This window comes from Stegastes partitus, unplaced genomic scaffold, assembly GCF_000690725.1.
Source record: "Stegastes partitus isolate 25-593 unplaced genomic scaffold, Stegastes_partitus-1.0.2 Scaffold950, whole genome shotgun sequence".
Lineage (NCBI taxonomy): Eukaryota > Metazoa > Chordata > Actinopteri > Pomacentridae > Stegastes > Stegastes partitus.
The window spans coordinates 886-72,076 of NW_007578681.1; the positions used below are offsets into that span (position 1 = coordinate 886).

Below are 71,191 nucleotides of genomic sequence, written 5' to 3' on the forward strand. Positions count from 1 at the left end.
TGACGAGTGAAGAAAGAAAACCAAAAAAAAATAAACATCAACATCGCTGCTTCGGTGATTAAATAAACCGACAGCAGTAGCGTCTCCATTAGGATTTTTAAAAGATGAGGCGGCCCTCGACGGGGTAAATGTGCTGAAGGATGGAGCGGTGTTGAGGCTCTTTGTTCGACGTTGTTTCACATGTTGAAGTGAACTCATCTGCTCGAGACAAACGCCACGCCGAACGACCCCCGCCACATTACCACCCATGATGCCTCGCTCCCCGGGGAGACGGCCAAAGATTCATTACAGCAGACAAATGGTCCGTCCACACAGAGATCTTTGTTGGATGTAACAGCTGAGCAGCAGCACGACCCTCGACTTCAGATCATTTACACCATAAATCAGGCCTTGGAACAAAACTAGCTGAACACGCCGCTGAAGGGCACAGACACACACTGAGATTTCTTTTCTCAATATCTTCGTCAAACATCACTCAAAAAACCCACTGAAGTTACTGCAGACAGTGAACGTTTTCAGCAGTGGTCAGATATGGGAGGCGTTTTGAACTGCAAAAAATAAAAGAAATCTGTAAAAAGAAAAGCAAAAAAAAAAAAAAAGAGAAAATCGGACAGCAAGGGGGCCAGAAAAAATATCTAAAAACTTTTTAAAAAAAACTTTTAAAACAATGAAAATTTAAAACAGGAAATTCTGTAAAATAAAGATATTTTCATCTGATTTAAATACAGTAAAATAGTGTCATTTTATGGTCACACATTTTAAAAGTATGCAGTTGTTTTGTGGTTTTTGACAGTTTTGTTTAGAGTCAACTTGTACATTTTTTTCTGTGATTTTACCAGATATTATTTGTACTTTAACAAAACTATGGAAATCTGCACAATAACAGTAAATAAATAACAATTCTAATATAGTAAAATATTTTTCCTCAATATACATATATTTTTTGAAAATAAAGACAGATATATTAATTAATATTTATGCAGATTTATACACAGTAAACATAGTCTAATTCTACAGTCAAATATTGTAAAAGAACATATTACCATTTATAAAAACTGATTTTTGATATGAATGTTGTTTACAGTTTTGGCCTATTTGTTATGGGGTTTTTTTTTTTGTTTTTTTTATTGTCAACGTGTAAATTACAATTTTTTGGGCAACATCACTTGATAATATTTGTAATTTAACAAAGCTGTAAAAAAAATTGCAAAACAACCAATTAATCATTTTTCAGCCCTTAATATATTGTTTGTTTGTTTTTTTATTTTAAATAACAGCAAATATCTGTAAAAAAAATAAATAAATAAAAAAGTGTAAATAATATGTATTGCTGTTTTAAAGACAGTAGCAAAATATGTATTTCACATTTTTAAAAAGCAATTTTTTTTGTTTTTTTTTAATAGAAATAATTAATGTGGACAATATTACAGCTTAGGCCTGTTTCTGTTTTTTTTTATGTCAACATGTAAATTAGTCATTTTCTTCTGTGATTTTATTTGGTATTACTTGTGGTTTAAGAAAACGATTGAAACCTGTGATATAATGGTTTAGCGTTTTCCAATCCCTAATGTAGTTAATTGTACTTTCAAATAAAGACAAATATCGGCGAAATTAAAAACAAAAAATTAAAAAAAAATCTGATTTAAATACAGAAATTAATATTAACAGTCATTTTATAGTCAAGCGTAAAAGAAGAAGAAAAAAAAAACTGTTTGTGAAAATACAGATTTCTGATGTGGACATTATTAACATTTTTGTAGTAATGTGCAATTTACTACTTTAGTTTACTTTTGTTATTATCTGTAATTTACCAAAATAGGCCAAATCTGTGACAGTAAATTGTTTAAAAAAAAAAAAAAAAAAAGCCCAGTTAATAGATGTTCACTTTTTACAGCGTGGAGAGAATTATGAGCTGTATAATCAGAGACAGATGCAGATGCGTCTTGTGGGTACGAGCAGCGATCATGTTCTGTATTTCTGTTGTGTGCACAAGCTGAATGAAACCCGACCCCGTTTGAATGCCTTTAAAACTATCGTGTATTTTGATTTTCTTGGCCTCGTAAAACTCCACGTTAAACCGGGAGCGGAGTGCATTCGCTGCCGGCTGCCTCCGTCTGGTTGAGTTTCCCAGTTAGAATGGAGTGATTTATATTACAGTTAGAGTCTGGGGGCGGAGTGGTGGACTGGTGGAAGGGCGAGAGATGGACGGTAGCTCTGGGAGAAAAGGTCGAAGGTGAAGCAACAGCTGAAATGTTGAGAATAATAATTATGCTCCCGGCAACACCACAGACTTTCAGCAGCTGGAATGGGTGGCTGCAGAGGAGCTGAACAGACTTTATCTGGTGTAGCGTTGACAACAAAAACTCAATAACTGAATGCAAAAGAAGTAGTACTTTTTTGCAGTCCTGGTGCTGTGGCTTCCCGTCGCTCTTTGTTCCTGGTTTCTTGCAGATGGAGGGCAGAGTCAGATTACAGGGGCTGTCATCCCAGCGGCCGTCCTGCACACGAAGGCAACGCACAAACAGAAAGACGGAGCACAGCTGGTAAATATATACAAGGACCTGCTGACGGTGGAGTCATGTGAGGGTGAATGAAGGTCACTCACGGCTCCCCAGATGGAGACACAGTCCTCCTGGGTGTTGCGGAAGTTGTTGGGTTCAAAGGGGTGCCAGTAGGTGAAGATGACGGGCGTGTGGTCGGTCCACTGGAAGTCCATCTGCATGTCGGTGTCGTGGAGGCCGATCCAGACCTGGTCGATGTCTGGAAGAAGAAGCAGACTTCAGGGTCACTAGGTGTCATTTTAGGTGGGGGTGTTGATGCAATGTGTTAGATTTTGTTCAGAGTTTACCTACAAGATGTGTCAGAAAAGTTCAGGGACTGGTGTCACAAAAGATGTATTTCAAACCCAAACTACAAACCACCAGTTTTCCCCTTCAGACGATCAACCAGCATGTCTACAAAGAGATCCTGTGGCGTTTGCTTCGTTCAGTGTGCGAGAAGAGGCGAGAGTTGTGGCAGGACAAGTCGTGGCTGCTTCACCATGACAACCCCACCTGGCTCTGTGGGATTTTGTCCTCTTCCCCAAGCTCAAGGGGTTCATCAAGGGGACCCGTTTTGAAGATGTGGATGACATCAAGATGGCTGTGACGACGGAACTGCATGGCGGCGTGGCAGAGAAGGCTGGAAAAATGTGTTAGACTCCAGGGGGATTACTTCAAAGGGGAAAACTTGTAGTTTGTAGTTTGGATTTGAAATATATCTTATGTAACACCAGTCCTGAAACTTTTCTGACACACCTTGTATCATGTGGGACCAAAAATGAAGAATTTGGGGATTTTGAATACATGAGAGCAACTTGTAACTTTGCACAACAGCCGTTGTCGTTCTGTGAATGAAATTCACGTCACCATTTTGTCAAAACAGCAACAAACTGAAACCTTGTCTCGCCAAATTTACCACACATTAAATTCTACTGATGTCAGAGGCCTCAAAAGTTGAGAGAGAGAATTTTTTATTACTTTCATCAAAGTCAGAAGTTTACAGAGCATTTAGCAAATATAAATGATTCTGGCAATTGTAATTGACCTAAAACAGGAAAAGTTTAGCCTGATTTAATGTCAGACAGTGAGGAAAAAAGGTTATGTGTCTTTTTATACACTGTATGTAAACTTGTGGTTTCAGCTGTATATACACTTGCAGAAACCTATTGTAGTCCACCCTTGTTTAAAAACATTGCATTTTTTTCCCCTTTTCAAGGCCCAGTAATTACACATGTGACCTCTGCTGGAGCTGTTCAATCATTGTGATCTGCTGGAAGCTATTCTGTCTGTGTCCTCACCACATGTCATGGCCGTGGGAGTTACATTTCTGGAGTTATTGAACCTTCAATATGGCTTCCCTGGTTAAGCCACTTTTTTAAGGGTTACAATAAAAAAATTTACAAAATCCCCAGATATGAAACCATACAAACCTCTCAAAATTCAGCCAAAATATTTTTAGAGAACTTAGTTTTTGGGTCCCAAATACCAAATAAGCAAACTGATTTTATTTTTTTTATTTATCTTTTTGTCTGAGAAAATGATTTATTGTTGCTCCTTATAAAATACTTCACTACAAGTAAAGGTCTAGTATTTATAACCTTACTTAAGTAAAAGTCGCCACTATCAGTACCATGTTCCCTATCCGTGTTTTACTACCACATATGATGTGTTTAGATTAATACTTGAGCTGGATTTGTTCCATTTGACTTCTGCAGATTCAATTCAAAATAAATTCAAGATACATTAAAATAACTGGCCAGAGAATGTATGGGGAACAAAATCTGGTAGAAAGTACAATATTTGTCTCTGCTATGTAGTGCGGCAGACGTATAAAGTTGCACGACATCCAAAACCTCAAGTAAAGCACACATTTCTGTAGCACTGTACTTGGGTTACATTACAGCACTGGAAACGAGGTAAAAAGGAAAAGAAAGAACCAGGATCTAAAGCCCCTGAAGTCCAGTAATGAAGTTAGAGTGTTTCCATGACTAAAACCTAAAACTGTGATTCCTGACTTCATATGCTGTAACCAGCTACTGCCTGGTTACAATATGTTTGAGCTGGATGTGAAGATTGGGAGCATCTCTAAATACATCCATCCATCCATTATCTATACACCGCTTAATCCTCACTAGGGTCAAGACACCCTGGACAGGTCACCAGTCTATCACAGACAATTTAGAACCCGAAGAGAACCCACGCTGCACAGGGAGAACATGCAAACTCCACACAGAAAGATCCCGGGTGTCCTCACCGACACGCGAACTGGCGACCTTCTAGCTGCGAGGCAATGACACAAACCACAGCTCCACCTTGCAGCTCTTCTCTAAACACAGTTCCTGTTTATTTTCTGTTCATTTTTTCTTTCTTTAAACCAGGAAATATATCAAATCAATTTTCTTTCAGGATGCAGACTGTGTTTGTTCCTCTGTATTTAAAACAGAATCAGAATAACTGATTTAGAAGAGTGCTCTAATAGATTTCAGTAAACTCTTTTTGAACCGGCAAGGCTTCAACATTAGTTACACGCAGCCCTCATCTCTCTGTTTGTCCTTGGTGGAGTGTGATGTTGTTTTCTTTTTACATTCACACAGCAAATGTCAAAATCCCTGACTTCCCCCGACTAGAATAAATCTGTCAAAATGTCCGCTCTGTTCCTTCAGTGCAGCTAGCAGTAGGAAGCCTGCAGCACAGGCACGCAGTCACATTACAGACAGTTCAAGGCTGAAACACAAGTTGCACATTTTAGAGACAGCGAACGAAGATGAGCTTCAATTCATCTGCACTGCTATATTAAATGTTTGTTTTTGGAAAAAGTCACCTTTCTTCACGTTGCGTATGATGAACTCCAGCTCAGGTAGCGTGTGGATGCTGACCAGGTTGGCCTCCATCTTCTGGCAGGTTTTCTGAGCCGAATCCCAGTCGGTTTTCTCTGAAGTGAGCTTGTAGCATCCAGCCTGGAACGCCTGCCAGCCCACGTCGCACTCGTATTTCTCATCATCTGCCCAAGAATCTGTGGAAGCAAAAAGATCATTAAAAAAAAAAAAAAAAAACTCAAAAAAAAAAAAAAAAAACTCATCAAATTCTGGATTTTCGGTGCGAATACATTTCGCTGCTGACCAGTGGTGAAGGGATCCAGGGTGGCGTTGGGCCTCTTCTTGCAGACGTACGGCAAAGCGACGGAACAATCCCGGTTCTGCCAGCGACCCGATGACTCAGTTCTAATTACTGCACAGTTCACCTCGTCGGCGTGACTCGGCTGGTCTGGAGTTGAGTAAGAGGGAGAAGGAGAGAGAGAGAGAAGAAAAAACCTCTTCAGAAAATTACTGCCAATCCTCAAATACTCAGAGGGGTCAACAGTAAAACACTGCGGCTGCGCTGGACGGCTGCCAAGCGGGTGTAAGAAGCGCTAAAAATGAATATGCATGCTCACTCAGCCTTCTGAGGGGAATAAACATTTAAAGTTAAAAAAAAAAAAGATCACAGATACTTGAGGCTTTAAAAAGACAGACGGAGGAACTTGGATTGTTTTTACAGGCTAACCTGACTCCCAGTTGAGATATTTGAGTGGCGAGGAGTCGGCCCACTGCCAGCCTCCGCTGATGTCCAGGTCATTGAGGCCGATCCACAAAGCAGCACTGTAGCCAGTCAGCAAACCTAAAACAGCAGGACAACACCTCCCGTAAATTATACGGACGGATAGATGGAGGAAGCTCGTTCTGTAAATCACATAAAATAGGACGAGAGGAACAACTTGCAAAAGAAGACAAAACACTCACTTAGTTAGAAGCACACTTAGCAGGACGGATTACCGAATAGTTACGCAACAACAGCCGAAACGTGGCCCAGTATTGGCAACGGGGTCGCAACCCCTTCACAAAAATCAATCAGTGATGCTGGGAGAGTAAATGTGAAAACCAAATACTCCGTGTTTGCAAAGATTCTGCTGCACTGCAAATTCAACAGTTATTGAATTTTGAGATTTTTTTTCCTTTTTTTTTGCTTCTCACAGAAGAAGCAGAGGCTCGATGGAAGTACGTGAAATGAAATAAAAACATTTTGTTAAGTTTTATTCTGAGAGGAGTGCAAAGGTTGAAACCGCACTTACTACGAGTGAGAGAGGAACCAAAATACCCCAGAATCTGAATTATGAGATTTTTGTTGTCCTTTTTGTGCGCTAGGTTGCAAATCAGAAGACATTTTTTTATTACCTGTTCACTCAGTGTAGATTAATTTGTGTTTGTTGCAAATTTCTGAGGTTTATTTGCTGCTAATTTCAACATAGAAACAAAGCGTCTATCCACAATAATGATTTATTACATCATGTACGAGCTAATAAACAATAACAGCTGCTGTAAATAATTCACTGATATAGTTTCAGGCTGCATCACTTCTGTGTCTCAAACGTCAGCGAAACTATTTATTCATTAATGCATCTTTCAAAGAAATAGCTTCAGGAATTAGCATGCATTATGTAACAGAAATGAGAAAACCTCGGTGCAATATCTCTTAAATGTCAAATGATTCAACACTGCATCACCTCTTAATAAATGCGTTATTTCTAAGTTTAACAGTCGATTATTTCCTCTCATATATCATCAAAAACGGATTCTTTGTAAAGACTATACTGAGAATACAGGCTCCAGAGAAGAAACTCAAAACAACAAAAGTGAATACACCTGTAAAAAAACTGAAACTAAACTGAGTATAACTGATTTCTGATAAGCCAAACTACAAGAACATTGTTCTAAAATTGTCCAGAACTTTCACGGTTTTCTATCTATGGGCTCTGCAGGAGGAGCTGAAAAATCTGATTGTGAAACTTCACAGTGATGGAAAAGGATCCTGGAAGATCAGCAACCCACGAAAATGAGTGGAAGTAAAGCAGCAGCAGTAATCAGAAGGTATAGAAGGAGCCATAGTGCCACTAATCAGAGCTGCAGTGGTCGTCCTCCTTAAATGATGCCACAGACAGAATAATATAGCTCTGAAAAATAGAGAGCAGCTGCTTTAGACTTGGCACAGGGTTTATCAGTGGAGTGTCTGTGAAAGCTCAGACAGTGTGAAGGACAGGGCAAAACAACTACCTCTAACAAACAAAAAAGTTCTTGCTTGCCCTTAAGCACTAAACTACAAGGTGACACTTCGCTGAATGACATGAAAAGAGGCCTGATGAATATTGGGAGTACCCAATGTCATTCTATGCTCAAATGAAAGTGGGCCAAATTAGTTGGGCTCAGATGGAGTCCAACATGTTCGATGTGAACCTGATCAGGACTACCACAGTGAATGCATAGTCCTGACAGTGAAGCACAGAGGTGGGAGTGTGATGATATGAAGCTGCGTGAGTGCAAAAGTTGTTGTGGAGATGACATTTCTAGATGAGTGTCTGTGGATAAACCAAAATACTGTCTGACAAGATGACTCCCAGCCTGGAGAAACTTGAAGAAGAGGAATATTCCAGCATGGGAACCGTCCAAATGAGACTGCCAAAATCAGATAAGAGTTTCTAAACAACTCAAAGGGAAAACTACAACCTGATGACACCTGACTTGAATCCAATAGAAAACCTTTGGGGCATTTTAAAGACAACACAACCTCTCAAGCACAAAACAGCTGAAAAAAAAACTGCACGGATGACAGAACTCTGCAGAAATTTGTTATCCTCCACGCTGAAGAGGATTGCATCTGTAATCAGAAATAAAGGTGGACATATGACGTTTTAAAAAAAATAGAAGATTAAATCCCCAGTGTACTGACTTCTGTTGCCTTCAGTTTCTATTGCGGGGCCTGTATTTTTAATATAATAAAACTAAACTGTTATTTTTGGCACAAGAGCTTACAAGTAATGCTGTTACTGTAAGTGACACCATTTAGAATCATTTGACACATACAACTGATACTACACAGGGGTGTGCGCACATCTCTGCTCGACTGTAAATGTGTATACGTTGACTTTACCATTGATGTAGGTCTGCTCGTGCAGCTTGGTGATGCTTAGCAGGTCTGCCCCCTGCTGCTGACAACTGATCCGAGCCTCGCTCCACGACAGCGTAGCATGGAAGTTAAACTGGTAACAGCTGTCTGTCAGCGAGTCGGTATCCCAGAATGTCTCACAGCCGCTGCCTGACGGCGGGGAAAAGGATAAGAAGTCAGTTAGACCAGGGGAGAAAGCAGGAGGAATTAATAACAGAGCGAGAGGAAATTGCGGTAAAGCCCAATGAGTTTCTGGTAACATTTCAGATCCGCAAATGTGAAAATAGACTCCTGTGTTAGGTGATATCTTACTCTTGACAGGACAGAAACCCCAACGCTCGTCCTTTCCATAGTCGTAGGTGGTGGCGCACCAGAGGTGACCGTCCTCACGTCCGATGCTGGTGCAGTTGTGGAACCACTGGCCGTCGTAGAGGAAGGGCAGGTAGCAGGGCCGGCCGTGAGAGTTTCCCTGGATGGTGTAGATCTCTGCAGAGCAAACAGAACACAGACTCGAAATCAGAGCTACGAATGATTATTCGCATCGTCGATTAATCTGCAGATCACTTTTGCGATTATTTCGTTAGTCGTTTGATCTATTACATGTCAGAAAATGGTGCAAAATGACGATCAAGACCAAGATGATGTCCTCATATGCCTTCAACTGTACCTTATCCATGAAGTTGAGTAACTAAGTTGGAGTGTTTCCACGACTCAAACTGTGATTCCTGACTCTTCTAGATGACTTTCTTGATTAACTGATAATTTATTTGGTCTATTAAATATCAGGAAATGGTGCAAAATGACCAAAAAGAACAAGATAATGTCCTCAAATGTCTAGTTTTGTGCACAGCCCAAATATATTTAATTCACTGTCATAGAGAAGGAAAGAAACCAGAATATCTATACTTCAATATAAGAGAGCTGACAGCTGATGGATTAATCAACTAGTTGCTGCAGCTCTACTCCAAATGCGTACATGAAGCAGCTTTGCTTGTGTTGTCCAAAGTTCTGGTTGTGAACTGTGCTGAACTGAAATACTTTATATGTTTTCTCAGCGGCTTGTATAATCAAACAGACGGTGAAAACAGAGGATGATGTTACAGTCAAAACAGTGAAGTCAAATAGTGGTCAGCAGAAGGAAGAGCAAACAAATTATAAAAAGGCAGGTTTTTAAGAAGATCTTTTATCATCAGCTTCATGTGAAAACAATCAGCAGCTATGAATTTGGAAAAGAGATTAGATCCAAATAAATATACTCCAAAGTATCCTAACGCATGCAGTTTTTTTTTTAACTGTAGTTTAACTAAGGCGCTATATCTGATGTCTACAGTTTAACAAAATACCCAAAGGCTGCCGTTCTGCCCTCTACATTCCACAAGTATAGTATGGTGTGAAGAGAAAAAAAAGGGGCAGCAGAGAGGGAGAGGCTGGATCTGTAGTGTTACCACAACACGTTAGGCCAATGGAAAGTAGGGCAGACATGTTAAACGAAGGGAGGAAAGATTTCTGAAGCTCCCTCCCTGACTTCGCTCTCTGGCTGCAGTGGAGCTGCTCCTCGGCTGACTAATGTCGGAGGCATTCCTCACAAGCAGCGAGTCGACTTCACCGACAAACTTGTGAAGATTGGCGCTTGAAAGTCAAAAATGTCACTGCATCCAGTTCCTTTTGCCACATTAAAGTCGAAGAGACTAAGGAGAGGAAAGATTCTTTTCTAAAAAAGGAGGAGGGGATTTTGCGGTTTAAGGCAGATCTGGTTTTAATTGCAGCCGAGCAGAGCTTGTTAACTACAGACTTACACAGCTGACTGAGTCCTGCAGTGCAGTTTGTCAATGAGCAACCGTGACATTTGATATCGGTTCGAACGGCACTGACAGCGGAAATGAGGCTTAGCTGTGAACCATGATGGTTAATCTGGACGGCAAACTATAAATTAAATACAAATATACTTGAGGGCAGGGACAACATTGAGTGTTTACTGCAGTTTACAAACACCGGCAGTGTTTTCCTTGGCTTTCAGACTGGCAGCCAGCCACTTGTCCTCAAACATTTCCTAAAAGCAACATTTCTCTATATCCGTTTGATCAGATACAGCTGTGACATCCACAACAGTAAGTCTATCTGCCACACAGAGACAGAAAACATGCAGCGAAGGAAGCACTATACGACTACATGTGTGCTTGTACAGCTTCGTAAAGGCTCCAGCATCTTGTAGTTGTTACTTGATTTTGATATATTGTTCTTACGGATCCACAATGATATCAGCATAATCCTTAGTTCTGGCTGAAAACAAACAGTGAAGGAAGTATTGAATGACTACATGCGTACTTCTACAGACTTCTCAAATGGCAGAACATTTGGGATCTGGTAGTTTTTACATAATATTGTTATATTGTTCTTACAGATCCACAATGATATCAGCATAATCATCAAAGCTTTATGCAGATGATATACTCTTATACATTTTCTTTTCACCAGATGAAACTCGCCCAGCTGACAAACTGGCATGTTGCTTTAATAAAACATAATGTGGATTTCACAAAACTTTCTGCAGCTTAACAACAACAGAACTGAGGTGTGCATCATTGGTCCCAACAAAAAGCAAACTAGTTGAGATATGGGCATAAAGCACAAAGCAGAGAACCCTGGGTTCTTCTTCCATTGGGACCTTTCCTTTCGGTCTCAGGTGAGAAACATCACTAGAAATGCATTTTACCATCAGACTAAGAAACACACCTCAAGACTTATTTATGGTTTTATGTCTACCAGACCAGACTAATGTTCTGTTTTCAGGCCTTCCCAATAAATCTTTAAGTAGGTAAGTTTTAAAGCATCTACTTTCACCTCCTGTTGAGAATTCCTGTTTAGAATTCCTTTTAAGATTTTGCTTTTAGTTTTTAAATCTCTTAATACAGCAGTTCCTGACTATATACAGTTGAAACTAGAAGTTTACATACACTCTATAAGAAGACATAAAGTCTTTCTTTTTTCTCACTGTCTGACTTTAAATGAGACCAAACTTTTCCTGTTTTAGGTCAGTTAGGATTACAAAAATAATTTCTATTTACTGAACGCCAGAATAATCAGAGAGAAAAAAATGTATTACTTTCTTTAAAGTCAGAAGTTTACATACATTTCCTTAGCAGTTAGTAGCATTGCCTTTAAACTTTATGACTTTGGTGAAATGCTTTGGGTTTCCTTCCACAAGCTTCTCACAATAGTTTGCTGGAATTTTAGCCCATTCCTCCCGACAGAACTGGTGTAACTGAGTCAGGTTTGTTGGCCACCTTGCTCCACATGCCTTTTCAGCTCTGCCCACTAGTTTTCTAAGGGATTGAGTTCAGGGCTTCTGGTTTCAACTGTATGTAGGTTAGGTATGACCTTTCAGTGTTTCCTCTAGGGTTTTTTTTTTTCAGCAGTGGGGGCAAGCTCTCCGGGGAGCCGTGGTGGCATGCTATTAACGCTGTATTAACCCCCAAAGAGTAGAGACTGAGCAAGATAGTTATCTGTAGTTTACCTTAGTACTCGCGAGTACCCGACTTGTTGCAGGACTCTGCTGTGAAGGTGGAGACATGCAGCAGTGGTGCATTTGCGACAATAAAAAAAAAATGTAAAAAATTGAAGGAGCGGCGGCAAGGATTTAGGAACGGCGGCCCACCACTCCTAAATGAATGCAGAGGAAACACTGGCCTTTCTTGATCCTCAAGATCCTCTAATGTGTACATTTGAAAAGCTACACTACAGGGGAGATCTAATGTTCTCTCTAACTATGTGTATAAAATATGCGCGTATATATTGACATGAGTAAAAATGAGTGGGAAAATAGCGGCATATCAGAATACATCCAAACACAGAAGCAAGAAAACACAGATGAAATATATAGAATTATGCTCACATAAGAATAGATTTGTTTTAAACATCTAGAACGCTACATTTTTGAACTAGAATGATCTATTTTGATGAATATCTCACGAATCAGTGTTACTGTGCCACTGAATAAATCAAACCTCAACAATGTAGGCTGAAGAAATGCTTCGAACCACAAAATGAATGACATAAAAAAAAATAGCTAAATGGAGTCAGGAGATAACAAAACTTCCAGTCCAGTCAGTGAAACAAGAATTAAAAGTGTGGATTAGAGGTACTCTGATGAATACAAAAAACTCCCAAATGTTTGTAATTTGCTATTTGCAAGCAAACTCTTGGAAGGAAAACAAAGCCAGGACAGAAGAACTAAAAACTGCAGCTCCTCAAATGTCCACTTGAGGCTGTCTCCAAAATTGGGTCAATCCTCATAGACTTCCATTTAAAAAAAAGCACAACTTTACAGCAGGAAAAAATATGTTAACAGCCTGGTACAAAAGTCATTGTTGGTATTCGGAGATAAATTCCGCATCCATGACAACTGTACAGGATGCGAATTTCTGTATAACTCACCTGTTCAAACTGTATTAAGGCTAAAATCTCAGACAACTTGGAATTTGTGATTTTTATTTCAATGGGTAAAATGAATTCTTCTGAAGTTTATGCATAAGTCCAATAAGGAACATCTGTTTACACACATTCTGTTTCTATTCCTGTTGCTCTCATCATCACTTCTGTTTTGTCTCCACCAAAATTAATCACTTTCACTACTCTTTTCTTTTCACCACTATGGCATCGTTTCGTGAGAAAATATGCTCCTAGACCCTGTTCTGTAAATTCATTGCAATTTGTCACTTTTATTCTGTCAGTCGTGGCAGTGATCTTGGTTTTAGTCAAGCATCTGCTGACTTTATTCCAACACCACCACCAGCAGCGTCTAGGCTCCAGGAGGTCCAGTCTTTATCTTCATCTGGGACTCTGTTCTACGCTTGTAAAAATTCCCTTTAATGAACCATTGCAGAGAAGCAGAGATCACAGAACATAAAAGACCCCCGACAATCCATCTGTGACCGAAGGCCTGCACATTATCCACCATCTGATAACAGGAGAGCTCCACCAGTCCCTCCAGAACCAGCTGCGCACCAGCAGAACCACATGAGACATTTAGTTTGTATGCACAGGTTTCTTTTTGCATAGTTTTTGAGAGAAAATATTGTGCAAAAAGACCCTGAAACCATCTTTTTATAACGTCAAAGAGGGCTGACAGCTGAGGACAGCGAACAAATCGATGATGTGGGGTCTCAAACTAAGAACAAAACAAACGCTCCTCCCTCAGGTTTGCATCTAGCATCTAATAGCTCTGTTGGTAGCTATTACTTCATGTTTAATTCTTCACTGGAGGTCTCTAATCTGCTTTTCCATGGAAAGCTTGTACTGAGACTGCCAGCTGACTTTCAGGGAAAAACATCTGGACCTAAAAACTCGATTCCTTCATTCCTGCCAGAAAACGCAGGTTCAAAACCTTCAAATTTAATAGACTGCTTTTTTCCCCTACTGTCTAAACACTTGTATTCAGCATGCTTGTGTTTCTGAAATGAATTTTGTTCTTTATCTCTCCTTAATGAACCGGTATCTGCACTATCTTACAAAGAAATGTCAGGGTGGCGGCAGCAGCTGAAGCTCAGTAGGTGATGCAACAAAAACATCACTCCGCCACAGAATGACTCAAAGAAACAAAGACGATTTTGGAGCAGCACAGTCAGAACCCAGATGTTAACCCAAACGAAACACAGTGGAATAACCCTAAGAGGGCAATTTGCACAAGACAACTAAAAATACGAACGAGATCAAGCAGTTTTGTACAGATTAACGGTAAAGAAATCGTCCTGATCTACAGCTACTTTTTTAGGTTACTTCTGCCAGAGGACACTCCAATTTCATCCCCTATTGTGTTGCATCTTTTTTTGTCATGCTTCACTGTCTTATGACTTGCTTGTAATTGTATGGCACTTTAGTTCAGCTCCATTTAAATAAATGTGTTTTTACTTGACTTTCAAGGAGGCTCAGTTACTTTTTCCACCAGCATTGTGAAGGTTTATTGTAGATATGTTCAATAAAGACATAGAATTTAACAGCTATATGAGTGTTTGTGTGACTTAGATGAAGATCAGATCCCATTTTATGACCAACTCATGTAGAAAACCAGGTTTGTGTGTTAGTTTAGACATATTTTTCAGCGATTATTCATTGCATTGTTTCATTTCCATGTTGCTCAGAATGAGCGGTTTTAACCTCTTCAAGTGAAAATTAACTGTCATTTTAACTTGTGAACAAGTCTGTACAGGGTTTTTAAATGCAAGAACACATGCTATGAGGGAAATCAACAGTCAACACTGTGGCAAAGCATTTCCAACTTGAAACTGAAGCATCATTTTAAACTAATAACTCAAAAATCCCTGTATGCTGATTAAATCTAACTGTGTAGAACAGAGACAGTTTGTGATCCTCAATCCAAATGACTTAAAAGAATAAAAGATTTTTAAAAAATTAAAGCAAATTAGAGCCAGGACTTAGCAAAACTTAAGTCCAATCAATTAAGAAATAATTAAAAGTGTGGGTTTGGGCTACTTTGGCCAAACATTTTGAGTTATTTACAAGCAAGGGGTATCCGACACACAAGTGCCACAACTGCAGTTCCTCAAATGTCCACTTGGTGCTGTCTCCTAAAGCAAGTCAGTCCCCATAGACGTCCATGTTAAAATGCCCAACTTTACAGCAGAAATAAACATATTTACAGCCTGAAACAAAAACAGTGTTGGTATCTATAGCTACTTTTTACATTGGTGACAACTGCACAGGGGATAAATGTTGATATAACTCATCTGTTTAAATTATACTAAGGATTAAAGTTAGGCATAATTTAGGACGTGGTAGACTTCAGCTTTCAACTTTACAGTAGAGATAAACATGTTGACAGCCACCAATGAGAGATGGGTTTTTAGGGGTTAAAATAGTTTTTAGTTTTGCACGAACACAGATGAAGACTGACCCCCAAAGTAAAGAAAAGATTGGTTTGATTCCAACTCCGCCTACCTTGATATGTTTTGGAGCACAGGTCTTGCACACCACCATGTAGCATCCATTTGAACTTAGAAGGCGACGAGGTTACGGAGGTGTTCCAAAACAACGACGGCGAAAAGTAGTTGTTGAGGTTGTCCAGCACCTGGCCGCAGCTCCAGGTCCAGCGCACTCTGGGCGGCTCGCGATCGCAGGTGTACACGCCGAACGGAGACTTGTCCCATCCGAAGGTGGAGTTCCCGGTGGTGATGCCCAGGCAGGACGAGGAGCCCAGGTTGAAGAGGCGGCCTCGGGTCACCCACTTCCAGCGCTGGTTGGCTTCCTGGCAGGAGGACGACAGGACGAGGGAGTGATCCCGCACCCCCAGGCAGCCGTCGGCGCCCTCCAGGAAGAAAGCAAAGTCGTCCGACTCCAGCGGCGCTGTGCAGAGAGGGCAAAACAACGGCAGCGATCAATAACGCTGATGAAAACAGAATTTCATGTGAGCAGTAACAGAAGGGGTCACATCAATATCTCCATTAATGGATGCCCAGCTGGCTTAGTTTGAGCCCATGTCCCAGTGTAACGTGCTGCAGCCGCATTAATCCTCTAATAATCCAAAAATAAACCGAAAATCCTGCGGAAACATTACACGGCGGAGTTCTCAAAGAGAGGTAATTGCAGGAATGACAGGCAATAAACTGGGAAAAGTGGCTGCACGTGTTTTTAATGACAGGTTAAAGGATCTCACATCCCCCAGGTGTCAGGAATTTCCCACAGTTCAGCCTGGGATTGCTTTTCACCTTGTTCCCTACAGTTTGGGGTGTGAAAAGTATTTCAAGGGACGTATTCCCACAACTTAATTAAATGCATAATTGCAAGATAAAATTAGAATTTGCTGATTTCGACACACATTCCATTTTGCAAACATTATTTTGATGTGTTGACATAATAATATTGGTAATTGCACCAACTCAATATTGTGTGTAATTTAAACTCACATTTTAACACAATTCAAGTTGACATAACTTAATAAAATTGGCTTGATAACTTCATTTCTCTTCACTTTGAGCTTCCTTACTGAACATACATCGACAATGTCAGACATTTAAGATTGTGCATTAGAGAACCTGTGGGCTGAACAAGGTGAGTACCATTATTTCTTACAAATAGAAAATAAATGTGGGAATATTTTCAATTGCAATATAACCAATATTTGCTTCTTATACAGAGTTTAGGCTACACCTGCTAATACAGTCATTACAACATGTTGTACTGCTGCATGTAGCTAATGGCAGCTCATATTCAGCAGTGAAATTTGACCTTTATACCCCTTAAATTAACCAACTAGTGGATTAGAATCCCAAAGTCTCTGCTCGGTTTGAGAGGACTTTTCATCTTTATTTGTAATTTAGATTTGTGCTGTTTTGGCTTTCAGCTCAGAAATTGATTCCTTAAAAGCTACATCAACAAAAACAAAATGTAATTGCAGCAAGTTTTTTTTTTTTTTTTTAACTTGGGTTTAAAAAATGTCGATATTTTCCACTTTCACTTTCAGATAAATCTCTGTAAGATCAGAATTTCTACATATGTAAGAATCTGTGCAGTATACACAGCATTTATGTATATTTTTGTTTAGTTTTTATTTTCTTCTGACATTTTTTTGCACATTCCTCTTTGCTACTGCAAACTTCCCTGATGTGGGATTAACAAAGGCTCATCCTATCTTACCTTATAAATACACAGGGATCAACAGAAACGGTAGGTTCACATCGGACTCATGCAAAGGCTTTCTCCAGCAGGTCTGAATTTGATTTCTTTGATGAAAGAGTAATTGTCCTCAAGGATGAAATAGGTCAGTGTTTCCAGTCTGATGTCTGTATTGACATTACAAACTATTAGATCTCCCCGAGGAGCCATTTCGCCCACAGAGCCTCACAGTATCCACATACACATCTCCAATATCTAAAATAAAGAACACGTGAACAAAAAAATAAAGTTAAATATGTGTTGAGTTTAACACATCCAGTATGGCTGCAGGCCAGCCTCAGTGACTCGTGTTTCGGGAACACAACCCGACACCCCTTTTCCAAAAAAAGAAAAGAAAAAAAAGTGTGGTTTTCATTTTTTTTCCCCTGTTTTTCTTTTCTATTCTTTCTTGAAGGTTTTAGAGATCAGCAAACAAGACTGTGAATGCAACGCCGAATGTGTGTTAAGGTGGGAGAAAGAAAAAGACAAAAGTGTAGGAGTGACTCTAAATTAAAACTATGTAAAATAAAAAAATCGCCAGGATAAACAGAGATCTCAGAGAGAAAGTGAGACCCTCAGCATTCCTACTCGGCAGGCTCCTGCGAGAGGCCAGGAAGTAGGGTGGTTGGAAAGGATCACTGGGCATTCACTTGAAAAACAGGACCTTCATATATGGGTAACGGTTCGCTTAAATCCCTGGTTTCCTACCGCCCCCCCTAAGCTACGACACTTCAAACCTCCTGCGCTGCTTTTTATGCACACAGAGACAATGGAGTTTCATCAAGAGCTCCATAAAAACCCCTGTAATCTGGACGACACGCCCCTCTCCGCTGTGGTCGAGTTTCTCAGAAGCAGCGCTCGCTCATTCGATGGGAAGCAAACGGTCGGAGATCGGCGGCGGAGCAGTTCAGCGAGAGTTTGAAAGTGCTCTGTAAGAGTGTAATCAGATACAATCATCCACCCTGCTCCTCCATCCCCAGCAACACCCAGATGATAGGCTTGTTTACTGCCAGTTCATTGTTTCAATCATGAGAGCTTCAAATTAGAGGCACAAGAACCTTTAAATCTTATCAGTGTTTGGATGTATTCTGCATCCAAACACTGGTTCGGTTAACAAAAAAAAAAAAAAGCCTCTGAGCTGCTTCGGAGGCAAAGCTATCTTTCCATGTGACTGTTATTCTAGTCGCTCCTATTAATGCAACATAATCCAGAGCTGGATGAAGTCTAAAAAATGCAAGCAAAGACCTGTTTCTGTGGAAAATCACTGTCTGCTGGATCCATTGAACGTTAAACCGCAAAAATACATCATCAGATCGAGGCTTTCCCAGGTTTTCCTCACCTGCAAGCAGTTAACTAACAAGCTGAGCAAATGATCAGTTAATCTTCTGGTTAGTCACGTTAGTTTAGAAAACTGTGGAAATTTCCATTACAGTCCCACAAAGTTCAAGCTGACTGATTCGACTTGTCCAACAATCCAAAACCAGAACAGTTTTTCGTGATCGAAACAACAGATAGAACATCTATAAAGTACTTCATTTAGCTTTCATTTATCATTATTCTGAATAAAGACTGACATGAATAAAAATAATGAGGAAGAAGTGAGTTTTTTTCATAGATCTCTGACCTAAAGAAAGAAAGGATTGAGATATTGCACCACCAGGCTTCACGACGATACAAAAAAATAAAAAAAACAGCACAAATATTGGCATCTTTACCTCCATTGATGAATCACCCTCAGGCATTAATCATAGATCAATAACAGCCTAATTTCATGCATGATCATTGATGACAGAGATGCAGATTTGTTTTTCTTCTTTAAGTTTATCCACTAACATTCATGGTGCATCTATAAATGCCATCTCCACAACACCTTTTACACTCATGCAGCCTCATATCATCTCACTCCCACCTCCGTGCTTCACTCTCAGGACTGTGCATTCACTGTGGTAGTCCTGGTTAAGTTCACACCAAACATGCTGGACTCCATCTGAGCTGAACAAATTTATCTTGGTCCCAGCTGACCAAAGAATGTGCTCCCAACATTCAGCAGGCTTCGTTTCAAGTTTCACCTTAAACAAGAGAGGGTTTTACATCTCCATAAAGGTTATTATTATGAACTGTTTATTCACACTGTCTCCACTGTCACAAAATTCTAATTTTCATTCACAACCTCTGTGACAATGCTGAAGCAGCTGCCTTCTGTTTTTCAAAGCTAGAATGTGAAAGCAGTTCACTGTGGAGTCATGTCAGGAGGACGACCACTGCAGCTGGGATTAGTGGTACTATGGCTCCTTCTAAACCTCCTGATTACTCATTTTATTCATTTAATCATTCTAATAAATGCTCTTTTGCACTTTCAATCGAGTATTTAGTTCATATGTTATTGCTATTTTATTATTTATACATATTAGCTGCTGCAAAGATGATGCCAAACGAAATTTCGTTGTATTTCTTGTACGATGACAATAAAGCTTCTTCTTACGGCTCTAACACTGATTTGTGTTTCACTGATTTTCGGTTAATCTTCCAGTTATCCTTTTTTTCATCTTTGTGTAGTTTCACAATCAGATTTCTCATCTCTTCTGGCGGTTCTTCTCCATATGGAGCCATGATGAGGACATGCAGACAGACACAACCCATAGGTATAAAACTGCTCATTTCATTTCCATGTTCTCACAATTAGACTAACTGAAAATACTCAGTTTCATTTCCATTATTACAGGTTTTCAAACTCGTGTGTCAGTGACCACAGGTGTATTCACTTTTGTTGCATCGAGCTTCTACTTCTGGGCCTGAATTTGCAATGCAATTATTGAGAGGTGACACATTTGAAAAGGATGTACTTGCTGCTGTTGTATACTGTAAGTACAGTCGTGACTCGATAATCTGACCCTTAACAATCTGAAAACCTTGCTATCTGACAAGCTTTTAGGAAAAACAAACGGAACCGATAGAAAACAGCCTTAACATACCGACAGCCTTGGATTCTGACTCCAACATGACATTTTATGTCACAAATCAGGATAACAGCGTATTATCTGACTGAACAATCCACAGATTGGCTACATTCAGACTGCAGGACTTGATGCTCAATTCAGATTTTTTTTTGAAATCTGATTTTTTTGTGAGTTCGTTCACATTTCCCATTAAATACGACTTGTATGTGATCTGCTGTGTGAACTTCATACGACCCAAAAGTGTTCCGCATGCGCAGAAGAGGACACGACGACGTCACACACAGCGAGCATGCTCAGTGTTTACAGAAGTAAACATGGATGGTAACGGTGGAGCGCATCCGCCATTACCCAGCTGCCACCGCCACCGATGGTGGAAACAGAACTATGACCGCTAACTAAACTGGCATGTGTGTTCCGGCCACTTCTACCCCGTCGGAGCGCACCCCCAGGGTGGAAGCATCCGGAACATGCACAGTTGCACCGGTCAATTAGGCGTGAAATCCAGCGATGCGTAGTGTTCTAACAAAACACTAGTTATTATAATAACTGTAAACAATAAATATTAACAACTAATGAGCCTTCCAGCATCAAGCCCTCCTTGTATCTCGACCTCCGTCTTGACAATCCGACAGCCTTGCTATCCGACCTAAAAGAAAGTTTTACATTTAGTGTCGGATTATCGAGTCATGACTGTACATGCTTCCCCTGTAGTTCTCACCATGTCTGTCTTAGAATACAAACCACCAAACAGTCTCATTTTCAAAGATAAATCCAGTAAAACTTGACAATTTTTGCTTAAAACNACAGATTGGCTACGTTCACACTGCAGGATTTAATGCTCAATTCAGATTTTTTTTGTGAAATCCGATTTTTTTGTGAGTTCGTTCACATTTCCAGTTAAATACGACTTGTATGTGATCTGCTGTGTGAACTTCATACGACCCAAAAGTGTCCTGCATGTGCAGAAGAGGACACGACGACGTCACACACAGTGAGCGTGCTCAGTGTTTACAGAAGTAAACATGGATGGTAGCGGTGGAGCGTATCCACCATTACCCTGCCGCCGCCGCCACAGATGGTGGAAACAGAACTGTGACCGCTAACTAAACTGGCATGTGCGTTCCGGCCACTTCTACCCCATGGGAGCGCACCCCCGGGGTGGAAGCGTCCGGAACGTGCACAGTTGCACCGGTCAATTAGGCGTGAAATCCAGCGATGCGTAGTGTTCTAACAACACACTAGTTATTATAATAACTATAAACAATAAATATTAACAACTAATGAGCCCTCAAGCATCAAGCCCTCCTTGTAGCTCCACCTCCGTCTTGACAATCCGACAGCCTTGCTATCCGACCTAAAAGCAGGTTTTACATTTAGTGTCGGATAATCGACTCACAACTGTATATGGTTCCCCTGTAGCTCTCACCATGTCTGTCTTAGAATACAAACCACCAAACAGTCTCATTTTTAAAGATAGATCCAGTAAAACTTGACAATTTTTGCTTAAAACCGACAAACTGGTTAATCACCTAATCCTTGCAGCTCATATAAAACCCTCCATTATAGACTAATTCTCAGTTCTGCTGTAATTCATCTCCACAGTCTTGGCTTCAGATTTAGTTACACTCCACCATAAGGACACTTGAACAGCTAAAGCTACACAATGCTGACTTGTTAACAAAGTCAGGCGTAATTGCCAACAAATCATTCTGATGCTATTTTGTCATTTCCACAATGGGACTTAAAGCCACTTAAAAAAAAAAATAGATCAACTTCCACGGTGCCTGTGGGAAGATTTTCACACAGGAACCCTCCCAGTAAAAAAAAAAAAATCAGCCTTACACTGCGTTGAATTCACTTCACTGTGCGACTCTAAGCTCGGCATTAATACGGTGACAATATGAGACGTTCCTGGCAAAAGCTTTTGAACTGCTAGACAACCTGAAGCTGAAGTCCCAGACAGCAAGAAGTAAATTCAAATAGAAGTTTTAATTCCAGTCTGGAGGGGACACGACTGGATGTTTGATGTGAGAAAACTAGCGGGCAATCAGAGAGAGTGCAGAATTCCAGATTAACTTTAAGCCATTGAGCTCTGTGAAAGCTAAGCCACAACAGCTCTCCTGCTGTGATCTCATCCTCTTCTTTGCCCTGTCACCCCCTTTTTTCAGCGCTGAAGACAGTTTCCTACTAAAGAGCGAGGCTGAAACCCGCGGCCAAGAACAGCCGGCGACGCTCGCCAAGAGAGGCCGACATTCCCAGAACCTCCACCTCCTCAACTCGGTCATCTGTTGGACCAGGTCTGAGGACAAAAGCTTGGAGATGTGGGAGCGAGTCTCGGCTTGAGACACAAACTTCCACACTGTTTGCATGAATCGTGACTCACTGCTGCTGTCATTTTGTTTTTTACTCCAAGATCTAAACTGATGAGCGAAAGATTTTTCCCGTAACCTTATTTTGACAGATGTCTGGGATAAAAGCAACAAAACAGACCTTTAACTGGTCAGCGTGATAAAAAAAAAAAAAAAGAAACGGCGACCAACAAATAGGCAGGAAATTCCAGGCTGCTGTGTTTGTTTCGCTGCTGTTTTATGGTGGTCTGGCCTCTGAAGCAACCCAAGCCGTGGATAGGTTTCACCTCAGCCGTGAGGCATCGGAGAGGAGGAAAAGAGCATATTTGCATTTTGCAGCCACACTCAGAAACACAGCCAACTGGAACCTCTGGGAAAGTGTGCATCAAATTTAGAAACCAGAGTGAGAAATAAGTGCACACTGTTGAAACTTTCCATCCCTCCCACACTTTTTTGCACAGCACAATGGGGATAACAGTTTATTGCAGTGTAGGTTTAACTGTTAAATCACAGGGAGGGAGATGAGAGGTATGTCTAGTGCTGTTGTTAAAGGAGAATTTGCATTGTTAGAATTGCTTTTTTTTTTTTTTTTGTCATTGTGTGAGATCTGCGGCTCCGTGCTCACTGCACCGATGATGAATGGAAACTTATTTGGAAAAACCCACATGCCCGACTAAACCGTTGTGTTGCAGTTCCGCCTCTTATAAACAACAAAAGCTAAATCACTCTGGATATCATTAATGTCGCGGCTAATCTTCCCTCCTTTGTTGACGGCGAATATTAAAGGACGAAACAAACCCCCGAGTTCTTAAGACAGAGTTCGTGGAAGCTCGTGACGACATGCTGATCAGATCAAAGACAGACTCTGGTGGCTGACAATTACACAAGAACTCGCATAACAAATCCAAAGCGTTTCACAAAACAAAACCGACCCTTGTATCTCTCCATATCTTGTGCGTTTCGGTCGAAAAGTGATTGACAAGGGATTCTCAGCTTCGGAGACGGGAGAATTTGATGGCAGATGGATGCAAGTCATTTCAAAATTAAGAAACTAAGCCTCGCCTAAGAGAGCTCCAGATTATTTAGGATGTGTATTTAGCAGTATATTCTAAGGAAAGGGAGTGCAAACAGAGACTGTAGACGCACATGGTGTCAGTGTTTTAGTCAAACTTTTGAAAGTAAATGGTAAATGAAAGTATTAAATAGCAGTATAGGTGCTATTAGACTCAACAAAAAGAGCTCCAGAGTGTTTAGGATGTGTGTTTAGCAGTATATTGTAAGAATAAGAGTCCAAATGGAGTTACTTTTTACATAAAACATAGTAGAAGATATATTAAATAGGTCTATCAGTACTATAAGCTTCACCAAAGAGCTCCAGATTGCCTAGAAAATGTAATTCAGATTCAAAAATGGCAAATTTGTGTATTGAATAGTAGCATGTGCTAAATTAAACCTCACCAAAATAAAAGCTCCAGATTGTTTAGAATATGTATCTAGCAGAATAGTGTTAGGAAAGAGAGTACAGACCTATATAATGCCAATAACTTAGCAATTTTATGCTAAAATTCTATGAAAAAATGGTAAATTCGTGTATTAAATAGCAGTTTGTACTAAACTAGATCATTTAAGATTCTGTCTAACAGTATGTGCTTAGAAAAAGAGAGAAAATAGAAAGAGTAGACCAACATAATGTCAAAAAAATTGCAAAAAAATGTAGTAAATAGGAATATCTGTAGTATAAGCCTCACCAAAACTAAGCTCCAGGATTATTTAAGATGTGCATCTTGTAGTGTATTCTCAGGAAAAGATTGCAAATAGAGTGTAGACTCATATGTTGCCAATATTTTAACATTTGTTTTGCTAAAAGTAGTGAATTAATGTATTAAATCGCAGTATGTACGGAACTAAAAGTTCAAAAAAAGAGCTCCAGGTTGTTTAGGATGTTTATCTAAGAGGACATTCTTAGGATTGAGATTGTAGAGACAAGTATTGTCAGTATTTAAATCCAACAACAACAACAAAAACTTGTAAAGGCATGTATTAAATATCAGTACAGGTACTTTAAGCCTCACCAAAAACAGCTCTGGATTGTTTGTGATGTTAACAGTATTTTCTTAGGAAGGAGAGAGCAAAGAGAGAATGAAGGCTTTGAAAGTTTAGGGAAGAAATTGTAAATGAATGCATTAAATAACAGTATAGGTGATGCCAGAAAAACCCATGTGGCACTTTAAACCTTTTTAGTTACACCAATATCTGATCAAACTTATAAGAACATATAGTTTTCTTTACTGCAGCTACTTCATTTTCACATGCAGACATGGTAATCCAGATTTCTTTTAGTATTTACAGTAGTGAAGTCACTGGCAGGACAGAATATGAAGCTGGAAACTGTCCGTTTGTAGGCAAAAACACTGGAAAAACTGAATGATGTGGCCATGAAGCAACCAAAAAATATGATGTAATCAGTATTTAAAAATATGCGTAATATTTGCTGGAAAACAGTGTTCGGATGTATTCCGTGCAGCCTGGTGGTGCAGAAGCTGCTCGGACCGGACTGAATGTGTTAATTGCAGCCTGTAACAGGATGCAAAGGTCACATCTGCCCGCAGGGTGCCAAACCAAGCGTTTTACAATGGCAGCCTAAAAGACCCATCCGGCGCAAAAACACACCACAAAATACCCTCCCCAAATAAAGTGCATTTCTGTGCGCCTTTGGATCAACTTTACGCATTGATTAAAAGTCCCCGATACAGAACCAAAGCCTGTCTACTCTCCCCTCCTCCTCCTCCTCCCCGGTTCTCTCCACATCTGGTTCCACTCAGAGCTCGGACTTTTGGTTCGTGGCATACCAAAGCACCAAATCCACAATGCGCAGCGTTTTTACGCATTTTGCAGCGTGGAAAAAGTCCTGACCAAAAAACACCAAAGCGTGCACAAAAGGTTCAGTGTCTGGCCGCTTCTTTTCCAGACTTGAATGAGATCAAGCGAGAGTGGAAATTTTTCTCTCTCTTTTTTTGTTTGCTCACCCGTAACGCTCCTCTTCAGTTCCAGACTAAAGATGAATAAATATAAAGTGCATTTGTAAAGTGTAAGTTGCCGGTTTGTCCATGTCGCCGCTGATTCCTTGTTTCGGTTACGCTCGTTGCTTTGCATGCTCGCAGCCACAACACACGCAAGCACACGCTGCAAACAGCAGGACCCAGAAAAAAAAAAAAAAACCCTCCAAACGAGGAGAGAAAAAAAAAAAAGTGAAGCCGGAGCAGCAAATGCTCGAGTTGTGTTCCTCTGAGGACGGATGATGCAGAGTTAGAGGCGAGTTTGACCGCTAGAGCTCCGTCTGCCTCCCAGTCAGAGGAGACTCCGATGAATGGAGCCGCGTCAACAGCGCGTGTGTTTGCATGGTGTCCAAAATAAGGTCCGGGGACCTGCAGGCGTCTGTTAGTGGCACGACAGCAGAAAAACGCACATATGAGTCATATATTTGAGTGGAAAATGGCTTTTTGTGATGCGAGCTGCCAAAAAAGTGAAAACAATAAAATAGTAATTGCTTAAAAAGTGCAGTATGGGGAGGAAAAAGCCAGCAAACCTCTGTGAAATATCATCTAAATATCAAATGATCCAAAATGATGTCACCTCTCAATAACTGCATTTTGTTTCTAAGGTGGCAAGTTTTTTTTTTCTTTTTCTTATTAACCCTTTACAGGGAACTCCTTAAAATACTTGGAGAATGAAAAGTTAAACCCTTGGGTGTTATTGAAGGATATTTCAAGATAGTTTTACTTTGTGATTTAAAAAAAAGTTGAAAACCAAGATGAATAAAATTACCATATATAGTAGCTTATACATATAAGTTATATGATTTTTAAAAAAAAAAAATTGTTTGATTTAATGATACTTACACAATCAGTAACAAACTATTTGTAAAGTACCTGCCATGTTCATTTAGTAACATTTTTCTTAATGTAGTGGTATTAATGGCACTAATCTGAAAAAATAAATCAAAGTGGAGTTCAATGCAAACCAGTAACAAAGAGTTTAAAAAGCGCCTGGAACATTCTTCGTAAGGTAGTGATATTGGCACTAATATAAAAACTAAATCAAAGTGCACGTGGTTCTTCAACCTCCAGGAGAGCCACAGGGTACATATTGAACGTCCAAGGACAATATGGTCACTTGTCCCACAAAGGGTTAACAATAAAAACCAGACACTTCAGAAAATTGAAAATTCAGGCCCCAAATTAGAAACTCAATGCAACAACAGTAAATTCAACCCTTTCTTAGTTTTGGACCTATGGGCTGCATCAATCTGCACGGCGCCACATGGAGGGGGGAAAAATGCCCTAAGAATTTTAAAAAAAAATCTGATAGTGAGACTTCACAAAGACGAAAAAGGATAGATCGACTACTAAATCAAAATCAGTGGAAGCAGCAGTAATCAGGAGGTTTAGAAGGAGCCATAGTGCCACTAATCAGATCTGCAGTGGTCGTCCTCCTAAAATGACTCCACAGATGGTGAACTATGCTCACAGTCCAGCTATGAAAAACAGACAAGCGGACTTAGCACAAGGGTTATCAGTGGAAACTGGTGCTTCTGCGACAGCTCCAAGTGTGAGAAACTTCATAATAATAACCTTTATGGGGGGCATCCAAGACAAAAAGAAGCCAGATGAATACAAGGAGCACCTTCTATTGGTCAGATGAGACCAAGATACATTTTTTGGGCTCAGTCCAGCATGTTTGGTGTGAACCTGATCAGGACGACCACAGCGAACGCATAGTCCTGACAGTGAAGAACAGAGGTGGGAGTGTCATGATGTGGGGCTGCGTGAGTGCAAAAGGTGTTGTGGAGATGATATTTACCGATGCACCATGAATATCTGTGGATAAACCAAAATACTGGCCGACAAGATGACTCCCAGTCTGCAGAAGCTTAAAGAAGAGGAATGTTCCAACACGATAACCATCCAGAGCACATTGCTCACATCAGATAAGTTTCTCCAGAAGAAAAAGTTACCACGCAAGACAACAAAGTAAAAGCTTTAATCTGTCCGAGGGCGTCGCTTCACCGGAATCCAGGTTCTCCATAAAAGAACAGCTTCAACAAAATGAAACATGGCAGAGCATCTGATTGAGTTTCAATAAAAAGTTCACATATGAATTACTGAGAAAAACTAAAATCATTTCATATTTAAATATTGCACAGGAGTCTACTCACTTGTGTTGTACACTAGATGCATCCATCTACTGTCTTTAGCACCGATCTATCCGACCACACACAAGCTCTCTGATCTTTCCAGTGCATTTGTTTCTCACCTTGTATTCGTAACTCATCAGGTCTGTTCTCCTCTATGTGCTTTATTAATGGACATCTACACAACATCTGCTCTGTTGTTCAAACCGTATTAAAAACTGCATGTCAAAAAGTTAATTATGGCTGACTCATGCCTGCAATCATTGAATTTAAAGTCCCATAATATTCTTGTATGTATCAGGACAGACTCATGATGCTGTAGCCTTCACATTAACCAACAACTCTTCTTTTTGCATGGATTGTTGTATGATTTAAGAACATCATGTTTCTGACAAGTTTCCCAGCAGGACTATAAATGATCTGTTTGTCTATTTTGCCATCTAACCCTCTAAACATTCTTAATATTTAGTGGTTAATAGTCCTTTGGGGATGGGATTGATCGTTAGGAATAACTGATTTCTTACATCCATTTTTAAACAATGCAATAAACAGATTTTGCTCAAGCGTCTAAACATCAAAAAACACTTTCAGTGACGAAGACGAGTGATGAATTAAATGTAAAATTAACATTGGGATCTTAGTAAGGTGGTGAGCAAGAATCCAGTTAAAGGTGGCTTTTGAAATAAAGTTAGTATTAAAAAAAAGTGTGGTAATTAAAAGAAAGCAGTTTTGTCAATTTGACTGCTGCACTAATAGTTTACTGATTTGCAAAGTCACAGCCAATGAGACATTAGAGTTTAGGTTTACACTTCCTGGACATGAACAGCTTGTTTACTCCTCCTATCAAAAAATACACCCAAATTCTGATTGAAAGTTCTCTCCAGTGTATTAATTGTAATTAGAGACTGTAGAACCAATCACAACCTGAGAAATGATAAACCTTTGGTACACACGATGGTCACGAGTTCCTAAATGCAAAGAAATCCTTCAAATCAAGTCATGATGGGAGACCCAGTCACACAGAAGTCCACGACAACAAACACATTTTAACCAATAGTATTTAATGGTTTATGCAACTTTCTGCTAAGGCCCAATCTCCCCCAACAGTACTATTAGGTAAACCAGTCCCTTGCATTTTATTGGCCAAAAATAAATTCAAACATACCTAAATAAATATGTGTGTTTATGGTAAGGGGCTCAATCAAAAAACAAGAACAGTTCTAATTAAAGGCAACTTGAAAACACGACAGTTTCCTCCATAAAACTGGTTAAATTGAAAAGTTTTTTTCTTAAAAAAATGTAAAAGGGGTCATTCCTCAACAGCTTCCACTCCATGTCAAGTAGCACAACTCTAAAACCATTCATTATAAAAACGGAGGTGGAACACTGCCACCAGCTGGAAGTTCTAAGCTTTGGTCACAGGAGTTTGACGAGGATCTGGGAGGGGAAGGGGAGACGAGACAGAAACTTCTGTCCTTCCTCGTCACAAACTATCTGGGTCTGGAATTTAAGCGAGGCAAAGGTTCCCAGAACAGCGGGTTGGATGACAGAGTGCCGTAAGATATTTAGGGTTCAATACAACAACAGCCCAGACTGGTTGTCTCAGTTAGGTTCAGGGAGATGAGAACAAACAAAATGTTTGAGCTTTGAGGGGGGGTTTCAGACTACCTCGGACCAGAACGGCTCATGCATGGGTGCGTGTGTGTGTGTGTGTGTGTGTGAGAGTGAGTGCGAATGGGTATGAGGCCTTCCGCAGTCCTTTTCCATCCGGCCAAGCTGAAGCAGTCCTATACTTCATTTTATTTTCTCTTTTTTTTTTTAAGCAGAAAAAAGAAAAACCCCCAAACACTGAACCCCGCTTTTCACCAACACAGTGCCAAAACTCGCCCCCCTTTGCTGTGTGAGTCATCCGGGGCTTTGACCCCCAGAACAATGCCACCCACTTTTTTTTGAGAAAGCAGGACAGGTGGGCTGGGGTGGATGGACATGACGGAGACGGAGGGCGACGCCGGCCTCCCTTCCCGACCCGTCCACGACTTCTCACCCACCCCTTGCCGCCATCTGACCAGTTTCCCCCTCAGTGGGCTCTTCATGGCGAAGGTGGGATGCTTGTTAGGTGGGGGGACACTGGCGTGGTGTCGCCCCCGCCTCACCCCGCTCTTTCAAATGATCCAGCCAGTCAGTTTAAGGGGTGTGGGCTCAGTTTGAGGCGCTGCTGTTGGAGGAGCTGGATGTGGAAGCCACGGCCATGCCCGAAGAGCCCGACGAGGCCACCGACTTGCGGATGTGGGGCATGAGGAAGGGGTCACTGGCCAGCTGGTGCACATCGATGCGGTCCTCCTTACGGTAGACTAGACAGCGCCTTATAAAGGCCTGGAGGGAGAGAGGATGAGAGAGTGGAATGAATAAGAACATATAAAACATCAATCAGCTTTTACAAAGTTGTGGAAAAACTAGAAGAATTTTTAAAATACGAGGGAGATCAAAAAGCTCTGTGGCCGTTTGTGGTGCGCACCGTGGTCATGCAACATGTGAGAGCAGCAACTTCCGTTTGATAGGATCAGCATCAGGACCTGTGCTGCACACATTTTTGTAAGCATTCCCGATTTTTTTTCTCCAGTGCAGAGAGTAAACGTCACATTAAATATCATTCAGCAGCTGAGATGATCCAACATTTACATGGAGGATTTATCGCTGTAATGACCGGCAGGTCTGCAGCTACTACCAAGAGAAGAAATTGCAGTTTTCACAGGAGGAGTTGCAATTTTCAAAACAGGACGTGGGGCTTCAGGTCAGGAGCACCAGCAACATTTACATGGTTGTCCATCCATCCATTATCTATACACCGCTTAAACCTCACTAGGGTCATGGGGGGCTGGAGTCTATCCCAGCTGACTTAGGCAGGGGACACCCTGGACAGGTCACCAGTCTATCACAGGGCTACACTTAGAGACAGACAACCAAGCACACTCACATTCACACATACGGACAACTTAGAATCACCAGTTAACCTCAACATGTTTTTGGACTGTTGGATGAAGCCAGAGAACCCAGAGAGAACCCACGCTGTACGGGGAGAACATGCAAACTCCACGCAGAAAGATCCCGGGTGTCCTCACCGGGATGCGAACCAGCGACCTTCTTGCTGTGAGGCAACGATGCTAACCACCGATTCACCTTGCAGCCCTTCACATGGCAACATGATTTCAACCCCCAAAGTGTGACTGAATAGTTCTACTGTGACACTTCGAGAAAAACTCTACAACACATGCGACAATTTTTTTAGTGCGTGAAGATCATTAGACTGATTTGGAGCCACTCCTGTCAGCACAACTTGCTTCTACGATAGCTATTGTGTTTGAAAGTAGTACATTTTCTTCTTCACTGAGTCAGTCAGTCTTTCACTGCCTGCTGTGTGAAAAAAAAATCAATTTCACTGTTACTGTGTTCCAATGGTGAAATGATCTATAGCTAATTATTTTTAAAAACAATATGTGGAGAGAGAGAGAGAGAGAGAGAGGGAGAGAGGAGGCTGGTGGAGAGGGAGAGGTCTGACACGCCTGACGATATGAGCGCACATGCAAACACAGAGAAATTCAGTGAAGAAGAACAAGCAGGCCACTACGTTCAATCATAACAGCTAACGCAGTGCTAAAGCTAAAAAAAAAAATGAAACAAGCATTAACAACGATCATGATTTTGGCTTCCAATAAACAAATAACAGTCCATGAAGATAGAATCACTTGGTTTCAGCTTGAGCAAATCTGACTTTAAAAGGCCTTAATTCACTATTTTTAATGTAACTGTTGGTCACACACCTATCTGAGTGCCACCTAGCTAGCCTCCAGTTCATACCAGATCATGTGCTGGTGCGACCAACTGAGGAGGACAATAGTGCTACCAGTGCTAACAGAGGAGAAGTCAGTCTGGAGGCCAGCTGAGGGAGAACATTCGGTACCAGTGATGAACTGTGGCTCGACACTATGTGGGCTCCATCGTGTTGTGTGCCACCTCACAGTGTGGCGAAAAGGCACAGGATTTGTTTGGCCACAAGAGCACAATTTCTGCTCTCCGACCTTCTACTCATCGGGTTTGTCTCCCTGTGACTTCTTCCACTTTCCAAAAATGAGATTCAAATTGGAGGGCCACCGTTTTGACACAGTTCAGGAGACTCGGCGCTCATCGCAGATGGTGTTTGACATATTGACATTTACATAATCCTAATCTTTTATTTTACTGCACGGCAATTTGACGCAGTGGCTGTTGCCTTAAAAGCGCTGCATGAAAATGGTTGACTTCACTGTTTGATCTTGTTTCAATTGCAGTTTGGAATCTTAATTGTTTAAATCCGGTTTCATTTTTTTTGTCTTATTTGACATTTGCTTAATTGCTTTGTAACTTTATTTTCCACAATTGCTGTACAAATTAAGCTATTATTAATATAACGGGATTTCCAGGGTGTATTAGGATGTTGCAGAAGCGCTGTATCGCTGCACAAGGACACTACTGTAACGTGGGATAGTGGCCAAATTTCTGACTCTGAGCTGTTTGATCACCCCTCGTACATACATGCAAAAAACCACCCCCAAAAACTCCAGTAGGATTACGTGGGAGTGGAAACTACACAGACAAAAGCAGTGAGGTTACAGTCCAGTACCTTAGCTTCAGGTGTGACTACAGGTTTGGGGGGAAACTGAACATCTGTTGCCTTCAGGATGGTGTTCTCCTGCAGGATGTCCTGCTGGGACTGGTTGTGGCCGAAGGGCTGGAGGTAAAAGAGACGCACGGTTACAACTCCCGAAAGATCACTCCAATTAAGATGACATAAAGCAAATATGAAGTGTGTAGATATCCAGTACATCATGAAACTTAGTCACAATCTAAATCCTCATTTGTCAAATACAGCTACAAATGTAATTGTCTGACATTATCCCAACTGCATTTTCTACTTCCTGCAGCACAAACATAATTCCAGAACTCAACACCAGTTCAAATATCTGGTTTCATTTCTGATCCGTGTGTGTGTGCCTCCTACCTTGCGGCCATACAAACACTGGTAGAAAATGACTCCCACGGACCAGACGTCAACCTTATTGGAGATTTTGGGCGGCTCCTTCCCAACCACAAAGCACTCAGGTGGCAGGTACCTAAAGGGGGCAGCGGACACCATTTTAATATGCAATAATTTCAATAAACCCAATTATGCCGTCTGGAATCTCAAGAGGCATTCTGAATGAATGACATGAAGATTTCTGTACAAATCGTTTTTTCCCCCCAGCTTTCTGTCTGCACATGTTAAGCAATAGCACAGTGGTCATGTTTTTAAACACATCACACTAACTGGTCCCTTAACAGAAACTCTCTGAACCCTAAAAACTGCCTGCAGGTTTAAAAGGAAAGTTATCTTTATCGTTATTATTACTATAATTAGAATTTTTAATGAAAAACATCATAAGAAATGGTAAAAGCAGTGAGTTTCTGAGAATTACAACTTATAAATGTGTGACTTTCAATTTAGTTCTGATGAAAATCTGATAATTTTTTTTTCCCCACATGTTTTTTATTCCATTCTGTGAACAACAACAAGAAAAAAACAATCATCTGCTCTCTGCACAACTGTGAAGCCATGATTTCCTGAGCTATGATCAACACTCATGTTACAAATATTCAGGGACTATTGGGCTAAACTGCAGGCTGTGTTCACACCGAGCAGATAGAGTGACTGCAGAGACAAGTGTGGGAAGAATGTAAAGATATAAGCAGTAAAATATGTACAGCACGTACAGCCGCCATTTTCCCAGAGCTGGCAACATATGTGAAACACTGATTACAGACACATTACGTTTTACAGCATTGTAACTGTGTCAGAAGACATCACTGAGCTCTCTCTCATTCTTTATGGTTGGGCTTTTTCCACACAAGTGCGGGACTTTATATTGCTGTGAAAAATGAGCTCACTGTAAGGAAAAATTGCTCAAACAGGCCATAAACACTCTGGTGTTAATAAGTTGAATTTTTACCATGTGTTGTTTGTCTGTTGTACTCCTGCATAATATTATTTATATTCTGTTCCTTTCCTTTCCTCATCCATGTCATATTATGTACATCAGTGATCAGATTGTATTTCCCCCGCTAGCATTAAAGAACAATGCCTGCTAATCAGCTTGCTTGCAATCATATTTCCATCTGATCATCCAGATAAGTGTCAAGTAGAATCTGATCAAATCCTCTATTTCCATTCTCTATACACCTGCTCAGCTGTGTTATATCCCCCACTCTGCTGTCTTTAAAACACAGGGTCCGTTTTCTTAAACTTCTCTCAAATCTACTTCACGTATACAACCACTGTAAATGCTGACAGTTGGCTTCCAATTACTGACTTAGTTTTAACACGTGTAGGGTGTCATCTTCCGAAACAAATCTCACCAGTATGTCCCCGCTCCCTGTGAAGTCAGCTCCATGCCGTCCACCGAGTTGTAGCTGTCATCGTCCATGATCTTCGACAGGCCGAAGTCTGTGATCTTGATCTCCCCGCAGGCGGTGCCGTTCACCAGGAGGATGTTACCTGAGCGGGAAAGTTTAGATTCAGATTTTATTTTGTCTTATTCAGTCCCCACTGGAGTCCCATTCTGCAGCATAAAACAAACGCGTTCATAAAAAAGTTTAATTGAAAAATGAGCAAAGACAATATTACAGGCCAAACATCAAACAGCAATTGAGCTTAATAGACTCCAATCGGTCGTAACTGTGTTTTCACCCCTTTATCTCCTCGTTAGTAACAAGCCCATAAGTGAGATTTAAAAACTCTATCAAGGCTAAAGTAGCTGCAGCGGCGAGGCAAGTGGTTCATTTAACTGGCAGTATTATTATGTGAAGCAGAGCCGTGCCAAGGAAACTGAAACGAGACCCTGCCAGCTCGTACAATGCGGGATCTGTAGTGATGTGGAGACTTACCGGGCTTAAGGTCGTAGTGGATAATGGGCGGTCTGATCTCGTTGAGGTACTTGAGGGCGTTGACGATCTGCATGATGATGGAGCGGCCCTCCTTCTCTGACATGAGCTTGTGCTGTTTCAGGTAGAAGTCCAAGTCGTTGCCCTCACAGTACTCCAAGACTGTGCAGAACCTGGAGAAGGATTTAACCACATAGTCAGACCACAGAGTAAAGCTTTACACGTAGAAATAGACACATATTTAAATCGTGATAATATAGTTTCAAAGGCGCAGGTTTGTTTCAGAAAGAATTACTTACGAGTCAGTGTCAAGTGAAAAGTAGTCGTAGAGTTTAACTATTCGTGGGTGGTCCAGCTCTTTATGGATTCTATATTCTCTGCACGCATGTCTGGAAAACAAAACATTTACACGATCCACATTAAATGAGAAACTAACAGTAAAGAGGTGCATCTGCTCAGTAAATCCACTGTACCAGACACTCACTTGTGATAATTTTCCTTCTTCTCATCCCTCCAGTTCTTGTTTAACTGGTGGATTTTGACTGCAACATACCTTTGCTCCGTCAAGTCAAAGGCCTGGAAAATAAATGTCTCCCATTAGTTAGAAACTGAGCTTGGCGTTGCTTTTTTTTTTTCTTCTTCCAGGCTGCAGCGAGATTCTTGCTTCGCTTTAAATGGCTGTTTTCATTAATTATTTTTACTGCGATGACAGCGGCTCCTTGGAACGACTCTCCCATTCTGGCATAATCATTCACTTCAAAATGTTCTTGTCAACTTAGTGTAATGTAAGCAAAGGACAAGCAGCACAGGCGCTGCTCGGGTCGCTTTCAGAATGAAATAAGCTGGTTTTCACAAGCTCTGGCCTGAATTTACCACGCATCTCTGAGACACTTTAAAGCAGCAGAAAAACGGGGCATGTTGGACTTGATATTGTATCTCATTTTTAAGCCTGTAGAACAAGTGTAATAACAATTGCTACAGAGTGTTTTGACCAAGGTCTGCATTCATTTAAAATAAGAAACAATGTCATTACAGTGTGTAAACTCCGACGAAAAGCAGGAGGAAAGCAAGGTCACACGCAGACTGACTGACCTTTTTTCTTATCACCCTGAAAACTGCAACTAACAAATCTTTATTGTCGAATAATATGTCGACCACTTTTCTGCCTGATTAATTAATTGATTGGTCTATGAAATGGGGAAAAAATGTTTTTTAAAAATGCTGGTCAGAGTTGCTTAAAGCCAAAGATGTCATCCTAAAAATGTCCACAACCCAAACATGTTTAGTTTATTGTCACCAGAAGAAGAACAGAGAATCTTATTTCTTAAAACACATACATCGTGTTTCAGCCTCTCTCACCTTGTAAACTTCACTGAAACCTCCCCGTCCGAGTAAATGGAGCAGCAGGTATCGGTCATTTAGCGTAGGGTGATCTTTGAATCTGTACAGAGGAGAAGTTTAATCATTAAAGCACAGGGGCAACTCAGAAGTTAACAAATACATAAAGTCACTTCCGTGCACCTTTCTGTTAATCCAACAACAAATAAATGTTTCTGTTCAATGCCTTTTGGTTACAAAGGCAACATTACAAGGAACGTTGTCTTATCAGTTTCAAAATGAAACACGTCTGAATAAATGCAGTCACGCTGAAAAGGCTCGCACAAGATTATGGTGCTAAAACAGGATGTTTTAATGTTTTAATAGTGGCTACCGATCACCGCAGTCTTGGAGGCGATGTTTATAAAGCTCCAACCTAATCCAATCATTTGAAACTGACTGCAAAGAGAAGCTGCTTTGGATTTTTGTACAGCGTGACAATTTACACAACTTTAAAATGTCAAGTTAGCCAATCCCACAGTAGAGCTGCTGTCATCAGCTTACATTTTGAGTCATTTTACAATGAAGGCATCATAAAATAGTGTTTTTATGCAGCAGCTTGTTCTGCCGTCTCTCTTTCTTTCAAGTCTCTGTGTGCATGTCTTTAACTACATATGTAAATATATATGTATGTTAAGAGAAAGCCAATTGTAAACAAGAACAGGAATTAACATCAGCTAAATGGATTTGGCGTGTCTGAATGAAGCAGTAAGGAACATTAAGTCACTCATGTATGAATGGCACAAAGAAGGCAAGTCAACAGTTTGACAAAGCCAGCAATGTTATGTATCCCACGTCTGAAAAGGGTTTAAGAAGAACTCGTACTGGGAATTGTCCTCATTGTGGATCCTTTTCAGTTCCCGTATGTGGAGGTTCCGCACTCGCTCCAACCTCTCCAGCTCTGCCTGGATCTCAGCCTCCTCCTGCAAAACACAACAATTAGCAAAACAACCCAACAAAGGGAGCGCACAATAAGCAAAGCGGCACCGAAACCTGCCAGAAAAACATCAAGCTTTACCTTCTTAAGATGACCTAGTCTTAGCTTAAAGATTTCCTCCTGCTCGTGATACTCCGCCTGCGATAACCTGCGAGAACACAGAACCAACTTTAAATACATACGTAGGGGGGAAAAATAACTGGCATAAAAGAGCAGATGAACAAACAGAAGCATCGTACGCTTCGCTTTCTGTCCCGTTGGCCTTGCTCTTGCGTTTGTTTTGCTCGAGGCTTGGTGGTGGAGTCTGGGCCATGGAGGGCGGCTTGCGTTTGGCCAGCAGCTTCCTCTGCCGCTCGATGTCCTCTCGCTGGGAGTTGATCCTTTCTTGTTGTCTGGAGACAGATTAGTGGGAAATATAGATCTAATTAATTTCTCTGTTTGTTTGAGTGTAATCTACTGTAAGCTCCCCGGCTGAGGAACTGGCTTTACTTAATCTATAAGAATACACTTATGTAAGGTAATTTATGTCGATAGAAGAGAAAAACCTGAATCATAAAGAGAAGTGTGTTGATTTTCTGGCCTGATTTGGACTCTTGAACTACCAAAATTATGACTTAAAACTTGAAAGCTTCAGTTCTCAGTGCTTCACATCTAAAGAAGCCTAGTGGATAAGAAGTAAAACATCTTCAAGAACCTAAAAGAGAACTCCAGTTGCTGGTTTTACTGAAGCTTCTCGGACTACGATAACTGAGAATCTACTCAGACAACAAACATGTGGAAGGTTAAAACACGAAGATACGTACTTGATAAGGTTTTGAAAGGCGTATCCGTCCGTCCACTGCTCGGTGAAAGATGCTCCGTGTCTCACTGTGGTGAAGTGACCGAGTCGAAGCCTATCCTGCATACTTTTATCCCGGCACGCCATCTTCTCCTGTTTGGACTGGCGAAAGAGCAAAGAAAGGAGATTCCATGCAGCATAAATCACAGCTTCTTAAACTAGCTCAATTTTTTTTTTAAAAAGCACAACATAAACCACATTGCATACCTTTTCAATCAGCAGCTTCTTGGACATGGTCACACACTTATTTAGGCGCTCCTTGTATCGCTCCAGCATCCTCTGCTGTTCATCGATTTGCCTCCTCAGATCGCAGTTTGCCTGGAGCAGAAAACAAAAAAATGTGCGAGAAAAAGGTCAGGCGAAGAGAATTAACTAAATCTGAAACTTGTTTATACATGTAGAGAAGGAATGTGTCAACTGTGACATGCACTGAGTGAAAAAACCCATCTTCTCCAAACCAGTGAAAATGCACAAGCAGAGCAGCAGGGATGAAATGTGATGAGATTAGTACCCGTAGCAAATCGTCTATTCGGCCCTCCTTCTTCTCCAGGTCAGAGTTCTTGTTGTTCTCCATTGCGGTTAGTTTCTCTATAGTAAGGTCAGACTAAAGGGTACAGTGAGCACAAAAAGTGTTTGTTAATGGTGGATCATTCTGCATCACCGACAAATGTAGTGCATCCAACATCGTCTTTCAGTTTCTGATTTTTGCAACTTATTCGTTTAAATGCAAACTATCTCACGTAAATTGTGACAGAGTTAAGCTAGATACACAGGCAGCCGGGTCTAGGAAGTGTCTGAAGTACCTGTGTGGCTTTGTGGAGCATGTGAAGAGCGGCGGGCTTCAGCGAACACGAGGAGTGCTCCGTGTTGGCCGAGCTGACGGAGGAGGGGCTTCCCTGCTGCACCTGGGAGGCAGAAACAGTCATCCAATAAAAGTCTTACGCACACGGAGGGTGTCTTAGTGTACGAACTTCATCACATTAAAAGAATTTATCACGAGCCGGAGCTGCCAGGCGTGATAAAACACGACATCAATGAGGCAAGAGGAAACTGTTGTGAAAACCAGAAACGGCAGGTTCTCAATGGGGGAAAAAAAAAAAAGCTCTTCAGGAGCTCTTAAATTGATTTCAAGGCTTTTAAGTAATTCAGTTCACTTTCACAAAAGATTTGAAGCCTCTAGTTTACAAAAGACAAGACCAACACTAAAATGAACATGCAACAGGTTCATCTAAGCACTACTCTAGTATTACTTGACTGCTTTGGGGAGTGTGTAAGTTATCGGCATCAGAAATCGCACCACGCTATCAACATATTCCATCTCTACGATGGTTTCAGCTTTGAGAGGAGCTTCAACCAATGATGGCACATACAAACACACGTTCTGTGCAGTGTTTACAGACATTAGATTCTTCAAAACTTAAAAACAAACTACTGGTGTTAATAACAAGTGTGAAAGGGAGAATGGCAAGAGAGAGTGTTAAAAGATTTGTTTTGGTTTTTTTTAAAAAAGCACAAGAGTGACCATAGAGCAAGCATGCTCACCGTGACAGGGGGGTTGGAGAGAGAGTGTTGTGGGGAAGAGCGGACCACTGGTGGGATTCCCCTGGCAGGGCTGGTACCAGGACCGCTACCTCCCGCGAACTGACAGACATGAAAAAGAAAGAAAGAAAGAAGAAGAAAGCGTTTCAATGGAATGATGGCTAACAAAAGGGGTTAGAAAGTAGGTATGGGAAGGTTATGCGCCCAATAGGACACGAGCTCTGCTGGATATACGCACAGTACAACAAAGGAAGAACAATTTTCTGCCACTCACCTCGAAATAATCGCTAATTTTATGTCCCCTTGCTCCTGCTTTGCCTGGAAGAAAGAGACAGGAAGATTCAGAGAGAGGGAGGATACTTAGCATTCAAGATGAAAAGATCTTCGCCGAGGAACAAACTTACCTTGGCTGCTGTCGAAGTGGTCTGCTTTGCGTTTTCTCGCTCGCTGGTCGTTCGCCTTTTTCTCTGGAGTCTGTCGGGAAAGCAGCACAAATCAGCAAAATGTATAATAGGGTAACAGGGAGAGCTGGTTGTCATGAAAACATCCTTATATGATAGAGACTAACCTCTAGCTCTTTGTCACTGAGCGAGCCCACACTGCATAGACTCTGATTGGATGACTCATTTTGATTCTGACCCGAGCCCTGTTAAAAATGAGGGTAAAAACACATCAATTTAAAGTGCAGGGAGCAATTAAGCACAAAGATACAAGCGACATGTGCATAGGAAATTGTAGCTTCGAAACGCGTGCACCACTTTGAAGATGCAATGTGAGGGAGAGCGCATAAAGAGTTGGAAAACAGTGAAATGGGCGAGAAAAATGAGGAAAGGGATGCGGAGGCTTGGCTAAATACCATCACCATTAACTTCCCACTGAATGTGGACCTGCATCAGTCCTAATGCCGGTTCCCTAGGTGATGCCTGTCAATCAAATGAATCACATCAAAATTCAGCAGGCACTGTCCAATCAGGGAGAGATACTTAGTCATTCAGTGCACACTAGAGCTCTCTCACTGAACCCTCCTAAAATGGCTGAACATTAGGCATGCTGCTGGGGATGTATTCCTCCCTCTGTCTGTCACCTTTAGATAATGTCATCTATTTTTCTCCTGTTCACCGTGGTCTTAACCATTCTTTTCTTCTCGGGAGAAAGCTGGCGAAAAGATGCTTTGCTTGATCTAAGAATGACAGTTCCTTTTCAGCCCCCCTCCAGCACCACCACCGAAAAACACCTTCGTTGTAAGTTCAAAAAGAAAATGCACTTTGCAACAATTTTAGCCCCTCTCTGTTCCATTATCAAAAGGTGTTCTACTCCTTTGTCCTCAAAGAATAACAATTTTCCTTTCTTTTATACCAACCCAGCGATGACAGAGCGAGCAGCAGTGCCACAGAGCTGTCCAAGGTCAAGAAAAAAACTCCAAGCGACTCTGTGACATTGAAGAGCTTTTAGACCACCAACCCATATTTCTTCGCAGCCATTTGTTGACACACTTCCCTCGCTCGCTTCCTTTCCCTACACACATTGCATCTCTTGTCATACACGGTGGTTGTGGCATGATGCCTTAGTGAGAGCCGCCATTTTCTCTGCGGCAGCAGCCATGCCATGCTCCGGGCTCAGCTCAGCCTATGGCTGGCACACGGCCCACTCCTGGCGCTGACTCTCGCTCCCTAACTGTTCCAAGATCACCTTCCACAAAGACAGCTCCATCCATGTAGCGAGCAACGGGGGGTGGAAGGCTAAATACTGCCTCCACTTACACCTGGTCAAGAACCATTTCTGCATTCCTCGTCTGCCTTCACTCCTCCTCCTCCTCCCCACCACCACCACCACCCCTGTCCCGTCTGTGGCCTTTTTGGCAGGCATCACCACTTGCATATACAGCCACTACATCATGAGCCAGGGAGAGATGCCATATCACACCAGCCAAAAAACACAGACACAGCTCAACCTTCTCCAGAGACAGACAAAGACAAGGAGTGGGGCCAAGCTTGTCCAGGCCAAACAGCAGAGTGATACTGAGGCAGAGTGAGACAAAGAAAAGGAGGAGAGTCACAAATATGTGTAATCGAGTAAATCTGCGATGACGAGCACTTTGACAGGACGGAGCTCGGGCGCTCCACGCTCGTGACGTCTGCCGTAACACAAACCTTAGCCACGCCGACCCCTGTGAAGCGAGCCTCCAGCAGCTCCTGCCGCCGGGGGTCCAGGCTGTGCAGTTCTTCCATCATGGCTGCAGAAGACAAGAGCACAGATTAAGGAAGGCGTTGTGGAGTCTGGAATATTCAAGTGGGAGTGAGGGATCACTGTTTCAAAAGGCATTGGGTGTGATGAGTCATGCCTGTTTTTAGCTATATGGATGTGGAAAATTCCTGTTCTGAGTCATCAATAAGCTTGACAATAATGTTTGACACCATCATGTGTGTTCAACAAGCACAGGCCAACTTGGTTCCTCAGTGACATACGCACAGAAAGCCTATCTAGCCAATAAAGGACACTGAATATGCATCAAAGACACAGGCCAGATGTGTAGAGTCACTGCCTGGAAAATTATAGCATCATGTGATAACGCCCTGGCATTATAGGCCTAACTTACATGGCGCTGGAGTTATGAAAGGTCACTAATGGAGAGACTGCCAAGTACACTCACAGCACTGGAAAAGGCCACAATAGACAATAAGTGTCCAGCTTGCTAGCTTGAGCAAAGGTTAAGTTACACGCCCAACACTGACTGCTGATGTTACCTATGGCGTCCATACGTGAAATAAATAGTGCAGCATTCGTGTCCATTTAGGAACACATTATAGCCTTTAAATTAGCCCGTAATGGAGAACACGGGCTCTGCTAGCACTGTAGCGAGCAGCACAGCGATTTAAACATCCCTGAATGATATGCGAGGGAGCTAAATGAGCTAACAAGCCTGCCATCACTTAGCATTGCAATTTAGGAAGCTAACGGTTAGCTAGCAGCCTTAGATGTGATTTTGGGTAAACGTACCGAAACCAAGGCGAATGTTGGTTCAGTTATGGCCGTGTGGTTTGAGAATTAATCAGAAAAAAATACCAGAACCACAGTGCGAAACTGGTTTAAGAGGAAATACGGGGTAGCTAGCGTCAGGTATGCAGGGGGGCTAACTGAAAAAGAAGCATCCTCTCTCAGCTCTGTGTTGCCAGGTGATCGAGCCACGACGTCCGGGGCTTCGTTTTTCACTGCGACCCCCCCGTCCGCATTTTCCTCCGATAATTCGGCAACCTAACGAGATACTCACTGTTATTTAACGTTTTCTCGGTCCTCCGGGGGGCCTGTTGTCAACCCCGAAGCCGTCTCCGTTGTTTCCTCGGTGCTCGGCAGACCCTCCCAGGCTAGGCCGCATCCACAGCCGCGTCCCTCGCGTACTGATCGTGAGCGGTCGAGACACGGGGAGCGCGCTGTGTGGCTCACGGCAGACGACGGAGGATTCCCTCGGAGGCCTCGGGTATCCCAAACCCGCCTTTCTGTGCTCCTTAGGCGGGGATCCCCATCGCTATCCGGACCATACCGTGCCGAGGTCGGGGTATCTTCGCTCCTCACAATGGCGACCCTCGAGATTCTGCGTTTTTTTCCTCCAACCAGGTATAAATAATGTCTTTAAGCTAGTTACCCCCCTCCTCCTTATCTTTATCTACCCCCGGTGGTGAGATGAATTTCGGGTCCTGGCTGGATTTCAGCTCGATCAAAACAAAAGTTCGGCTCCGGTCGCCGTCCTCGCTGCGGGGGAACCAACCGATCCGCTTCGGAAGTTGAGTCGCTTGCGAGCGTTTCAGCTGAATCCGGATCGATTCGGTTCGGTTCTCATGTTTTTTTGCAATGTAAACAATAATCAGTAAAATCTCACATTTTCTCGTGAGATTGTTCAAGTATTTTCACCTTCGCTCAGTCCACGCCTGCCCCAAATCTGCTGTCTGGACCAATGGCAAATCCCCGTGAACACAATACAATTTAGCAGCGCCCACCCACACAACCAGCAGAACCATCACTGGGCACAAAGTTGGGACTCCACTGGTATCAGCAGTCAACTTAGTCTGTATCAAAAACATGTAGCATTAGTCTGTATTCAAGCTTAAATTTGAGTTTAACTGTTGAAAATCTTGTGATGAAAAGCAAAGTTGCATTGGAGTAACTATATAATAAGTAATTAACTCTACTTTTGAAAGCCTCGAAGTTAAATATTCAGCAGAACGAGCAACTATTAGTTGATTATTAAATTGATAATCAACTATTTTGATGGTCAGTGTTAGAATTTCTTTTCCCAATTTTTAAAGTTTCTAATAAAAATTTAAATTCCAGCTGTTTTGATAATCCATAAATCATTGAGTGTTTTTTTTTTCTTTAAAGGTAAAGTTTCAATTCTCTGAATCCAGCTGCGTAAATGTGAATATTATTTTGCATTTTTCTGACATTCTATAGAGCAAACAAGAACTCGATCGACTCAGCATGACTGACCTTCTTTAGAAAAATAAAGAACATCTTACTTCAGCTTCTTAAATGTTTTCTGGTTTGCTTCACAGTAAACTAAATATCTTTGGGTTGTGGACAGAACAAGACATTTTTAATGTTGGGCTTTGGGAAAGACTAATGGACTTTTTAAAAACTTTTTGAAATTGTCATTGTCTGAATTTCTTTCTTTATTCTTTTTAGAGCAAACAACTAATCATTTAACCAATTTAAGCAAAAAATAAATAAATAAATTGAAAGAAGTTTCTTAAAATTCTCTGATTTCAGCTTTTTAAATTTTATAAAGCAAACAACTGGATGCTGCTGTGGCATAATGGGGGATCAATAAAAGATAATTCTATTCTAATCGAATCCATTTGAGTAACTTTCTGGAAAAGAATTGTAAAAATTCCTGATTCCTTAAGGAAACACACAAACTGTTCTATGACTGTAAACTTTTGGTTGTAAACAAAACAACATTTTAAGTCACAATCAAAATTTTTCACAATTTTCTGATATTTCACAGACCAAACAACTAATTGAGTATTTTTTTCAGAAAAAATGCTTAAATCAAGAGATTCTAGCTTTTTACATTGTCTGACATTTTAACATTAATCAACATTTTTCACCATTTTCTAATAATTCATAAAACAAACAACTAATCAGTTACTGAAGAAGATCATCATTAGCTGCAGCTCCAACGTCGTGTTTCTTTTCTGTATATTTAAATACCTCCTGATGTTTTTCTGATGTTTTTGTCACACGTTTGTTAAACTGTACACTGTATTTCTTACTGAAACACCTTGCTCTGGTTTATTGTAGCTAATTTCATTTTCTACTTCATCAAACTCTCAGCTGCAGAGATTAAATCAGCGTTTACATAAACTGAGCCTGGAAGAGGTCTAAAATAAGACTGAAAGTTCTGTTTTGTGTAATTTAACTGTTTCCTAGAAAACACAGCAAACTGATGCTGCTCTTAACTGTAGAGCAGGAACAGTGTTCAACATATTCAAATATATATTTTTACATTTTGTAGACCACATAAGTACTGGATTAATTAACAAAATAGGGGAAATAATCGTTGTTTGCAGACTAAAGTGAATTTATGGCTTCAACTTTTTTTTGTTATGCATTTACAAAACAAGCCTGAAGTTTTCTTAGAAATCATGCAATTTATTTCAAAACATCAGCTGATTAAAAACAACATCTAGCAGAATAGAAACATTTGTACAAGGGGGAACCAGCCCTTTCTCAGAACTCATGAGCAGAAAATGAGAACTCATCGCTCTTGAAACAAGGATTGCAGCACCGTCAGAGTCCATCCTCATCGTCGCAGCTTTACAGTACGTAACCATCCTGTTGCATCCCCTTTATTACAATCACGATAAAGCTTCTCAATTCCATACATCCTCTGAAAAATAAAAGCCAGCACCGCCCTCAGTTCAGCTCAGAGTTTCAGCTGTAGTTAAACATCAAGTCTGGCGGGTTTGCTCCTCCTGCGTGTCTGGCGGTTGAACCAGTGGTTTCCGGTACTTGCACTGGATCCACACCCTGTACATGGTGAGCTGTTTGCCCCTGTTCACCTGGAGCCTTCTGTCCACCAGGTTCTGAACCTTCTCCAGCCCGGCCTCGCTGAACAACTCATTGAGCTCATCTGAAAGGATAGTAAATATCTGAATGGACACCATTTAAGAGTAGCGCCAATACCTCTTTATTATTATGCCATTATTATTTTTTTTACCTTGTGTAAAGAAATAAACTCGTGTTCCATCACCTCGGACGTAAAAGTTTTCTGACAGACACCTTCCTGAGAGAAATAAATGAGACACAACATGCACATTATTCCACATCAAACATGAATAAACACTAATTCCTTAGTGCATTGCCCTTTAAATTTGCAGATTCTTTTTTAAGTATTGCATAAAATCCCAAAGTTTAGCTGGACATGTGCAGTTGAACTTACTACAACTATTTGCATGATGTGTAATTTATAACAATAGCATGCTTTGGTTGTCATTTAAAATGCTGAAGCACAAAATATTGCTTTGGAGGGACAAACTTTTTTTAAAATCCAGAAACAAAACTACCAGAATAATTAGACAAATAGGTTCCCTCTGGCTGGAAATGACATAAATAGGTGACAAAGACACTCATTTTTCTAACAAAGACACCCAAATCCATGTTTTTTGCCCACGATTTCATCTAAGCAATGTATTATTTAGTATCTGCCGACACTGAAGACCAATTTCCAAGATAACACACACTTCAAGTGTAGTAGATCAGCTAAGGATAAGGATGTTAATTTACCAGATTAAAAATATCATAATAGATAAGGCAGAAGACAAAGGACAAGCGCCTCAGAAAAGGTATTGCTGATCTATTGTAGTACCTGATGGTGCCACCAGGTGGGGTCACTTTCTGTTTTATACTGTACCAAACTGAGGAGGTGGTCATTCAGACTACCAGCTGGTCTATATTGGCAAGCAGAGTGCATTGTGGGTGTTTAGCTGGTGAAGTGCCACCATGAGAAAGTCTGCTGTGATGCTAAAGCCTACTGGCCCGACCGCTTATCTTAAAAGTGACCGCGGCAGCTCAACTTTTGCATAGATTTTGTTTCCGAAAAGAATACAGGCAAGAAATTAGCCATGCTGTTGCCAAATCTGTCTACATTTTACATTAACAAAGATTAGACTAAAAGTTTTTCTGAAGTTTCCAGAGGTGTCAAGCAGCAGACGACGCTCATGACTCACATAAAGTACTGAACTTTACGGAAACTGAAGATGAATTGCAATGCTACCAGAATGCATTGAATGGCTACTTACATAGACAATGAATGGCAGTCGCTGAAGTGATGGATCCAGTGGACATGTACCACTGGCTCGAGACATACTACATTTCTGTTCTTTAAAAATGTTTTTACTGAAAATTTCACGTCCAAACTTATTTATATCTCCCCCCTTCCACCTCAACACCAGAAAAAAGACATTAATAATGGTCCTTTCTCAGTCTGGAGTCTGGCTGCACTTCAGCCCGACTAACCTTTCTTGAAGCGGAGTTGTGCCATATCGTAGCGTCCATAGTCCCTGAGCAGCATCACCCCTCCGGGCTTCAGCAGCCGAGCCAATCTGCTGATAGACTCCTGCATCCTGAGACATTGATGAAAGTTTTAGACAAGCGGCGCAACGCTTAATGACTCACACCCAGTGAGAACCAAAGGGAAGGAGAAGAAAGAAGGCGAAGAAAAGAAGTTCATACTTGTTGGGATGCAACGCTGATAGCACAAAGATTAGCACTATAACATCAAGGGTTCCATCGGGGACGGGGTAATTGGCTTCTACATCACTCAAGTCATGAACAAAGGCAAAGCAGCGCCCGGGGTCGTACTCAGGATTAGTCTGATGACAAGAAGACGATTTCAATTCATTAGTTAACCCACGAGCCTGAAGATGAGAGCGCGTCATCCTTTCATGAGCCCAGGCATCTCACCTTAACTAACTCCACAGCCGTGCTGGAGAAATCGCAGCAGTAAACAAAGAGTCCTGGGTCACTGCGAAGAAGGAAAAGCTGCAGTTAGAACTTTTAGATACAAGGAGTTTCTTTTAAACATGAAACTTTAAACTGTCAGCGTCTTGTCTGCTTACTTACTTGTTGGTCTTCAGTATTGGAAAAACTGTGTTCCCCACTCCGCAGCCGACCTGAACAGAGCACATTTGTTTTTTCACTTCTAAAAGAATGAATCCTCTCAAGAAGTACAGTTGCTACAAAAAGTGCATGTCAGTGTACAACGGGCAGCAACCAGGGTTATACTGGTTGTTTCCTCCAACATTCACATGGTTGTGGAACTTAAATTTGTTCCCCAGAGTCAGAGTTCTACTGGAACATCCTGAGGGAGAACATTCAGTGCACGTCGGTGCTCCAGTGATGATACACAGATTTTTTTGGCCACAACAACACAATCTTCCCTCGTCACCCACTCTACTCGCCAGATTTCACTCCCTGCGACTTCTTCCTCTTCCCCAAAATTCAATTCAAGTGAAGGGTTGCTCTTTGGACACAGTTTAGATGATTCACGGCTGACAGCGCTTGACATTGCAAACGTTGCAGGAGCACTGGGAGCAGAGTGTCGCTGCACAAGGAGGCTGCTTTAATGAGGCTAGTGGTCAAGGTTAAATCAGCTGCAGTTTTAGATTTTTGTATGCACAGTCTTGTCACTTGATCAACCCTCATATGCACTTGTGAAGGCTGCACAATTCTCAATATGCAGTTTTACCATATACTGTGTTCATTAGTGAGGGATACGGCAGTGTGATCCAGGTGACTTCAGCTGAAAACACAAACTGATTTTAGCCATCTGTTGTGTTTTTGTGGCCACACATCCTTCACTGAAGTCACAGAGGCTTTACCGTCTTTATTAATAATTTAAAGACAATTTCTTTCGTGCAAATTGTTAAATTTCTTCCAGAAAATGTTTTGTATGTGTCTGGAACTGGACTGTCATCATAACGCTTAAAGTGATTGACAATACTGTGCCACATTGGTTCATTCTAGTGAGTGCAGAAGTCCATTAGAAACTCTGCGATTTTAACAAATCTGTTAACTAGTTTCTGAGACTGAAACTGTCTTTGTCATTTTCTGTTTGTGTCGAAAACGTGGCTAACTTGCTAAAAATCTCTCACCTCCAGAATACGATATGTAGCAGAGGAGCCGGGAAAGTCCTCATCAGTGTGAGACAAAGCTGCAAACTCCCTGCACAGTTTTTGATCCTGACTGTCCTCTGGATGGCACTCATGGTTGACGCTGCACTGCGGAGCCAACTCTGGAAACTCCGTGAAGAGCCAGTGTCGGTCTTTGAAGAAACGATTCTCGTGGATGGTGTAGAACTCGTTCCAGTACTCGTTGGCCCGGCTGTCAAATTCCTCTGCAACAAGAGGTAAGACAATATGACATCTTGCCATGAGTATAAGTTGAGTATAAAAATTTTATCTGAGCAATGAGAAGGTCAGACTCTTAAGGCAAATACTGCAACACTGCAGAATGTCGTCCTCCTGATTAGAAACAGTTACACTTCTGTTACTGATAGCTGGTGTCGGTCATATTGTGTGTGTTTGATTCTGCAGCCACCTTGTTTCTCTGGAGGCAGCGGCTGATTGTTTTCTGAGACTTTCTTCTTAGCAGCTGCTTCTTGTTCGTCGGTCCACTCCACATTGTCCCTGTTGACAACAAAACATCGATTATTCAGTCTGGTTAAAGCAAAGCGGTGAGTAACAGCAGCACCTGAGATACCTAAAGATAAAGATTTTCTTGTAGGTTTCAGACAAGGCTGGGATATTTACAAACTCTACCAGACCCACACTGAAGCTGTATTATATCAGTCCTGATGTGGTTAATAAATTACATCAGCTATGAGCAAATATAAGCAAATCTGCTAAATCCTGTACAAAAAATTCTGCACTCCTTGTGACATCTGAGAAGCCATGACTGACTAAGCTGTGATCAACAGTCATGTGTTCAGTTTTCAGGTGAACTGCAGGCAGCGTTATTTGTATCACATGGGTAAAATCCTATAAAGTCTGCTGCATTCTCAAAAAAGACCCAGACTTATAGGATATACATGTAGATGAACCTACAATTACAGCGAAGAAATACCCCAAAACACCCACAATTCTAGTAGATGACATTGAACATAGCAATTAGATATTATTTCCCAATTCGTTCAGTCCCACAGTGTGTCACAATATTAATACTTCAGTACTATATAGCAGAAAAAAGACTTAGTATGTCAAATACCAGCATGTCCAATTACATCCGGTTGTCCCAGCTGTATGTAAACGGGATGAAACAGTACGTACTCTGTGATGGCAGCTGCAGTACGTATCCTCAGGTGTTAAACTAAAAAAAGTTACACTTGAGGACAAAAATGTCCAAAAAGCTGCCAAAAAACACTATGTTAAGAGTTTTAATATTAATGTGTTTCACTTTTACCAAGTAGATTTTTTTTAAACAAGATCAGTCTTGATCAAATCTACCAAATATTTATACTTTTTTAATTTAATTAAAATTTTTTTGGATGATCATAACCCTTTAAATGCTGGTTTGTTCATATGATGTCACTGATTTTTTTTATAATGTATTTTCCATCAAAGTGGATTTCTTTGATTTTTGATTAGCACCAACATTTAGTCTGATTCATTACTTTATTATTTTTTGTATTGTGTCAAACTAAAAAGGGAAAACTCACACTTGAGACCTGAAGGACAAAAATGTCCTCCTCCTCCAAAGGTGGGGGAAAAAAAGAAGCAAAAAATACAATGGAAATGTTATAGAATAAAGTGAAAATAAAAAAGTGTTCGTTTGAAACATACTCTGGAGTCACATCATCATCTGATGTTCAACTAAACATCTCAAATATAAATAAATAAGGCATTTCACCAAAGTAAAGAACTGATATCGGCCCAGAAAAAAAAAGAAAATATCGGTCTGTTTATAAAACGCCGAATCAAAACAACAAATTATTGAATCTGTGGCTGGTCGTAGCTGCCAAATAACAGATTTAACTTGATGTCGCTGCTTGATTCAATCAATTCTGCACCAAGAATCCAACAGGACAGAAGGAAAACTGGCTGAACTATTGAGTAAAGACCATTTTGCAGCCAGCAGCAGCTCTGACAGAGACGCTCCTGAACATGTGTCCGCCCTCTCTCTCCTCATTTCTGCAGTTATTTACCGACCATGCGTTGTGCTGGAAGACCTGCCGCGGGTCTGTGAGGAAGCGAGTCCCGAACTGAGGTCTCTTCTCATCCCCGCCTGAGGAGTCCGTCAGAATCAGCCCCGTCTCTCCGCCGCCTGCCTCCACTCCGTCCACGGTGAGGGGCGCCGCCATGTTGGATCTGACGTCACGGAAGGAAGCCGGGGCGTTTAGCTGTGGGGCGTTCAGGGACCGTTGGCGATATTAGAGAGAACAATTGATATTAAATTTTTTTCTCTTTTTCTTTTTGTATATGTTCTTCTGGTATGGACAGCTGTGTTTGCACATAATATTACTGTACATTTGCTTTTTAAAATAAAGCAAAAATAATTAAAAAGCCTATCATTTTGATCTGGCTTTAAACTATTATTATTATTATTATTATTATTATTGATCCGATCCTATTTATTTTTCTATTCAGTTATAAATTTTACATCCATCTTTTAGTAATATTAATATTAACACTAGCAATAATAATAATAACAATAACAACAACAAAAACAATTACTATTTTATTATTGATGTAAATGGTAATTATTTTTTGAATGATAACATTTTAATACATTTTTGTAGTTTTATACTGTATTTTATCCCTTCACTATAATTGTGATGGTAATTATTCAAATCAATTTTAATTATTTGTCTGTTATTTTTCTTGTACGATTTAATCTATTTTATCTCTCTATTATCACTTCACTATAGCAAAAATATTATTTTTTAAATGGATTTTAGTTATTTATTTGTCAGTTTATTATTATTGTTATTATTATCACCACAGTTTTTACTATACTAATTATCACGATGGTTCTTTTTTAAAATTATTATTATTTTATCTGTCTTTTGTCACTGCACTTTAATAACAGTAGTGATTTTTAAATAGATTTTCTTTGGTTATTTGACAATTTTCACATAACTTAGTCTATTTTGTCTATCTTTTTAGTCTGTTCACTTTTTTAAATGCTTTTTTCCCCCCTTTTTGTCTTAGACATACGTTGCTATTCTGAGTTTGACTCATCCTGCTTCTGCTGTTTCCTCATTGCATTTATTTATGACAGCATTTCCTCAGTTCATCTGTTTCTATTGAGTCGTTCTCTCACATTATAATGTCTATGATATGTTTCCATCGCCCCATGTGTGCTGTGGCATACTATTACTGCAGTATTTATACACTAGAGGGAGACAGATGCTTGCAGTACTTCTTTGGTGTCAGTCAGACACACAGACTGTTTCTGTTCTAACCAGACAACAAACTGGATTTTTTTTCCCCCCACATAACTTGTGCAGGAATTGTAGAAAATGGACATTTAAATCCAAAAAGTCTGATTTCAACTTGTCACACAGTTGCGGGTTGATTGTTGACGTTCACCAGGATCCACCTCGGGGCATTAGTCATTGTCTTGCACTCTGCAAACCTTTGTACATAGCCTGCAGCAGCAGCAGCTACCTAATAAGTTTATATCCGTAGCTTAGTGGGAGAGATTTGCAGACAAGACATAAATAACTCCAAGGTGTGATTTTTACAGAGGGTGGTGTTAAAGGCAATGAAGTCACTGTGTTATATTTATTTTAGACTTTTCTACACTTTAATGCACCTATTCAGTTGCAGCATTGGTGTGTGTTGCAGAAGCAGTTATGGAAGATGTTGACAGACAAATTGAGTAAATGCACCAATACAGCAATGTAAAAATACCCAATTAAAAGTCTGCATGAACATTACATTAGCATTAGCAGCAAAATGTGCTGGTTTGGCCTCTCTGACTGATATTTTATTATATTCTCCATCATAAGATCACAAATAGTGAAGCATCAGTGTGTCAGGAGCATGTTACTGTTGGACTTGCTGCAGGTTTGATCTACTTTATATCCAAGGAAAAGAAGATGAATCAGAGGGCTTCAAATTTGATTCATGTGGGAGAAAAGAGGGGAAACAAATGAGTTCTGTTACACAAATCTGTTTTCAGTTTTCCCCCAATTGTAGATTTTTGCTGTAATATTGGATCATTTGAACATATGAGAAGTTTAGAGGGAAAAACCTGCATCTGAAATGTGAACTGACTACACACTGGTTTGTGGAAGAAGCCAACAAAAAGTTGTATTGGAAGTGCATTGTATTTTAAAAGCTTGTTTTTCATCTTGAAAGTGACTAAAGCTGTCAGATAACTGTAATGGAGTAGAAAAGAGTAAAGAGTTGAAAGAGAAAGTAGGCTAAAATAGAAATAGTGCAGTAAAGTACTTTAAACTTGTACAGAAGTTGGGTAAAAGTACTTCCCACTGCTGTACGAGAACAACTCTAAAACGTAATAGAGAACAAAGCCTGGCTATAATAACAAAGACGAGCTCCTGGCAGTGCAGGTAAAGACACATAATTTTGAAACTGATGAAGTGTGATGTTATGCAGAACACAGCAGAAATGCAACATGATCAAACATGTCTGATTATAGTTTGTAACAGAGAAACACAATTTATCAGAGAGATGGATTACACAAGAACAATGACGATGTTAAAAAAAAAGCTAAAATATAAATGCGCTTGATGTACAGATGATCAAACCAGCAGCAGGTTGCATGTGGATTTTTGTTATTTTTTAAAACCTGAAGGTGGTGACAACAGCCAGTTTGAAGGGAAGTGCATAGTTTTGCAACCACAAACCACATAAACCCATGGGCATCAAACTAGGTGAAACAAACACCTTATTTTGATCCTGTGTGACGTGCAAAGGAAAATGTTCTCCTGGTGAACCAGATAAGCTGTGCACAAAACATGATTAAATCAGATTCTCACATCTGCATACTGGCATTTATTATATTAGTTGTTTCCAAACACAAACCTGTTACAGTAGAGCTCAATCTTGACCTGCTTACTTGAAACCCCAAAAGAATATCAAGTGTCGATTTATCTCTCCTTTGATTTTCAGTATTTATATTAAGAAATGAGAGGGCAGAAGCTTCTCTAACATTTATTGGAAACTTCATCCAAACGTGAACGCACATTGTGCCATTTGAACGTCTCACAGAGTTTCTGTTTTAAGTGAGGAACCCAAATATCAAAACATCACACAAAAGCTAAAGTGTAACAAATCTCTATCCATCCAACCAACAAATTCAAATGAACCAGAGGCTTCTTTAAAAAAGCGTGTGAGGAAAATATGCATTGAGTTGGTAGGCCACATCCTGAGAGAGGATCAGAGCTGTACAACCACAAAACACCGCGTACAGAGAAGAGTCTTTAAGTTAATGGGCACAGTTGGTGAGCTGTGCGAGAAAACCTGCTCCAATACAAAGAATAACACAGTGAGTGAATAAAACAGCAGCAGCAGCAGCAGGATAGATCAGTACTTTAGTTTCACTTTGACAAAAAAAACCCCACAAAAAACCCCAACAAGCATGAAAACAAGGATGAAAAATAAAATAAAACACAGTATGTCGCAGCATCTGTAAAGTCCCCACTGCTGGTTTACATTTTAAATATAGAACCTGCACGTCACTGCAAACCAAGTCAGCATAGAGGCTGCAGTATTTAGGGTCATCTTCTTCTATTTTTTTTAACAGCTCCACAACATGCTGCACTCTTGTTTAAATCATTGCTGCTGCTGCAATCGTGCATAACAAAATAGGAAAGTGGTCACGTGCATAAAGAGCCTTTAAGTGTGTCTTAGGAATTTATGAAAATACTGCAGTACCGTCTAACAATTGGAATTCTTCTTTTTTTCTACACCAACCTACTCTACAAACAAATCTTCAACACCAAGTTGCTGTGGTTGAAAATCTTCCTATGAAAGAGCACGGAAGTGACAGACTTTCACAAGCAGTTCCTCTAATTGTTGTGAACAAACAGTGTGGGTGATTCTGTTAAAGAGCTCCTCTTTAAATGCAACTATACAGTCATCCTGTGAACTGTGAACATGCAAAACTGTCTGAGTTAAAATGACTAAACTTGCGAAAACAAGTTCAATGAATCAATCAGTCACATAGACGCTGGTTGGAAAGTTGCTTTCTTTTACGTTTTTATTTATTTATTTTTGTTAAATTTTAAGGAGTCTCTTCCTAAGCTGTTGAAGCCATTTTTGACTTCGGAGACAATCTGTGAGGCTATTCTCAGTTACAGTGAGTTAAATTACATCTACTGGTAAATTCAGTGCTTGAGTTTGTCGTAGTTTTATTCATTCTGACAACTATATTTTAGTTTAACAAAGATACACACCAAGCTTCTACCTGACTGGAACCAGGAAGTACGACCGTATTAGTCCAGTGCTCTAATATCTGCACTGGCTTCCTGTCGCTCAGAGAATTGACTTTCCTCGTGTACAAGTCTCTTCATGGTCTAGCACCAAAGTACATCTCTGACATGTTAGTGCCATTTGAACCATCTCGGGCTCTGAGAACCCCAGTGAGGGGTCTCCTGCTGGTGCCCAGAGTCAGGACCAAACACGATGAGGTTGTGTTCCAGTTTTCTGCAGCTGAAATCTGGAACTGTCTTTCAGAAGATGTGAGACAGGCCTCAACTCTGACAATGTTCACATCCAGGCTGAAAACTGTTCTATTTAGTTGTGCATATGACAGCTGGAAGTATTTTATCTGTACTCTTCTAATCAATGATTATGTTTTTATGGCTTGATTTTATCTGCCTCTTTGCTTTTAATGTAATTTACTAATAATTGTGTTTATGTTCTGTGGACCTATCGATCTTCTTATACTTTTTCGTGAAGCACTTTGAATTACCTCGGGTACGAATTGTGCTACACAAATAAACCTGCCTTGCCTTACCATGTCTGTTTTCTGAAACTCAAAAAAAGAGGAGTCTCTGGGGAGTTTTAACTCTAACAGCGCATCTTGGGAAGTCTGTTTATCTGCTAATTATGTTTTCTATCAACTGATTTTGTTGAGTTGAGGGAACTCAGAGTCAAACAGTATGTTTCTGTGAAAAACAAAAAAACTCTCTCAATGCACAGACACTAAATCATTTCAAGTTCATCCTCTGCACTTTGGTTGACAAATTAGTTCAAAATCATCTTATGAGCTGTGAAAATGTAAAACTGACTAAAATAAATTGCCTGAACTTCCAAAAAAAAGTTTAATAAACCTAAAATATTAAGTTGAATCAACCAGTCACATATGCGGCGGTTACAGACGTGTTTCCTGATGGATTTTCTAAGTCTGAAGAGTTTCTTTTTCATTTAACTCTCAGAACTTCAAAGCTGCAGCTACAGGATTCATTGTTGACCAAAGATAATCTGCGAGGCTGCTCAGGGAGATAAATGAGACGTCTACGCGTGAATTCAGTGCTAAAGTTTGTCGGGGTTTTCATAATTATAAAAAGAAACAACAAAAAATGTAATTCAACAAAGATACACAGCAAGTTTCCACCAGTGTGTTTTCTAAACTACAATGAAAGACGACGTTTGAATGTCCAACAATAGATCATGCACTGTAAAATGTGAAAAGTTCATCTTACTTAAACGAATCTAGGAAACCGGTTGCACTCATAAAAGGTAAGTAAATACAACCATTAGTCTTAAATTCAGTTTACTTCATATCTACTTGTTAAGTTTACTTAAAATGTAGCTGTATTTACTTAATTTTGTGAACTTAAAAATAGCAAGTATAATGAACTTGATCTTTCTGAGTGTTAGAAACTTAAATAATAATAATAATTGATCAGATTTATGTCGCGCTTTTCTAGACACTCAAAGACGCTTTACACTGTCAGTTATTCATTCACACACATTCATTCTGATGGTGGTAGCTACAGGTGTAGCCACAGCTGCTCTGGGGCAGACTGACAGAGGCGTGGCTGCCATTCTGCCCCTCCGACCACCACCTCAAACAATCCATTCATGTGCATTCACACCAGGCAAGGTGGGTGAAGAGTTTTGCCCAAGGACACAACGACACAGGTTACAGGGTGGAATCAAACCACCGACCTTCCAATTATTGATTGGTAGCTCACCGGAATGAATGTGTGTGAATGAATAATTGACAGTGTAAAGCTTCTTTGAGCGTCTAGAAAAACGCTTTATAAATTTGATCAATTATTGTTATTATTATTATTTAAGTTTCTAACACTCGGAAAGATCAAGTTCATTATACTATTATGCTATTTAAGATCACAAAATTAAGTAAACACAGCTAAATTTTAAATAATCTTTACAAGTAGATATGAAGTAAACTGAATTTAAGACTAATGGTTGTATTTACTTACCTTTTATGAGTGCAACCGGTTTCCTAGATTAGTTTAAGTAAGATCAACTTTTCACATTTTACAGCGTGGGAAGTCTGCTTACATGCTAGTTTTGATTGGTATCAACTTAATTTAATGAGCTGAGCAAACTCTCATTCTGTTATAAGAACATTTTAGGTTCATTTTAAGTTAACTAGAAATGGGCAAAAGTCATATATTTACATTAAGTCAACTAGAAAGGATGAGTCGATCTGACTGAATCGCTTTAAGACGTTTTTCAGTGTACAGTACTTACAGAGGATGCTACGGACACCACACAGTGTAGGAACAGAGCCCTCTGTGACTTATATTAACAGCTATTTTTACATTATGTACAATCATTGTTGACAGCAGTAACTACTTTTCAGCCACAGTATCTGGTCACCTGACAGTGTAAAAGCCTCCTACGCCTCCTGTACATCTATATCTGCGCCGCTACATTCCGTCTCTGTCGTCGAGCCCTGAGTTTTCCCCCGGTCGCCTTTCGCCGTTAGTTGCCTCGGTACGCCACGTTGGTGAAGGTGGACGTGGCTCCTTTGTACAGAGGATTGTTGCCCTGGGGGATGGAGACACAAAGAGAAATAAAGTTTAGAGTTTCCCCTTTAGAGGGCAGCCATATTCTGTTGTTGCAGCTCTGGTAGGGCGTCACCAAGCATTCCTTCAGGAGGTCGTGTCCCCGAAATACTGAGTAAATACCAACTGTCCCCTCCTCACTATACACTTTGAAATATGTTAAATATGTCCTCTCTTTGTGGACCTTGTAAACAGTCTCCTATTTATTTTCAGAAAGCTCTTCCTCTCTTGGTTGCATTCAGTAAACACACTGCCAAAGCTTTAGGTTTATTCTGTAGCTCCCGGGGGGAAACACTGATTTATTTCCATGAATATTTAGAGCGAAACCCCTCATATTTCTGCTCCTCAAAGCTAATATAACAGAGAGGCACACACAACCCATAGATATGCTTTATTACAGGCAGTGAAGTTACTTTTTTCATTGAGTTTTAGGCTCTTCTTCACTTTTCTGCACAGAGATTTTGTTGTAGAATGAAACCTGCAGAAAGTTTATGTCTTTAATCAGCAGAGCTCCGCAACAACACAAATCAAATTTCATGTGTCTCACTTCATTTACTTCTCCCTCATATTGCACTACACTTCCTTCAACACACAGTACATCACGTTGATGCACCTGAACGCATCGTCACTGATGTTTCCTGGACTTGTCAGGTGTTTCAGTGTCACACTACATCACCCAGGGGACCCAGCCAGGGTTGGTGAAGCCTCAGCCTGTGTCCCACTTAGCGCTACACCTCATTATTTATCTACTGACATCTCTGTCAAAATGCAGCTATTACTGTGACTCCGGCAGATCTGAAACAATTTTGTATTTCAGATGCCAATGAACGTAGATCCGCATTTTGCAGAAATATTAGTCGACCTTGTGACGTTCTGTTTGACTGTGATTCTTTCCTCCAACTTTAATAAACAAAATCACACACCAGAAACCACAAGTGCTTCTTTAAGTTGATAGCGATCGTGCATTTATGCAGCGATAACGTCATGAACACAAGCTGACGGCACATTATATTGTCTTTTTCTACACATCAGGTCAGCTGTTTTCAATGACTTTACTGGTCTTAATGTTTCTTATTTTGCCTGTTTTGTTTAAAAATGTGATTTTACTCGTTGTATCTCGATGTTTTGCAGATAATTTCTACAGCACTTCAGTCAATTCTAGTTGTTTTAAATGTGCTATATCAATAGATTTGATTTGATTTTCTGGTTGGATATTGAGCTCCATCGGCTGTCGAGACATTTTCAATAAGATAAAGCATCATTACAAAAGTTATAGTTCTGAATTTTATGATACCGTAGGGTCTAAGTTACATTAGTTTGTACTTTAGTCAGCCTCCATAATTAAAAACACTGCAGTTTCTCAGCTTTATTTTGTATTAAAGTCAGGTAAAACAGTTTGTTATGTAAGTTTTATAGGGTTTCAATCTCTAATATATAAATTATTTTAACTTTAATGACATTTAGGGTCCTAAACCCCAGTATTTACACGTGTTAGGTTAAATCGTAACACCATCATCAGTTTTTACAGGAAAGCACTTAATAGCACAGTGACTTGACTCTACTTACAAGGTGGAATTATTTGCATTAAAGCTTCTGTGGATGAATCCTGAGCTCCATCAGAGCTATGAGGATATTTTCTAACAAAATAAGACAATAATTGTGCACAGAATTCAATTTCAGTGTCTTAACTGTGCTTCGAGACTGGAGGTGAACTTTTGAGCAGCTCCCCAGCTTCTGGCCGATGGTTAGGCCTCTAGATTAGCGGCTAAGTAGCTGTTGGCTGTAATTATTTCTCACCGTGTCCCACTTGGCTTTGGCTCGTTCCTCCTCGAACTTGGCGAACTCTCTGCGATCGTGGATGGTGACCAGCAGCTTCCAGATGAGCAGGCCGATGAGGCCCAGCAGCAGAATGGCTCCGGCCGTCGCCAGCAGCACCACCAGGATGTCCGGGCCCTCGGGGCATTCTGGGAGACAAGACAGCGGGGAGATAAAGAGCTTTTGCAGAGGAGCACACTCAGGAAGTTAAGCAACGTCAGATGTTCCATTTCACAACCATGTGGAGCATCATCACTATGTGTCTGAGCTTCTGTGGTGTGGCAGGCGAAGAGTAGCTGTGGTTAACTGGCTGATGATGTGTTTCTAAGATAATAACACATTGCTAAATGCATTCCCTGGTTGCTGTGGCCTCCCAGAAACAAACACAGCGCACTATTTTGTCCTAATATCGCACCTAAACTCTCACAGTACCTGCTTCTTTCACCACAAACAGAATGGATTTGCCGCTTTCATCCTCGTAATACTGGAAGTGCACGATGCAGTCGTTCTCATCTTTGTACGAGCAGTTCACTGCGTTTCTGTCATGGAACTCTGTGGGCAGAAGAAGAACAAGAACAAAGTCAAAAAATGGTTTCAGTGTATAATAATTCATCTTAAACCCTCTGAAACCCCAAACCAGTCAAGTTCTGGGTTTGAAAGGCATGTTGGCTTTATAAGATCACATTTATCAGAGCCAGCAGCTGCACAAACAGAAAAAAAATCATTGCATTTTCAACTTTACGATGGTCCTTGAACTACTCATCTGTGATGCAGTGTTCTTCACCAGATGTAAGCTTTAAATGATCTTGCTGTTCATGTCTCCTTTAAAAAAAATTGCCAAATACTAACCGTGAACTCAAACCAGATTCTGTAAAAGCTAAAAATTCTGTCCACTTTGGTGCAACTGAAAAGCCAAAACTGACTAAACTGTGACCAACAGTCACATGATAAAAATTCAGAGACTTTTTGGCTAAACTCAGCTGAACTGCAGGCTGTGTTTACACAAAACAGAGAGGAAAAATATTTAAAATGTAAATGGTAAAATGTCTATAGCACAGGGAGTCACCATTCATTTTTCTAGTGTTGGTAAAAAAAATTATAAAAAAAATAATGTAGAAACTTTTTTTCCCCCTCTTACCTTCATAAAATAAATAATCAAAAATATCAAACTTTTTTTTCTTTTTCTATACTGTAAGCCATTATAATTGCGTCACACTAAATGAAAGACATTTCTGAGTTCTCTCTCCTTCTAGCCATGATTTTACTGTTTCCATAGAGGTGCAGGACTTTATGATGCAGGAAAAAAAACAAGTTGACAGCGAGTAAAAATGTGACAGGAGCAAACACAACCACAACGTACGAATGAAGGCGACTGTTTTCAGACTCTTATCAGAACAACAGCAGTAAATCATTAACAGAGCAGCTCAGGATCACGGTATGTAGTGAGATCAGAGACGTAGGAGTTTCTCACCCAGTTCATCTGTGACTTGAATTTCATCTCTGCAGATTCTGTTGCAGCTGTTGTCGTCGGTGTACTGCCCTCTCTTGAAGTGCTGACACTCAACACACTTCCTGCAAACACAATTAATTCTCTTTAGCGGCACTTCCGCTTCACATGGACGAAACCGGCAAACCAGGAGAGAGACGATGGGGATATCTCCTGACTGTCGAAACTGTTTAGAGGAGTTTGACCTGAATTTAGTAGAAAAATGTGTGGGAGAAGTTTGTGCTATCGTTCTGGAATGAGAAAGCGCAACACAGTCCGTGAGTGGTCCATTTTCAGTCAGTGCTTTCAGGGCCTAAAGACGGCAGAATCAGCTGTTTAGATGGTTGAGAGATTTGATAATTGATCGATCAGGTGATCAATCGTTTATCTAAAACTACTAGCCAAGTCAGCATATTATTCTAGATTGGGCATATAGATATATATATATGATTTTGGTCACTTCTTTCACCATTAGGTCAAAAATAATCATCATTTTAATCCATCAAGCAGCTTGAAAGCACAATTTCTCTTCCTGTGTATTCATATTTCCAGGACGATAAATTCCATTTTTGTCCTTTTAGTACCATAAAAAAGCCACTGAAGCACGTATTTGTATTCGGCAAACTGTTTATCTTGTAGCTTAAGTGGAGTCATTTATCACAATGTGCTATTGTGATATGTTGAATAGGAAAGAACTTTCAGGCGACTTCTCCTTCAACGTCACATAGTTTGTTTTTACAGGAATTGGCTCATTAGTGCGATAGAGAAAAATGGAAGCTTGCGTGGGGTCGTTGAAGATGTTTTTAACATAATAAGCTTTGATTTTATTGTAATTTTCCACTTCTAATAACTACGCTTCAGTGTTTTGCAGCAGGTCGTGGCTGACAGACTTGGAGCAGCTGCTGCAGAAGCCTTTAGATGGATACTTAATGTCCAAAGTGGCAGATGTTTTATTTTATTTTTACATATTTTTTTTGCAGTTTTTATTTACTTTGAACATATCAGAATATCTGTCATAGATAAAAGAAGCAGTGAAGGTTTTATAAAAGCAAATAAAGCCATTGAACGTGGTCACTGAGGGTTGGAGAGACAATATAACGCACATTTCAAGGTTTGTAATTTTATTTTTGGGGTCTACTAGAATATGTTCACATGCTTTAAAGTTCCAAAAACACACTATTTGTCTTCATACTGTACACTGGTTCTGTCCTGTCTGCTGCATTTTAGATCCTCTGTTTTTACAAATCAAGATATAACTAGAAGTTTGACGAGTCAGATACATGTGCAAATAACTGAAATCTATTAGCTTGCTTATCTCAAGATTTGAACGCAGCCATGTTACAAAATATTTTAAGGTTGAACACACTTGTTTTTTTGTTTTTCTTTTACAGTGTAGCAAGAAAATGATGTCAGACTGCAAGAAGGCTGCTCATTTCTGGGACTTTAGGGTGAAACTAGACGCTAGCCAGGCTTTAAGTAAATGTGTTACGTGGTGATGTAGATAAGTAACAGAAGAAAAGCAGTGAAGGATTTTTTGGGGGAAGTTTGCAGACATAGTACGAGCACAAAAAAAAACAGTTATATAACTTATTAAAGGAAAAGGAGGAATCCGAAAACCATAACATGGGATCTTTAAGTTCATGCTATGATTGATGTATGCTGTCAGTTGTGTATTATAGCTCAGCTGTACCCATATTATGTTAATATTTGCAGCTGTAATGCTAGAATAAAGGTGTTTTTTTCCTTTTTACAGCAGGGGATATTGTTGCTGGTAGTAAGAAGGAGTAAACAAAGACGTCTACTGGGTTATTGTACATATTTGTGGTCCCCAGAGGATGAGCCCTTTCCATTTTGGACACTGCATGAGTTTCCCCTTAGAACCACCCTCAAAATGTCAACTCTGGATACAACATAACTTCATGACCTGATGTCTAAAGACAACCTGCAGCACAAAAGTCGTTAGCCGCACGACTGACAAAGCTTTAAAGTGATTTCAGACTCACTTCTTTATGGTGCAGGAGTCGGGACAGGTGGGACATTTCTCGCAGGTCGCTCCGTAGGCTCCAGGCTGAGTGCACTGACAAACCCCACATTCGCAGGTGCCTCGGCCGCTGCACAGCAGGCCGATGCTGGACATGCAGGTGTCGGTTCGTGTGGTGCAGTTGCAGTTTTCATCTTTCCAGCCGGCATCACACTGACAGAAGCCACAGTTACACTTTCCATGATCTGAGAGAATCAATAAGAACAGAACAGGTTAATCCCAAGATAGAAATGACCAGTATGTATAGTTCAGGTACTACATGTTGCATCTCAAAACGGACATTCCTACAGAGCCGAACTGCATCCGTATTAACGTTTTGAAAGCAACCCTTTTTCTTACTGAAAGGTAAGACTGTGACGTCGTAGTAGTAGTCATGTAGCGATTGTGAGGCCAGTTGGGAACAGTGCTGATCATAAAGTCTGATACCAGCAGGAAGGAAGGACCTGCATTACCGCTCATACAGTTAGAGTTTTGATCCCACAAAGATAATACATAAAAACTCAACAAATGGAGAATTTCCTGGATATCCTATGAGGCAGATTTATTTGTTTGGTTTTTTAAGTTCTTGTAGGACCATTGTTCTTAGACTTGAGTTTCATTTTTAAATGCTGTTTGGTTCTCTGTGGGGAAACATCACAGTTTGGGTTCAAACTTGACCTTTTTGCAACATGTCTGAAGCTCCTCCTCCATTTTATTGGTTACCAGGGTGATAAAAATAAATGGCACAGATATGTAGATTTGAAAATATTTGTAAATGTTCTGCACTTTTCTACCTTCATGATACTCAAACAGTGTTTCACTTACTAACACAATCCCTCAAAACGTCACTGAAAATGCATTTTAACTGTATAGAAATGCATTTTTGGAAGATGGAGCTGTAACACAATATTCATTGAAATATATTTCCTGTGTCCACACTCATTTGGGTGAGGCCAGGCAAACAAAACCGTGAAATACAAGTTGCACAAGTGTTTAATGAATCACTCTGTGTGTGTGTGTGTGTGTGTGTATGTGTGTGTTGTGCTACTTAGTAAATGTATTTACACTGCATAAGGGTGAGTCTCCAGGAAATTAGTGTAAGTCGCTGTAATGCCTTCTGAAGTGAAGGAAACACGACTCTGTGTGTGTGTGTGTGTGTGTGTCTGTGTGTGGTTTTATTGCTTTATTGTTGTAAGTGTATTGTGTCTGTGAGTTTGTTGCCTACAGACGTGTGTTTTTAAAAACATGTTGCAAGCTTTGACTCATGTTCCTGCAGAGGAGTTTGAAGATTCTGCAACCGCGTAATTAGTCGTTGGGTGTGAAGGTGGAGCTGATTTGTTATTTCGGTACTTATCTATGATTTTAAATTACAATTTCTGTTGACTGACTGATTTGTTTAATAAAAGAATGAAGGACTAACATTGCAGCCAGAATGTTCCACCTTTGTTAGTAAATCGCAGTACAGGAACGTCTTATCGAGAGCGTTCTGTCATCCGAGGCCTCGATTACATCTTGAAAACATTTTTCTGAATGTTGCATTTAAGAACATCCTTCTTTTGTCATCACTGTGGAAGTGTCTCACAGAAGAACGTTCTATAATGTGTTCCGTCGACAACAAGGCAATATGTAACGAGAACGTTACAAAACCCACTGTACAAAAACACATTCTGTCATCTGATAATTTCTGGAAGACATTTTTTGAATGTTGGTTTGAGAATGTTCTTCCTTTGTGATGATATAACATTGTGAGAACGTTTAATAGAACAACGTTCAACAATGTGTTCCCTCAAGAACATCCCCAAAACATCCCCAGAACATTGCAACCAGAATGTTCCACCTTTGTCAACACAGTACAGAAATGTTTTCTAAAAAAATCATGTGGAAAACAGTTTTTGAATGTTAGTTTGTGAAGGTTCCTCCTTTGTTGTCATGGAACATTGTGACAAGGTTTTATAGAAGAGTGTTAAGAATATCCACTAAACAGCCTTAGAACATTGCAGGCCCTTGTTAATATACGATTTGTGTCGTTTGTAGTTTGGATTTGAAATATATCTTTTGTGACACCAGTCCTGAAACTTTTCTGACACGACTCATATCACATTATAGGAAGGTTTTCTAAAAATCACCTGAAAAAAATGTTTTGGAATGCTAGTTTGAGAAGGTTCCTCCTTTGTTATCATGGAACATAACCTGTGTTGAAATGAAACTTACTTAAAACATTCTCTGGACATTTGATTGCATTTGAAAACAAAGATCTGCTTCAAGTAAGTCTTACTAACTGTTTTTGCATCTAGATTACTCAGCTTACATTCCTGCTCATCATCACTGTTCTGTCAAAGGTATAAAATGTTCTGTTGTGAGTCGAATTGTTCCTGATCCCACCCAAACACATCCTCTGACTTTACTGAGATCTCTCAGGCAGGTCACTTGAGGAGCAGTGCTACAGTGACGCATTCCTGGATTTACCGTCACATCAGCGACTGAGCCACCTCTAGAAAAAAACAGCAGAACCCCTGAGATCGCAGCGTTCAGCGCAGGAAACCAAACAGGATTTGGCTCCTGATGACTAAAGAGCAAACAGAGTGAGTCACGGCTCAGCTGGACCAGACTGGGGGAGTGACTGCTGGTCATGATACATCCCAGAAGGGGTCCAAGGGTCTCTCAGCCTAAAACAAATCAGCTGTGAATGTGAGGAAACAACTCCCTGGTGTCCACTCTGATAACGGCAGTTTCTCTTTCAGACTACGGTTGTAGCTGCTGGTGTTAATGGTTAACAGTCTTGGAAATGCAGCTCTTGGGTTTGTTACTCTGTCCGCAAGATAATAGCTGATAGAGAAAGTCTAGACACAATAAGAAATCTACTCATTTTATTGGGGTGATTTGGTGGCAGGTGAAAGCATGAAATTACAGTTACCAATAACTATTTTCAATAATAAATTTATCATCAGAAAAATAGTGAGTAATGCCCATCACCTCAGCTACAATCTGTTGCTCCAAAAACATTCTGAGGGACGCTTTCTTTTAGTTCCCAGAATGTTCTTTTTAAACATAGAATAATGAAAAATGTTCTAAAAATGTTTGGTGACGACATTGTTCAAGTGTTGCGCGCTAATGTTCTCAAAACTGAATGTTACACTGAGAACATACCGTGTAACGTTGTGAAACATTTTGGGAACAGTTTTTAGATTCCATTATGCGTTCCCTCAACAACATCCCCAAAATGCAGGCAAAATGTTGTAAGTTTGTTAATATATCGCAGTACAGGAATGTCTCACAAAGACCATTCTGTCATCAGGTTCCCTCAATAACATCTTGAAAATGTTCTCCAAATGTTGCATTCAGAACATCCTTCCTTATCGGTGTGGGAATGTTTTATTAAGGAACATTCTATAATTTGTTCCCTCTACCATTATAAAATGTTTTGGATAAAGAAACGTTTGGTAAAAAAAACGTTCTGTCATCTGAGGACATCTGGAAACCATTTCTTGAACGTTGGTTTGAAAATGTTCTTCCTTTGTTATAATACAACCTTGTGAGAACGTTCTATAATCTGTTCCTCCCTCAAGAACATCCCGAAAACATCCTCAGAACATTTCAGGCAGAACCTTTGTTAATATATCAGGATACAGGAACATCTTATAAAGAATGTTCTTGAAGCCTCGATGGGTTTTTAATGCTAGCTTGAGAACGTTCCTCCTTTGTTATCACGGAACATAATCTGTGTTGAACTGAATTGTTTCTTGAAATGTTTCCTTATGAAAATGATAGAACTTGTAGGTAACATTATCCAGTATGGCGGGGACGACTTCTGTTGTTCTGTCTCACCAACAGCCCAAAATATTAAATGGGTTCTAATAGAAGACCCAAAACTGCTGAAAATACATAAAAGTTCATACATAAAAGTTTCTAAAATCAACGTGTCTCTCGCTGTCAGTGTTTCTCCATTTTGTAGCTTGGCTTCACAAGTTCCTTTAAGGTTTAAGGGTTCTATGTTCCCGCTTATGGCTGGATTTTTGTGTTTGTGTTGCTTTGTGCTTCTCTCAAGGTGACGTTTTTAATACTTTACTCGTCTGTAACTGAACACAGAAAAAGGAACATTAATAAACAGCCAGCAACTCAGTTCACGCGTTTGTTTTTCAACCGGCACGGAATCATTTGGGTTAAAATGTTCAAGGAACCTTTTATTTAGAAAATTACTGGGCCAGCTGGAATTTGTGATGTTTCTTTGAGGCACCTTTGGGGGTTCTTTAAAGAGCTACCAGAGTTATTGCCTTTATTTTAGTGTTCGATGTTTCTTTGGTGAAAAACACTAAGAGACGGCATAGTGACTTGTACTTTAGAGCACTTAAAGCTGACATCAGCGAGTCGTGTTCTTGTTCTAATTATTTGTGAAGTTGATTCATGGACATAAAAGGGAGTTTTTAGGTTTACATCATGTTCCCCTCTCTGTGAGGCAGCGCAGTAATCCTGTCCATTAATCACATGCCGGAGCTTTAGCGAAGTTTAGGTTGGGGGTTGGTGGTAAAAGGACAAGAACAGAAATACAGACAGAACACTGGAGGAAAGAAAACAGGGATGAGAATCAAGTCAAGTGTGGACAGACACATACTGGAGAGGAAAGCGTTTGGGCTCGCTGCCAGCAGAGGAATGCAAACCTTCCTGTTCTTCCCTCATATTTACGGGCCCTGAGGCTGTGCTTGCCGACTCCTGCTCACTGACTCTGCACCAAAGCCCCAAAGAAGTGGAAGAAATACGCCGTCGGGGGGGAATATCGCCGAGGTTCTCCGGGTTGCGGTAGCTCCAATTGAGGTGGGGCTGAGGGACGCTGCTTCTTTAAAGACAACATCACTCCCGTGCCCGAGACACTGCGAGTCCCAAATTGAGCTCTGTGGACTGTTTTACACCACTTTATGTTAGTTCAAGTCCTGGGTGTCGACTGCCTAAACACCTATTTGTTGCAAAAACAACCTCCCTTGAGAAAGACATCTTGAGAAAGCTGGTCCTTGTTGATACAAGCACATCAGAAAACTTCCCCTTGCTGATCAAAAGTCCACCCAAAGTGTTGAAACTTGAAGTTAAACACTTCTAATAAAAATCAAGTGTTCATCAACAGGTCCATAAGGTGTTCTTTAAATGCTAAAAGAATTGTCATGAGCAAAATAGGCAGCTGTGGCTGAAAAACATGGGTTCCAGGATTTTTACAAACCTAAAGAACAAATCACATCAACTCTGTCATTTATCAGAATCAGTTTCCAGGTTTAGAACATGTGTGGCTGAGTTACTCCAATATTACAATTTGGTATTGTGCAATTTTAAATAAATTGTGGTTGAGAAGGTGTGGTCATGGCAACACAGGTTGAGAACTACAAGTGGGACTTTGATATCTGTAGGTAAGGTTAGCCTTGAACGTGGCTGTTTTTCATTCCTAATTATCAAATACAGTTGATATTAATTTGGGTGGACCTGATGAGTCTGTGAGTTCAGGAAGTTTAGGTCTAGATCTGTAAATCCAGGCTCAGACCAGGATCCTCGAGTAGATTCCATCTCTAAGTATCAGGAGGAACGAAGTCGAACCAAACCACATACATTGAACCCAAACCCTTGTATTCCTTGCATGTTGTTTCATCTCCACGAGTCTTTTTGCAGCACAGGATTTATGTTATGTTTAGTTTTTCCTCTCCAGGTCCAGGAGGAGATACCTTAACAACGTCGCTCTGTTTATTTCGTTGCCAAAGCTGCTCCAAAGCTACAGAAAACATACGTGTCCAAGCTGAGCGGGACCTTAAACTGTTGGAGTTCAGGTCACAGTGAACTTGACACCTCCTTCCTTCCCACTGGAGTCAGTACCCACAGCTGAAGTCTGCCCTGCTTAAAGACAAAAGAGCAGCTTCCTTCTCTGTTATTGCTCAACCTCCCTCTTTACAATCACAGACCCAAACTGCTGTTACATTAAATTACCCAATGACAAAGGCTATTAAAGTTTTATCACTGCAGTTGAGTAACTGTGCACCGAGCTGTGCAGACTTGTAATGGGGAGTGATGGCGCTTCATGCAGCACCGGCGAGAGTTGTAAGAACACCAATCAAACAGCAATAACTGGGTGTGTTCTCCGTCTGGCCTTTTATAGAGTCCACACAGCCAGTTTACAGGCCCCGCAGTGGGCCGAGCATCTGTAAGCTCTGCTGTTTACGCGCGGCACATAACTTATATAATTATTTACATCTCTGCTACAAGCAAGTCCTAATAATGGAATACTAGGACTTGGGGTTTTAGCGAAGTAACAGATAAAATATGTAAACTGACTAAGATGTGTTTAGAGAGCGGCGCAGAGCACAGAAAAGGAAGGGAAGGGCAAGTGCATCCTGAGTGATAAAACGAATTATCATAACACCATGACACATTTCCTCATTTAGTAATATGCTTTTGGGATAACACACAGACAGTTACGGTTTCAATATTTCATCCACGGCTCGAGTCAGTGGAGGTCAATTCAGTAGAGAAAATGTGTTTAAGTGTAGTTTGGGTGAATCAAACCTTTCACACCTATGATTTCTTTTCTCTAGTTGACTCAAAGTCCTCTGAACCCCGTGTTTCTTTTTGTTCCTGTCACATTTTTAACTCACTGCAGGCTCTTATCCGCTGCAATATAAAGTCCTAAACCTCTATGGTAACAGTGCAAACCATGACTAGAAGTAGAAAAAGCTCAGAAATGTCCTCTGTGCAGTGATACAGTTAGAATGTCATAAGTCATGGAAAAAAAAGAAAGTTGAATATCAGTTTTGCCCAGTTGTTACCAATACTGGAAAAAATTGTTTAGTTTGTTTCTGTATTTGTCTTCTGTCTGCTCTGTGTAAACACAACCTGCAGTTCAACCAAAAAGAGTTTTTACTGTGTGACTCTTGGTCACAGCGGAGTCAGTCATGGCTTTACAGCTACGATGGAGAGTGCAGAACTTCTACAGAATCTAGACAGAGGAAACCACTTATTTATAGGATTATTTTAAAAAAAATAACATGTTTAATAAAGTAATTTTGATGAAATAGTATGATTGTAAGCCTAAATTTGGTAAATTTTTCCAGTAGAAGAGAGACGAAGTGGTTCCAGGACTGTGAAAAAGTTCAAATGTGATGCTTTTTAGTGTGTTTACAGTTTCAATAGTGTAATTTTGGCCTTCAAAAAACAAAACAAAACAAAAAAGCCTTTTCCTAGCCGGTTTTGGGGTTCAGAGGATGAACAGCAAAATGTAGTTTCAAGATAATTTAATCGGAAAAAGTTAACATTTACTTTTCCCTGTGACACTGTGTTTATTCATTAAGTATCGATGTCATGACAGGAGCTTTGTGTGATTGAAACTTGCATTTGTATGTGATTGCTCCTGAAGAAGCCTGGTGTGCAGTCGATACACGCTGGCCGTGTTTTTAATCATGAGCCACTAATTACAGCTTTTTAACTTTTGCACCTTGAATTTCTGGGGAATTTGTTCCTCCAGTGAACATTGATTGCCTTTACCGCTGCATCGGGAGAAGCCGCTTTATGTCACATCACTTTCCGATCCACTGAGTGCTTCTTCGTGTGGTGGTGAACTCAAACTCATCAAGATGGAAAGAGTTGCATCTACTCACCAGAGCACAGAGCCCCTTTGAAGCGCAGGCAGTTGAAGTCGTCGCATTCGCAGAACTTCCCCCACACCTGACCGAACTCGTTGGAGTGACAGGAACACTGTCCGCACAAGCAGTCGCCTCTACCGCTGCAGATCGGGCTGTCCGGCGTGGGCCTGCAGTTGCCTTCGTCTGATGGCCTGTAGTCCTCCACGGAGCACTCGCAACGTGGGCCCAGATGGCCCGGGTGACACTGACAGACGCCGCACTCGTAGGTCCCGTTGCCGTTGTTGCAGAGGGGGCTGTCCTCTTCGGCCGTCGCCTCGCAGGCGCAGCCGCAGGCGAAGTCCACCGTGACCTCCAGAGAATCCTTGAAGCCCAGAGGTTTGATGGTAAAAGTGCGGCTCTTTTCTTTAGGGCAGCCGCGCAACTGGGCCTCCACACTGAATGAGACCTAAAGGAGAGGAAGTATCGCTGTGAAACTCTGCAACATATCAGCATCTTAACTGGGGATAGACCCATTATCGGTGTTGTTATTGACTGATTAAATGCACTACTTCAGGTCTGATGTAGACATATTTTCTCAGAAATGTGTCTCAAGCAGAGAATGCAAAAACTGAATTATTCAACGTCACAATTATTGTAAATCGGCTCCAAATATCAGTTACTGGCCTTTCTTGATTACAAGCAATCGACACCGGTATCAGCCCTAATTTTAAAAAAATAACCTATCGGTTGACCCCTATCCTTAACCGGTACGTACTGTGTCTCCGATCTTGAGGCCGGAGCAGGACCTGATTCCAGGGATGACCTCTCCGTTCAGGCACGTGGCGTTAAAGGCGAGGTTCAACTCTTCTGGGACTCCTAGTAGCTCCAGCTGCACTTTAGAGCGAATTTTCTGCTCAAAGTAAAGTTATCAGAATCAGAATGAGAAGCTTTAATGC

At 40.6% G+C, this 71,191-nt stretch overlaps 4 protein-coding genes across 5 annotated transcripts in view; all 4 read right to left on the bottom strand.

Moving 5' to 3' along the window:
* Window positions 1-2,072: 2,072 nt before the first annotated feature.
* LOC103366503 (C-type mannose receptor 2-like) lies at window positions 2,073-25,815 on the bottom strand. The gene is made up of 9 exons (XM_008294250.1): window positions 25,515-25,815; window positions 15,471-15,875; window positions 8,829-9,002; window positions 8,502-8,666; window positions 6,084-6,197; window positions 5,661-5,804; window positions 5,362-5,553; window positions 2,606-2,760; window positions 2,073-2,498 (listed from the first exon to the last, which is right to left on the bottom strand). The coding sequence occupies exons 1-9, from the start codon at window positions 25,639-25,641 to the stop codon at window positions 2,073-2,075; spliced, it is 1,902 nt and encodes a 633-aa protein (XP_008292472.1). The 5' UTR covers window positions 25,642-25,815.
* A 2,904-nt stretch (window positions 25,816-28,719) lies between these two features.
* Window positions 28,720-43,236, bottom strand: tlk2 (tousled-like kinase 2). 2 transcript variants are annotated; one of them, XM_008294234.1, is made up of 21 exons: window positions 42,590-43,236; window positions 41,472-41,554; window positions 39,890-39,967; window positions 39,726-39,795; window positions 39,596-39,639; window positions 39,325-39,423; window positions 38,586-38,687; window positions 38,294-38,386; window positions 37,990-38,100; window positions 37,748-37,884; window positions 37,184-37,336; window positions 37,026-37,092; window positions 36,833-36,930; window positions 35,990-36,071; window positions 35,115-35,206; window positions 34,930-35,019; window positions 34,634-34,803; window positions 34,106-34,244; window positions 32,715-32,826; window positions 32,337-32,444; window positions 28,720-30,052 (listed from the first exon to the last, which is right to left on the bottom strand). In XM_008294234.1, the coding sequence occupies exons 2-21, from the start codon at window positions 41,550-41,552 to the stop codon at window positions 29,879-29,881; spliced, it is 2,100 nt and encodes a 699-aa protein (XP_008292456.1). In that variant the 5' UTR covers window positions 41,553-41,554; window positions 42,590-43,236; the 3' UTR covers window positions 28,720-29,878. The 2 variants fall into 2 exon arrangements, with proteins under 2 accessions (XP_008292456.1, XP_008292457.1); XM_008294235.1 differs by lacking the exon at window positions 39,325-39,423 and having other exon boundaries at window positions 42,590-43,235.
* Window positions 43,237-44,946: 1,710 nt separating this feature from the next.
* On the bottom strand, window positions 44,947-50,677 carry mettl2a (methyltransferase 2A, methylcytidine). The gene is made up of 9 exons (XM_008294236.1): window positions 50,523-50,677; window positions 48,916-49,004; window positions 48,471-48,712; window positions 47,440-47,489; window positions 47,281-47,341; window positions 47,050-47,189; window positions 46,834-46,940; window positions 45,536-45,601; window positions 44,947-45,448 (listed from the first exon to the last, which is right to left on the bottom strand). Exons 1-9 carry the CDS (start codon window positions 50,672-50,674, stop codon window positions 45,267-45,269), a joined length of 1,089 nt encoding a protein of 362 aa, XP_008292458.1. The 5' UTR covers window positions 50,675-50,677; the 3' UTR covers window positions 44,947-45,266.
* Window positions 50,678-57,033: 6,356 nt separating this feature from the next.
* LOC103366491 (integrin beta-3-like) overlaps window positions 57,034-71,191 on the bottom strand; it is a 20,230-nt gene continuing 6,072 nt past the window's right edge. The window contains exons 9-15 of the mRNA XM_008294237.1: window positions 71,011-71,145; window positions 70,272-70,701; window positions 62,633-62,855; window positions 60,615-60,715; window positions 59,576-59,695; window positions 59,126-59,292; window positions 57,034-57,311 (exon numbers count right to left, since the gene is read on the bottom strand). Of these exons, the coding sequence (XP_008292459.1) occupies window positions 57,246-57,311; window positions 59,126-59,292; window positions 59,576-59,695; window positions 60,615-60,715; window positions 62,633-62,855; window positions 70,272-70,701; window positions 71,011-71,145 (1,242 nt within the window). The 3' untranslated portion in view covers window positions 57,034-57,245. The remainder of the gene's footprint in view (window positions 57,312-59,125; window positions 59,293-59,575; window positions 59,696-60,614; window positions 60,716-62,632; window positions 62,856-70,271; window positions 70,702-71,010; window positions 71,146-71,191) is intronic.

Coding starts and splice junctions, on each gene's coding strand:
- LOC103366503 (XM_008294250.1), bottom strand. CDS start 25,641: ATGCAAAGCAACGAGCGTAACCGAAACAAGGAATCAGCGGCGACATGG. Junction 5,554..5,660: donor CCTGGATCCCTTCACCACTG/GTCAGCAGCGAA, acceptor TTGCTTCCACAG/ATTCTTGGGCAGATGATGAG. Junction 2,761..5,361: donor CATACGCAACGTGAAGAAAG/GTGACTTTTTCC, acceptor TTCTTCTTCCAG/ACATCGACCAGGTCTGGATC.
- tlk2 (XM_008294234.1), bottom strand. CDS start 41,552: ATGATGGAAGAACTGCACAGCCTGGACCCCCGGCGGCAGGAGCTGCTG. Junction 38,688..39,324: donor TCTCCAACCCCCCTGTCACG/GTGAGCATGCTT, acceptor TCTGCCTCCCAG/GTGCAGCAGGGAAGCCCCTC. Junction 38,387..38,585: donor TGCTCCACAAAGCCACACAG/GTACTTCAGACA, acceptor TGTACCCTTTAG/TCTGACCTTACTATAGAGAA.
- mettl2a (XM_008294236.1), bottom strand. CDS start 50,674: ATGGCGGCGCCCCTCACCGTGGACGGAGTGGAGGCAGGCGGCGGAGAG. Junction 47,342..47,439: donor CCAATACTGAAGACCAACAA/GTAAGTAAGCAG, acceptor CCTTCTTCGCAG/TGACCCAGGACTCTTTGTTT. Junction 45,602..46,833: donor ACAACTCCGCTTCAAGAAAG/GTTAGTCGGGCT, acceptor TATTTCTCTCAG/GAAGGTGTCTGTCAGAAAAC.